Source organism: Meles meles, chromosome 12 (genome assembly GCF_922984935.1).
Source record: "Meles meles chromosome 12, mMelMel3.1 paternal haplotype, whole genome shotgun sequence".
Lineage (NCBI taxonomy): Eukaryota > Metazoa > Chordata > Mammalia > Carnivora > Mustelidae > Meles > Meles meles.
Genome location: NC_060077.1, coordinates 55,205,453 through 55,269,406, shown reverse-complemented (window position 1 = coordinate 55,269,406; position 63,954 = coordinate 55,205,453). Strand labels below are relative to the sequence as shown.

Here is a 63,954-nt window from a genome sequence, read left to right as displayed (position 1 = left end):
TGAGAAATAAGGTTAAAAAAACATGCCAAGGAAAAGACAAATTTCATTTCCTTCAATTTTATGTTGGGTCAACTAGTTTTTGCAAATGAAACTCTTTTTCGTGTGGCTAGCAACTTGGCACCATATATCATAGAAACTGAACATAAAGTGTGGTCTCTTCTGTGTGTGTTGTAATTGCTATTCTATTGGTGTTACCTAACATATGGATACTACAGAAGGTTGGGTTAAGAGCATCATTCCTTTCATGCTAATTTTCAAGTAACTTTTTTTTCCCCCAAAGCCACCTGGCTGCTCTATTCTACTTGGTGGAAGTGATGTAATTATAAGTCTTAGAGGTCTTAGAGGGCTCACTGGGTCTAACTCTTGATCTCAGCTCAGGTCTTGATCTCAGGGTCCTGAGTTTGAGCCCTGCCTTGGGTTTCACGCTGGGTTGGTGACTACTGAAACAACAACAACAACAACAAAAAACTCTTAGCAGAAAAACCCTCTCCACTCTGCCCTTTCCAAGGAAGCCCAACTGAAAACTTATAATCATCTGGTGATTTTCATCATTTTGGCTATCTAAGATAACAATTTGGTATGAATAAATTTGTCTCTCTTTGCTTGTGTGTTCAAAGGAGTTTCCAGTGTGGAGTGGCCTATGTGAATGAGGCAAAAGATTAGTGAAAAAGAAATATTGTAGTGGCAGTTTGGAGTTGCAGGAAGAGAATTAACCTAGTCAATTCCTAACTCTGCCCTTAATAAACAAGTTGCTTTTCAGCATGTTTGAACATCTGTAAAACAAGGTTTTGGATCAGATAATATAGATGTTTTGAGTTTGTATGGTTTTAATACTTTGCATGTCAGTACTCTTAACTCTAAGTTGAGTTCATTTTGAAGATTTAAATTATGATGATAAAAACAATAAAAAATAACAATCTTTAAGAGCACTTACTCTGTCCTAAGTGCAGGCTTGTAACCTCTTTACAAAAACCTCCTGATGTAGGTAAGGACCATTATTTCCATAATAATAGTCCAGGGAGGTGCAGAGTGATTAAGTAACATGCCCAAGGACACACAGCTAGTAAGTGGTGAAGCTAGGGTTTAAACTCAAATAGTTGTCTCCAAAGCTTGAACTCTTAACTGTTAACTTAAAACACACAATTAAAAAACAAACCCCATTAAAAAAATTCAAATTTATCTTTTGTTAATCATTAAAACATAATACAGTTGTTTTGATTGACTAATAGATAGAATGACATTTTATAATTTTCTCATGGGCCCTGGAGTTGTAGCTTTGATTTTGTGCAAAGTTTAGCAGGCTTTCTTTGCCCAACAAATCCATGTTTCCTATCAAAATATTCAACAACATCTCCTGACTTGTTCTTTCAATGGAGACATCCTTTCCCAGTCAGAGCTGGCAGAAGTAGCAAGAACATGTGTTGGCTTGTTCTGGAGGCTTTGGTGTGAAATAGGTTTGCACAGAATAGAAGAGCTTCTATCATCTTGGCAGCAAATGTCTTTGTTGCTGGTTTACCTCTTTGAAAGAATTTCCAAAGATCAGTACAACAGACCCTTCTGTTGCAGAGTCTGAGAAAGTGTAAGGAGGAAGAATGGCGAGTTAGAAGATGAACTTATATTTCAACTGTAGCAACCGTAACCCGTGAGGAAAAATTTATAACAGCTGAGAGGAAGAGGGAAGATGCAGGAAGGAATATTTTACAGAACTTATTAGACTGTTTATTACATATTAAATTTTTTGTCATATAAGAATTGTATATAGTGAATGTGTATAACTTGATGAGTTTGGTGGTAACTATACACCTATGAAACCATCACCACGGTCTATGCCATGAAACTATTCATCCCCTCCAAAAGTTTCCTCCCTCTCTCTTATTTATTATTATTCTTATTGTTAATGACAAGAAGACTGAACACAAGATTTACCCTTTTAGCAAAATTTAGGTATACAATACATTATTGCTAACTATAGGTTCTATGATGTACAGTAGATCTCTAGGAGTTATTCATCTTATCTAAATGAAACTTTGTGCTCTTTAACTAATACTTCCACTTCCTATGACACAGTTGCCTACTAATCTAAAGTTGAGGATGTCAGCCCTACATGAGAATAATTAAGAGTTTGCTCAAACAAGGTCTTTTCATTATGCTTTACCTGAAGAAAAATTAGGTGGAAAATCTAGGTGATTCTTTTCTTTATAATAATAAATCTGGAGAGCAGACTCTGCATGCAGAAACTTTCTATCTGCAACACAAACCAAGGGTCACTGTCCTCTCCATGGGTCTGATGATGGAAAGACACTGCTTCAGCTACACCAAGCTACTTGCTTACCAGAGGGTGTGTGTGTGTGTGTGTGTGTGTGTGTGTGTGTGTGTGTTACCCCCAGGTTAGGACCACATATTTCTTACTATCAACATGGTCAGCTGGACGTGGGAAGACATGACTGAAGTTAATCTCACTTTTTGTGTTTAAATACTCATTTTTGGCTTAGTTACAATGCCTTTTTGCAGGAGTGGAAACCATGTCATTATCCCATTTAAATAAATACAAGATTACCTGATTCTATGCTGCTTTATAATTAAGAGAGTTCTTTGCAATCCTCTTTTCGTTATGAAAGAATATAAATACTTCCTTTGCCTTCTGAGGAAAGGAAGACATACATGTTCTTTTAATCTGAGTGTTTTGCTTATATTAGAATTTCATACTCTGTGTTTTCACACAACTTTTACTGATTGCTAACTTAATAATGACAAATTCAGTGCACAGAAAACATCAGAGATGTTCCAAGGCATAAACTTAAAAATATGATGGTACTTCATGAAATAAATGTGGAAGGGGAGATAGAATTGAGGCGTAAAATAGTACTTGCAGTTGTTCAGTTGTGTTGTTTTCTACAAATCATGGAAACACTGAGGTGGAAGGATCCATTTAAAGTTATCATATAAAAAAATGAAATGGACTAAAACAAAAATCAGGGTCTTAGATACAGAGAACAGACTGGTGATTGCCAAAGGTGGGGCATGGGAGGCGGGAAAAATGGGTGAAAGGGTTCAAAAAGTACGAACTTGGTTATAAATAAGTCACGGGGATATAATACACAGCACGGTCACTATCATTAATAATACTGAATTGCATATTTGAAAGTTGTGAAGAGGGTAGATCTTACAGTCCTTATCACAAGAAAAAAAAATTTTTATAACTATGTATGGCGATGGATGTTACCTAGACTTACTGTGTTGATCATTTCTCAATATGTATTAATATTGAATCAAAATCTCTCCATATAGGGGCGCCTGGGTGGCTCAGTGGGTTAAAGCCTCTGCCTTCAGCTCAGGTCATGATCCCAGAGTCCTGGGATCGAGCCCCACATCGGGCTCTCTGCTCTGCAGGGAGCCTGCTTCCTCCTCTCTCTCTGCCTGCCTCTCTGCCTAGTTGTGATTTCTCTCTGTCAAATAAATAAAAAGTATTTAAAAAAAAAAAAAAGACACCTCATTAACATAACAAAGGCACCTTTATCACTAAAAAAAAAAAAAAAAATCTCTCCATATAAAGTTACTTTTACATCTAGCTACATGTCACACATGACCTCTTCTAAATAGTGTGCTAACAAAGTAATCCTTAAGGAGTTGACCAGAAAAGAGATTCCATGACTTTTGGGTAGTTTGTTTTCCTTATTAAATGTGGAAGAGATGTTCATTGTGCCCTGAAAAATAAACTCACATATACTTCAAAATAGCAGCAAATCATGTACTTGCTTTATTTCTATCTATTCCTTTGTCTCTGCCTTTTTCTCTCTCAATCTTAGATACATATAGAAATATATAGATTGCCCTGTCCTCTATGTCCAAATAAATATATTTGTCTAATATACTGCTTCTTTAATCTTTAGAATTATATCTAGATTTCTGGTCTTTTAAAAATTATTTTCATTGTTTTCTTTGTATTTCCAATTTTTCATGGTCTACTCAAGTCTTAGGGCTGAAAGCAAGCAGATTATTTTGACAGAGTAATGTTATATATTATTATTGCTTTCTATTGTGAATAACTATAGATAAACCTTTACATTTATGTCACTTTATTGAATGACTTTGAGGTACTAATTTGCTTCTCTGGATCTCTGTTTTCCTCATTATAATTAGAGTTACTGTAAGAATTAAATTAGAATATGTAACTAACGGTCTTGGCCAGCTGGTGGGGCTTACTAGTGTCTAGTTTCTTCCTGCTCTGGTAACTGTATACATTTGCACTTGTTCTTTTAGACCATCATTCTCTTGAGTTTTAACTGTATCTGCATTGTGTTTAGATCATTCTGTTTTGCATTTGTTGAAAAGAAAGTCTATGTATAAAAGAAAAAGAAAGTAAAGACACCAACCTTGAAGGGCCCGTGTCTTGTCATGGAGGGATCAGGCAGAGCAGAAGGAATCTCAGTCTTCATTGTGGAAAACGTGTTGCTTCTGGCACCTGTAAATCAAACAATTATCTTCTTTTGTTTATCAGTTATCCCCCCCACTTAAAAATGATCTCAGACTGTGCTGTTGAACAAGTATTAAGCCATATAATCTCTGATTCAGAACAAGTATTAAGCCATATAATCTCTGATTCAGAGTTATTTGTAGACCCAGTGCAAGAGTCTGAATATACTCAGTATTCAGAGTCTGAATATTTTCAGTATTTTCTGCAGGAGTGCAGAAAAAACTGAATTACCAATAACAAGAAGGAGAGATCCTTAACATTTACTTTTCTTAATTGTTAGTTGCGTTGAAGCTTGTCAGTTGAGTGTGTTTTTTCATGCTCTTCCTTGGTTTTTGATAGTTAAGATGCATTGATCTTGCTGTTTTTATTCTTCAAACTTTCTATAAATTGGAGGATCAGGGGATATATTTGGAATTTACCTACAGGGGCTTCATTTTTTCCTGGGGTTGATTTGGAATGTCAGAATCAAACCATCCACTTTCCTTCACTCAACGCCCACTCTAACCCAGTTTCTGTTCCTCATACACCAGATCCCAGTTGAATTGTACGGATTAAAGAATAAGGAAGGTCAGCCAAGGCAAGATTTGAAGTTCCAAAGGGACTTTTTGTGGCATCCCTTTAAAGGAAGACATAAAAATAACAGACATTTATTGGGAGACAAATCCAGGCTGCTGGGGCTGACAGCTGTCCTCAGATCCACAGTACATTTTTCATCATGTTAGTCTGGAAACCTTACCTTCTCTTTACTCCAGCTTTTGTCTCTGAGGCATCATTGCATGTCAGAACTTGCCTGAAAGGTCATTCCAAACTACCAAACAAGTAATAAATGACTTAAAGCATCTTGTTAATACAAGACTGCTCTGACCTCGTCCAGCACTATTTCCACCTGAAGAAGAGATCCTGAGTCCCCAGGTACTTCCTTCCTGCCTGGGAGGATGGACAAAAGTTATCAGCTAGAAAAAAATACAGAATACTGGTAAAAATACATATGTAAGTCAGTTTCTTCTTATATTTCTTAGTAACTATTAATTCTAGAGAGTAGTTCACCTTTCACTAAATGGTCAAGGAAGTACTCATGTTTGTTGCCAACGGTTTTATTATCCCAGTGTTATACTGTTAAAGTTTTAGCATATACTGTTTAAAATTTATAATACATCAAGTAAAAAGACAGTTTTAAACATTTTTCTTTTTTTTGCTTAAAACAATTTTTATTTTTGGTGAAAAAATACAGATACGTTTTTGCTTTGAATTTACTTTTACATGGCAATTCAATTTGAGGTCCTTCTAGACAAGATGAGTCTATTTTTATTTCAAAACACCTTTAATTTCAATTTTTCCCTTATAGAGCCATTACTACAGTGACATAGTTTCCTCTGTAGTTTGGCAGCGCAGCAAAATTCCTATTTCATCATAAGTTGGGTTTTAAGAGGCAACACCAAAATTCTTTGAGGATCCTGAAGACACTTTTGAACTTGAAATAAGGATTATGATTATTAATTTAATTCTCATGCATCACAGAGGCACGAATCAACCATGTGTGATCTAGACTCCAGGACAAGCTTCCATTGAGAAGAGGCCCCAGTGATAATAGCAAGGCAGCTTCTTCAGGACGGCTGCTCCACAGGGTTTAAGTCCCCTCACCTCAAGATGGGCACACTGCAGGTGTTGTTGAAACAAAAGGATTATCTTGAAAGAACAGATTGCCTGCTCTTCTTGGCCATCCTAGCACATACCTTCCTGGTAGTCATGGCACCAGGTAGAGGGAAGGATGTTAGATGTAGGGACATTTAGGAGGTCTCTTCCCCCCCAGGGAGGCTTAGGACTGTATCCTTCTGTGTTAAAAGACACTTTATTACTTTGCATTCCATCTGGAAAAACAAATAGATTTTGAATATGGCAACAAAACAGGGAGAAGTCTTTTATATACAATTAGAGATAGTGGAGCTGGACAATGACCTTGTAAAGACTCAGCTAAGACAAGAATGTTGATAAGAAGGTAGGGTGTTCTGTAGGGACTAAAGGCTGAAGGTGAATGACCTGAAATGATTTGAAGAGGGGCACTGCTATCATGGCTACACGTATGAAGTAATAAATTCAAAATCTTCATTGTTATGCTAGAGAATTAAGTTGTTGTAGCTGTTTCAAAGGAGTGAAGCTTAATAAAATAGAGGTTACTGAGAATCCCTTTCCATCTCCCTTTTTTGACTTGAAACGGGGCTTATAATACATATTCAAAAATTTCACCATATGTTAATCTAGTCAGAGGCCTCTTTTTCTTATGAGAAAAACCATGTTTTGTATTCTCACAAAGTCTGTAGACATTGTTAACATAATAAACATCACTATATATCATATGCAAATTACATCTACTCACTGACATTTAAAAAATAGAGAGTAATTTTCAAGAACTATTAACACAGGATTTGTAATGAGAAATGTATACGAAGGAGCTCAAAGTAAGATATTTTCTTTGGATAGATCCTTTCAAAGTAATCTAGAAAAACACAAAATATTATTTACACCATACTAAACTTTCCTAAATGCTCTATGGTATTTTCTTATCAAACTGTATTTTGAGAATGGAGGGATATAGATATAGCAAGTTTAATGCATAAGCCAGTAGCCCTTAGCTTGAGCAAAAGATGCACTTAGGGTCTCCCAACACCGAGAAGATGACAACTCAGCTGCAACTATTTCCCTTTTCCAAGCAGCTCAAAATGCTTTAGCAAAGACCTTATGACTCTTACATCATTATTAGTGACATAAGAAAAGGTGACAGAGACAAGAACTGGGGCTCTTGACTCCAAGTGCTTAATCCAATTAAACACGCTGCATTTTATTTAAAGTGACAAATACATTTCTTTGGTACTGCAAAAATAGAAGTTTAAAAGTTGTTAATTATCAATTGGAATTTTCCCACGGAATATGATCTTAAGATTTTTTGAGAAACATCCAGATTTACTACCACTTGAATGGTATTTGAGAAGTGAGAGTGACAACATGACCCAGTTTGGGGATATTAACTAGAAAATTTAAACTGATCAAGCTTGGTTTAGGAGAGTCCAAAATAAGTGCCCAATTAGACTAATACTGTGAGCTTTGCTATGCTCCTTTGAACAATTTGGTCCAAGTAATATATTCAGCCAATATGTTATTCCAGTTCATTCTGGTCATATCAGACGGGAACAAGGGTCTTCTATACAGATCATATTACGTGACCCCCTTATCTCCATCGGAGTCTGTAGGTTGCCAGGAACATTGGAAATGGGACCAATCACCCTTTCTGTCACTATTACATTTTGTGTGAAAAGTGGCTCAGAGACTGTAGTGGAAGGTTGCATAAGAGAACCAGAGGCAGAGTAAGTCTCTGTTACCAAATAGCTACCATGCTGCAAAGGGTCAGGGATGGAAACAGCTGGCTGCAGAACAGAGCCGGAAGCAGACAAAGCAGAAGTTTCTTGACTGCCTGACAAAGTCTGGCCCCTAGCAGATTCTGGCTGTTGGACTCCTAGGGAATAGCCACAGGATTCCATCCCCAAATGGCTGTCTTTGGAAGGTGGCTGAAATTGTTGGGCTTCTTCATCGATCCCGAGGCTTATCTCTGCAAGCTTTTTAAATTTGGGGCCGAGCGAGTCCAGGAAGCTGTCATCCAGCTCATCGGCAATAAAACTGCAACAACCCAAGGAGCCCACGGGAGAACCGGGGGCACCCATTCCTTCATTATCATAGATCAGCAAGCAGTCATTTGCTTCCTGGGCATCGTCTTCCTCTGCACAGGCAAATGCTTTCTAAAGAGGGAGAAAAGTGGAAAAAATGAATTTTCAAAGAGTCTCAGCTGAAGAATGCAATACTGTTCATAGAACTCAAGGATTGATCATGAATGCATAATTTAGGTAATCCATAGAAGCAAAGCCATACTCTGGGTATCAGCAATCTTGTAAGAGAAATTATCTGGTGTTTGGAGAACAGTGTAGCTGTTATTCCTTCGGAATTGAGTCTGGCCTAGGCTCACGTTTTAAGTCTGGGTTTTGAAGGCACTGGCATGGATTTGGACCTACAAAACCAACATGTTCAAAGCCTGGAGGTTATTTACTGGGCCCAGTGTGGGGGTCCCTGTATGTGCTTCTGTAAAGGCATGTCTTTGTGTTTCGGGGTGGGGAGAGGCATCCCACTTGCACCATCTAAGCCAGCTCTCAGCCAGACTGGGGCCTTGGCCTAGATTTCCCGACCCATGCGGGAGCCTGACCCATAATGAGGGCCCACACCACATCTCAGAATATCCCAAGAGACCCATCCCAAACAAGCTCTCCCTGCCAGTCAGTGTGAGACTCCACCTTCTCAGCAACAGTTCTGATCCCAGAATTTACCAGGTCTGATACCAAAACTCCGTATGAAATCTCTTCTACTGATGCACCAACCAAGAGGCAAGACCTGCCTGTTAAAGTCCTCTCTGTTCTTGAACCTGTTTTCCTTTCAGTTCTATGCTTCCTGAAACTTCATCTCACCTTTGATCACATCTATTTTTTCCCACTTTTATTTCTGGGTCATTAATTCAATGGTTCTTCAGCATTTTGGGGCATGGACTCTTTTGAAAATGTGGAGTACTATAACCCTGTCTCAGAAAAATATGCACATTTGACATACTTTATGGTACAGGAAACACAAAAGAGGCTGCTTTGTATTTCTGCAGAGGATGCTGCTGATCCTGACACACAAAAGGTTTTGCTTTCCACTGTTATTCCAGTCAGAGGGAGGAGGCTCCCCTTGTTACATTCTCTCCCTTTGTGTCTATCTACCATTTTTCCTTTTGACTAATGGCCCAATTTTGGCCATCACTTTAGGTTATCTGCATTATTTTGGCAGAGAATCCTATTTTTTTTCTTACATTTTAACAAGCTGTAAGTACAACAACAACGAATTGCAAAGAAAAAAAGATCTCTAATGTACATAAGATAACAAAACCACAGAGTTTTCTACCACATTACCTGAGAAAAGTAGGAGTCCAGGAAATTCATGTTTACTGCTCCTTCACCATAGTCTTTATTGGTTCCTCCAGTAGAATGCCTTGTTCTCATTGTTCCAGACTGTCCTGCAGAACCAATGCCAAGTCCAGTGGCTCCTCCAAATCCTCCAGCGGCTCCAGATCCTGTAGCTGCTCCAAGTTTGGTTGTCAGCTCCATTCCCGAGGTTCCTTCCACCACTGTCCCTCCAGCGTATGTATTCGTACAAACTTCTAAAAACAAGGAAGAAAATTCTGAAGCATCTTATGCTGTAATTTTTTTTTTTTTTTACTGTTTTTTGATATCAGTAGGCAAACACCCAGTAAGGCAAATAAGTAGGAGAGATTACAATTATATGACTAGAGGTGATAAGAACATTCTAGGGTCTGTTATGAGAGTAACAGAGGAGGTGAGTCTGTACAGAGGATCTTAGCAGATAGAATAGCTCTGGAAACATACTAATTAAAAAATATACACAGGAAATATATTTTCAGTGACAACAGCCAGAAATAGAAAAGTAAAAACAGAATATTCAGCACACAGCCATGGAAAACTTGTAACCCAATGCTTATTTGTTTTCAGGAAAAAGAAGAAATTAAAATTAAGCTATCATTGCTTTCAATATGGAAACCAAAGAGGAAACATCCATAATGTAATCATGCAAATTAGCAGATGCTAATTTAGTGTCTTGGTGTCTGAAGACAATTTAAAGAGTTATGACTATTCTCCTTATTACCTTTACATTACACTTTCATGGAAAGTTAATTTTTTTTAGAGAATTCTGAGTATAGTTTTTGCTCTGTAATTATAATCGGAGAAGCAGGTGAGGATTGGGGTAGCTGATAAAGGCAGACATTTTGCGGTGATCTCATGCAGATTTTGTAGGCTAGACATTTAAAAACAATCTATTGCTAAGTATGGGGTTAAGATAAACTTTAATATTAGGCATTAGGCCATATTGTTCCTGTAGTTTATGCCTTAATTGTGGCACTGAGACAAGATGGATAAAATAGTTATTTGGTAAACCAAAGAAATAAATAAGTTCACCTATATGAGAATATAAATGATCTTGTCCCATTATGACTGAATATAAAATTGATACTCAAACTCAAATCAGGGTATGGTTAGTTTTGGGATGGGAAGAAGGGCAATAAGATCGAGAATGTGCACATATGAGGTTTAACTGCAAATATTACCAATGGTAAAAATAGTCAAAGTTGAGCACACAGTATTTGGTTTATTTTCCTTTACATTTTTTTTTCTACATGTGTGAAATCTTTTCTAATTAAAAAATTAGTAAGTGACTAATTTATAGTGAGAGCTATACTTCAGTTTATTAAAGTTTGGAAAATGTATAACAAATCTTTGGATGTTAAAAATGGTGGCATCAGTGGACAATGAATTTCAATGAACTTACTGAAACCCAAGCTTGGCCCTGGAATTGACGAATACACTAATAGTAAATCATTTCATTGAAACCCTATTTTAGTGGTAACCTCTCCCAGCGCGTGTATATATGTATGCAAATTATTAAAAAAATGATTCGGGACACTTTTTATTTTTCATTATTTCTTGTTTAACCCAGTATTGCCTTCAAAAATCCATTTGATGTTTACTTACCAGAATTTTCTATGAAATCAGCTCCGTTGGCAGTGATCGGTGGCACACAAATATTTGTGATTTCCTGCAAACCATGTTAAAGAAATAAATAAATTTACAAATGAACCAGTTTCATGGTACTATGGGTGAAATGTGGCTCTTTGCAAAAGGTGACTTTAGAAGAAGGCCACATTCTTACAGGAGTAACCATTTTTATGATTGGACATCTGAAGAGCTGTGATTCTAAAAGGCTCCATTTATTTCAGCCCTCACAAAGGTCTTTAAAGGTCAAGAAGTGTCTTATTTTTATACCCTATCACCCCCTTTCCTATCTGAATATAAATCTAAGATTGTTCTATGTGATTGAAAGAAATGTTTTAGAAACTAAGTCCTCACCTTGTCTTCAGGATGGGCTCCTTCAATTCCCCACGGATGAATTGTTCCTTCCGAACCATCGGGAACTGGGATAAATCCTCCTGTCACTCCCCGCATAGGACCCATCCCACAGTCACAGGTCAGCAGCAGAAGGGGAGCCACTAGTTTTAAAGGAAAACAAAATATCGGAACATTTGAATCATTTGGAAACCATGCGACATGACAATTATCTGAAACGTTATGAAGAAAATACAGTATTTCAGGACTCATGGAAAATCTAATAGAAAGCAAAACTAGTTTCTACAAAATAAAATGTAAATTAAGCATCCTAAAATTTCATATGATTGTGAAACTGGAGGATACAGATCTGATCATTCTTGCGATATGTATATTTTCTTAAAATAGTCACTGTTTGGGGCGCTTAGGTGGCTCTTGGTTAAGCAGCTGCCTTCCGCTCAGGTCAGGATCCCGGAGTCCCAGGATCAAGTCCCACATGGGGAGTTTAATGTATGATAAAGATGGTCATTCAGTTCTTCAATCCTTTTCTGTTTATATATATATATATATATATAATATAAATATATAAAAAATATATATTATATATATATGTAAATGTATATTTATTTGAACATTTTGAGCAATGTATATTATGTCAGGGGAATACACACCTGGATGGTCAGGATTTTAGGTGGGGAGGATAATGTTCCTGTAATCTGGACTCTAGTCATCTCTTAGTAAACAGCAATTAACCCTAAACTCCCTCGGCAATAGAGTGATGAGCTAATACCATTGCACTCTTAATCGTGACTTGAGAATCCCTAGCTTGGAGGGGCTTTCTTGTCTGAGTAATTTTCATTCTTCTGTGCATATCTGCAAGATCTGTCACATCTCAGCAATAAAGTTTAACATCTTTCTTATGCTAATGCATCAAGAAGAAAATACTAAACTCTCCCTTGAAAGGAAGTTCTGGAAAGCTAGGTGGTTTAGTGACCTCACCCCAACCTCTGGCTAATCAGGGTCTATTGAATCCTCATGTTTGAATTCTGTCCACCCAGAGATAGTTTAGTTAGAGGTTGTAGGGTTTGAATTTTGGCTCCACCTCTCATCTGCTGGGTAAGTTATATCATCCTTTCTTGCCTCTAGTAATTCATCCAGATAATGGGAGAATAAATATTATCTACATCACCAGCTGTTGTGAGGATTCAGTGAGTTAGTAGTAAAAGTAAAGGACAGTAGTGAGTGGTATGAGGATTTGCTAGTATTGTCTGGAAGGGCTATATCAGTTATGCAAATTAGGTTGTTCCTATATTATAAATAAAATAGGTTGGATATAATTGATGTATTTTCTTAAAATTTATATAGTGTTCATATAAATGATACTTCTGCATGCTTTTTTAATTTATTGCCATTCTCAATTCTATGACTTTGTTAAGTGTGTGGGAAGAATTGAATGTTACTCCTTGACAAATTAGTTTTTAAGGTGATGGATGTACACCTGTATGGTGAGTATTTTTAGATGGGCATAAATCATCTTTTAGAGATCTTGCTATCATTGTTATCTACCATATATATTTGGTTTTTATATATGTATCCAGGGAAACTTTTTCAAAGTCTTGAGTGTATTTCTGCAGACTAAAAAAATGTATGTTTTGTCATGCACAAAAATCAAAACCTGGCATTTTTTCAAATGGTAGGAGCACAGGAAGCAAATATGATTGTGGGATTAACATGGTGTACTTTCTCTGATTACTGTCCTGAGCCACAATTCCAAATGTACAATGGCTTGCCTCAGGTTATATCAACACCCTAAAAGTCAGTATTTCAAAATGAAACTCATCACTACTACCGTATGTATCTGTGCTGCCTCTAGTATTTGCAATTTCATTTAATGGTTTAAGTGACAACTGAATTCAATGGTTCATCTGGATTTCTTAACCACTCTTCATATTTGTTAGTCTCCAAATCTTTGCCATGTAATGCCTTACACACTTATCCTTTCCTTTCCAGTCTCATGTCTAAATCTGGCTTCTATCATTTCTTTGAAACTAGTAGAAGAACCTCCTAACTGTTATTTCCTTTCTAATTTATGGTACACAGCTCAACCAATGTTATCTTTCTAAAACATAAATACGAACATGCTAGGCTTTTTTCTCATAGCAACTCTTTTATTTCATAGCTTAAAGCACAAACACTGTAACATATGTACGTAAGCCCTTTCAAATTGGTACCAGTGCATCTCCAGTTTCATCTCCTTGACTGTCCACAATCTCCCCATGCATTAGCCTCCCAAGGTGTGATTCCTAAAACATGCAAAGCGTTTCTGGCTTTGGCCCATGCTGTTACCCTTTGGGAACAAATTTCCCTCTTTTTGTGCTTTCTATATCCTCCTCACTTTCCAATGCTCAGATTGATGATTCACCTACTCCACAAAGCCTGCATAATACCCCTTTGTATTCATTTCTGTTATAGTTACATCATAGTATCGTTTTTTTCCCATAGAGTTAGACATGCATAAACCTGTGAACTACATGAAAACCAGAATCAAGTTCCCTTTCCAGCTGGCTGCTTGTGTTAAGACTCACATCAACGTACTTGAAAAATCTTTGGTTTTGATATTGATTAATATGATATTGAAAAACTGAAAGGTGAGTCAATTTCAGCTCTGAAATGAAACAATGCAAGTTAATTGCAGAATAGTAAACACTTTTGGGGAAGGCAGAAGAAGAATATATGGCATGTGTGGGGGCTACTAGATGTATGAATAGCAACTTCTTTCTTTTTCTTTCTTTTTTGTAAAAAGAGATCTGAACAGATATGGCGAATATGAAGATCTGTTAAATTTGAATGATGGTTGGTTATGAGTGCTTGTCATGTAATTTTCTGCACCTTGTGGTTTAAAAATACTGCCCAAATTAAAAAAAAATTTAAGTGAAGGGGCTGGCATAGAATTGTTTATCATGAAGAAAAGCCTACAGTTCTATAATAAATTTGGGAAATGAATATGAATTTGTCAAGAACTTTTCTTATTTATATAAGAATTTGCCATGAATGTCCTTTAGAGACCTATTACATTAAAAATTCTATTTGATCACAAGATTTTGATTTAATTGAAGCATTTTAGAAACCTTTCCATTGAATAAACAAATTTTACTTTTATTGAAAAATAAAACGTTTGATTTGTAAAATAAAAAAATAAAGGGTGCCTGGGTGGCTTAGTGGATTAGAGCCTCTGCCTTTGGCTCAGGTTATGATCCCAGGGTCCTGGGATCGAGCCCTGCATCGGGCTCTCTGCTCATCAGGGAGCCTGCTTCCACCTCTCTCTCTCTGCCTGCCTCTCCCTACTTGTGATCTCTCTCTGTCAAATAAATAAACAAAATCTTTAAGAAAAAAAGATAAAAAAAACCCACATTCCCTAAATGTGTTTAATAAGCTTAATCTTATTAAGTGAAAGCCTTTAAGAGGGTGTATTTGTAATGGTAAACTATTTTCAGGAAGTGCTGGATTAAGCATAACTTTCAGAGCCTATGATGTATTAATAATGTTCACTATAAAGCTCAAAGCCCATATCCTTTACATTTTTCTCTAGATTTACTTGGCAATGGTTCTTTTTCTATTTTATGTCTACAGAGAAGACATCTTAGAAGATGCTGCATTGTGGGTAAAAGCATTATTTTGATGATGAACATTACCGGCGGTGTATAGAAAGTGTTCATGCTTAAATTTTTTTCTTGTTGATTCTTTTGGGCTGTTTTCTACCTGTCTAACACATATATGACTTGCCTTGTTGTATTATGAAGATAGATTATTGGCAAGTGACATATTAACTTTCAACATTTCCGGTTCTTCCTGACAATGTTACCCCCATCTTTGCCTGTGACACCATTAGGGCATGGTTGTACATTGCAAAGATGGTATTCACCATGCAGCGCGAAGACCTGATTCCCTATCAAAGACAGAAGTTAGCTTTGGCATACTCACATAGCAACAGCAAAAGACCAAGGAGTAGCAAGCCGATGGCAGCAGGCCCCAGCCTCCCTGATGTTCTGTTTCCACCTATTTTTGCAGGGTTCTTCTCCGAAGATCTACAGGTGTCCCTGTTGTCACACTGGCAGACTTCCAGAGTCAGGCTCTCTGGTGTCTCGCACTGTCTGTCCTGACTGTCGGTCACTGTGAGGGAGATGCTGTGCGATCCAGGAGATAGTGGCTGCTGGGCATTTAGGAGTGCGGAAGTAGCTGAAGACAAACAATCACACAAATCAGCAGCAGGACAGGCATCTTTTGCCCTTAAAACTACTTATTTTTATTAACAGACCCAGGGTTGCCTTAAACATCGTTGTCACAGATAGGGAGGCTGATAAGGTGAGGCTGGAGGAGTTCTGAGAGTGAGAAGTTGGGGTTCGGTTGGGTAAATAGGGCTGCACTTCCTTCATGTCCTTCTTTCTGCCCTACAGGGGCCTGTTATAGTTTCCCATGAGGACTCAGTTCTACCCCAGTTTTCCTCCCGAAAGGTGATGGGAGGCAGGTAATATTTCAATATCAAGCTCCCTCCCCTGGGACTTAACCAATCTCCTGTATGTCTGCACCAACCCCCTGAACGCTTGTGTGGCCGTCTGGACTTAAAGCTTTCCCTCTACGTCCATGTTTTTGTGCCTGACTTATTAGGACTGAGCTTCTACTTTGGCTTCCACTACCTCCACTGATTCTGATAGTTTTCATCCGTGTGCCCAAATGCCAGTTGTATAGGATGTTCTGAGGTGAGGGCCTGTGGCCTACCTGACTCATGAACATTGATTATTCTCCGTTCTCCGTTGCTATGCTGTCCCTTTTTAAGTGGGCTCCGTTAGCAGCTCTTGTAAGCTGCAGAGCTGTGTCAACTAAACCACTCTTAACCCCTTAACCCCTTTGATGTTATGTCTGATCCACTCAGTCTAACCACTGTTGCCTTGTCCAGTCTCACTCAAGCAGCTGTGTCCGGTGCTAGGTACTGTCTCTCTCTGATGTTTCTTTTGCAGGTTCTTCATTGGTTATGTGCTGGTAAACCCATTTGGAGCCAAAAGCTACATGAATACTTTGGAAATAGGGACTTCCACCTAGATCAGTAAGCCTTAGGAAAGAAGGCCATGGAGAACAAGAATGCTTTGGTGACTCTAGCAATGGTTGATACCTATGACTAGGGAACAATAGAGCACATTCATGGAGGGAATCAAGACTGGTTCAGCAAAGATCTAGAGAAAAGTGAGAAGATTCTTAAGTCCAATGGCTATTTCTAGGAGACACCTAGAAAACATAAAAAATGTAAAATTAGGACGATAAAAGTGAGAAGAAAAGGAAGGGTGGATGATGAGCTCTTTCTCACTGGTCAATAGGAATTTCAGTCTGCCATGCTCTCAAGATTCCTAACTAGTGACAGACTGAGTAACACTTCCTATGAGCCTTGACCGGGCGACTCCTCCTGTGCTTCACGTCTGTTCACAGTCTGCCCGGTTAGGAAAAGTTTGTATAGTTAGAAATTTAAACAGCTCTGCAAGAAAACTGATGGCTGACTCTATTCTTTTTATGGTGTGCTGTGGAGGCAGAAATAAGACATTAAAAATACAAAACAATTAGTTTGCACATAAAAAATATTAACTAGCATGAACATATCATATCATTCCTCTTCTCTTTTGAACAGAGAAGAAATTCATGAGGCTAGGACCACATCTTCATTGCAAAGAATTTTTTCAATTATTCTTGGAAAAGACTTGCTCCCAAATGAACTCTTTTATCCCTCTGAAAATATAAAGAAGCAGCAACTTTTTCATTTACAAAAGCAAGTTTACTATTACTCACCGTTGAGTGTTGTGATACTCCAGACAACTGGCAATTTTAGTGGTTGCTCCTCCAGAGAAAACGTGTAGGGGCCCGAATACTTATTGTCTAGTGCTCTAGCTGAGACAACTACAGAAGGTTGTGAACTACAAAGTGTTTTCTTTTCAAGGACGATTGTTGGACAATTTTCATTAAAACCAGGTACCTCAACATATATGGTGCCTGTAGATGTTTTACCTGTGTTTTCTGTAAGAATAACATTTTAGAGTTAAGGAAATATACAGAATACATTGTACCCCCAAAACCTTTTTTTTTTTTTAAAGATTTTATTTATTTATTTGACAGAGAGAGAGATCACAAGTAGGCAGAGAGGCAGGCAGAGAGAGAGGAGGAAGCAGGCTCCCTGCAGAGCAGAGAGCCCGATGCGGGGCTCGATCCCAGGACCCTGAGATCATGACCTGAGCCAAAGGCAGCGGCTTAATCCACTGAGCCACCCAGGCGCCCCCCCCCAAAACCTTTTAAATGCCACTTGCATGCAGACAACTTAGTATGTCTTCTCATGAGAAATTATATTTGTTATTTTTACAAGTGAAAAGATGTCATTTAGTTCCTACATCTTGTAAAAAGCAAGCTTAAATTTATTAACTTGGCTGGTGTCTCTATTAGCGTAGGCTATTAATTTAATACGCTTGGAACCAAGACCTGTAAGGTGACAAATTCACTGATTACAAATGAAATCAACATAAAAACAAGTTTTCTTAAATGTATCCTACTGCATGAACCCAGCACTGTGTGGAAGATTTTTGTTCCTGAGGCTTGAGCCGAAGTATTTGGAATAAACAATGATTTATTTTTACTATCCAAGATACAAAAGTTTATTGAAGAAAATTTTTTCAGTGTTGACAATTAAAAACAGTAAAGCAATAAAGATTTCTCTGTTGTAGAATTATGAATAATTTCTGTTATTTCCCTTAGTACTTTTCACTCTTTCCTCAGGTGATATGATTTTTGGTGTTTATTCTTTTGTTTTATTTTCTTATGTTTGCTTATTGCCTGAGCATTGGCAGGCACCCCATTTTGAAATATTTCTCTTACCGTCTATGGCCAGAACCTCAGCTGTGATTGTCCTGTTAACTATGAATGTATAATCCCGATCGATGTTTTTGACAAATTTGATCTGAGCAGTTTTTGAATCAATGAATAGTAAACCACCATCATTATGTCCCATGATATACCTGTTTATGACAGAAAAAAAATAGAGTTTTTTTTTCAAATATGGAATGTTTACCTACTTAATGAAAATAGCTGATTTTATGTTTAATGTATTTATACTTAATTTTAGACATGGAAATATACAGTGGCAGAAAATCAGCATATTAGCATGGACGAGCAGTATTTCATAATCCCTAAGTATTAGCCTGATTTTTCAGTTTTCTACTCTGTGCAATAAAATAATTTCTTTCTTGCTCTTACAGCATCTACTTTGCCTGGTGTTCTTATATTTGGGGCATATTCGTTTTGTATGTGCTGTTTTATCTGATTGCACCATGGTCTTCTGGTGAACTACTCTTTTTATTTTTATTTATGTATTTACTAAAAGATTTTTATTTATTTATTTGACAGACAGAGATCACAAGTAGGCAGAGAGGCAGGCAGAGAGAGATGGAGAAGTAGGCTCCCCGCTGAGCAGAGAGCCTGATGCAGGACTCGATCCCAGGACCCTGGGATCATGACCTGAGCTGAAGGCAGAGGCTTTAACCCAATGAGCCACCCAGGTGCCCAGAACTACTCTTTTAAACTCAACTGAAAGTTTCTGTAAGATCTTTTCCTGATTCTTCTCCATAGGCTAAGGCATTCTTCTCTTAGTTCCCACTTTAACTTATGCTTATGTTTTCTTTGCTCATAGCCCAGGATGTTCCAATGATTTGGCTATAAGTCTCTTCTTGAGTTAGCCATTTCCTTGAGTTGGCCCCTTTGTGTCTCTTCGTATTCTTGGCATATAAAAGTGTATATTATTTTGTAGTCGCTTATAAATTAAAGGCACATCAAAATAATGTGAAAACAGTCTTACTTGACATATGAGGCAGCTTTCTTAGTATCCTCATCAATGGCTTGATACTTTCCCAGAACATAATTGACCAGTTTTTTACTACTTATGCCTTTCTGCACAGTAAATTTCTTGGAATCAGGATGGAATATAATTCCTTCTTTCACGTTGACTATTTGGATCGTGACTGGGGTTGACTGGACTCGATACTGAGAAATTATTGATTGGTGAAATTCAGCTTTGTTTTTGACAGCAATACCAAGTTGTACACTTTGTAGTTGTTCATAATCTAGAGCCTAGAGTAAAAAATAAATCAATAAATAAAATTAGAAGGAAAGAAGTGTCACAGAGATACAATCCAGCAAACCTAGAATAGGACAAGAGAACTCTATGTCCCATGCTATGAGTGACACTTTTATTTCTATATAGCAAAACAGCTTCAGAAGTTGTTATAATGTTGAGATGGAGAAACCACTGAAATTCTTAACTCATAAGACCTCAGCTTGGTAACTGATATTTACAAAATGGCAGACCTCTTTTTAGACTACTAAAACATCATTATAGTTTCTTTAGGCTGTGTGGTACAATGGAAAGAATCCTGAATTTGCTATGATAGCAAAGCTTGAATACTAGTTTTGCTGCCTAATAGTGGTGTGACTCATGGAACAATACTTAATTTCTCTGGTTCTCAAATTTTCACTTGGAAAAAAACTACAAAACTTTACCTCGTCAGATCGTTGTGAGGACTACACAAATTTAGTCCCATAATACATTCCTATAAATGGCAGTTATAGCCATTCCCAGAATAGCTATTGTATTCATGTGTCATAGTGTCTTTCCTGACTGGAAATTCCTACGTGGCAAAGGCAAACTACCATAATAAATTTAGTTGGCAAATATGCCTCTGCAAAGCAGTGGGGGGGGGGGGGGCGGGGGTGTGTGGCCCACCAACTCCTTGTAGAACCATTTTTAGATGGTCTTGTATGATAACTGTTTGGCCCTTTATTGGGGTGGCCCAAGTCAAGTCCTGAGGAATCCCAGGAGGGCTTTTTCCTTTCACTAATATATTTTTCTGAGTGTGATGAGATAAGAAAATGTTCATTTGTGTTACATTTGTACATTACTGAAAATAATTAAGGTAAGGGATCTGGATTTGAGTTTTAAGTTTGCAATGACTAGTTTTGTGAGCTCTTCCAGTGGCATGGAACAGAAAGATTAAGTGGAAGAGAAAATATCAGTAGGTAATTATAATATAATGGGTAAGTGACAGAAGAAATTATAGAGTCTATGTGCAAAAATGAGTCAACACTTCTGCTGGGGACAGTTAGGAAACCTTCTGAGACGTTTCAAGGGAGTTGAGTGTTAAAGGTTGAAGGTTGAGGAGCAGTTTTTCAGGCAGAGGTGAAACATTGCAAATGCCCAGAGTTACAGAAGGTGACAGGGTGAGAGGCCTTGTCCACAGTTCTGAGGAGGCTGAAGGTCATCTTCAAGGCCAGCAGCTGGTCCTCAGTCCTGGCTGCAATTAGAGTTCTCTGTGGAGCAATTAAGTCCTTTTCAGGGCTTCCTCACAGACCAACTGAACCAATTGTTCCTATATTCCCGTTGGTGGTACAGATGAGCAATGAATGGAGGGCCACTTTCACAGCCAATGGAGAACAAGGAAAGGTTTTAAAGAACAGAGTAATTCACATTGGTTTTAAGAAAAACATGGCAGTAGACTAGTGGCACTAGGAGGATGAAGGGAAGTAGAAACAGGAGGTAAGGAGATCTGTCAGGAGTGATTACAGTCATGTAAAGCAAGAAGGCAAGGCCCGATAGATCACAGGCCATAGAAAGGAAGACCAGAGCCAGACTTTAAGGACAATTTCTAGGGCAGAATTGGATGACTGGCTGTTGTGAGGAAATGTTATGATGGAATAATAAGGCCTAATTTCTCTGATTCTCATCTAGTTTAGAAGACTAGATGACACCAAGACAGGAGAGAGGGAAGACCTCATTTTCAGGGGTTGCTGGGAGTTTATAATACACTCTTGCAAGTGATGGTTATAGCCTTCTCTCTGAAAAGCAGAGTAATAGGAACTGCTCGCAAGGCTTCCTGCATTCGGGGATTCCAGCAGTTTCCTTGTTAAGGGGCTATTATGGGTCTGTCACTCTACTGGACTCAAGGAAATAAAGAAAGTCCTATCTAGTTCAGTATGTGCCAAGGAATGTCTTCAAATAGTGGTTATTTTTTCTAGTCTATATTGTGTCCAGGCAGAAAGATCCTTATGTTATTCCAGTTGGATTCTGTATTTGTGTGTGTGTTGGGGGAGAGGGGGAGTGACTGTTGCAGCCAAGCACGTTAAATGGAAGGTTTACTCAATTATTCTTTTTTGTATTGCAGATTTAATTATGTATTCCCATTTTCCAAAAACTTGTATTTCCCCCCTCTTATGACAGTAACTAATCCACTTAAAGCAAGGTGACAAATTCACAAGCCACAATATCATGTATTCTTGTCCTTTCCCATCTTCAGTTGTAGGGGGTAAATGAGATTAAGTCAAGAAATGGGTTTTACATTCTTGTGCGTTAAGCAAGCGCACCTATAAATATACATGTATTAGTGTATTTGTGTTTACTGTGGTAGCTTGGAAGGAAATAAATTTTTTTTAAAAGCTACCCTTAGGTAATGGAGCTATGCATGTGTCTTTAAAAAATCCTACCTATTTTTATGTGTTTTCTAAGTTTTCTATCAAGAAGCAGTGTTATTATTAATAAGTAAATAAAGTTTATCTGCAGAAATGATAGTTGGGCTAATATGGAATATTTTTACCATGGAAGGGAAATGGGCCTTACCTTAACCACCTTTAGGATGCCTTCGTTGGTTCTTGGATCAGTTTGTATTTCAAACCAATTCCCTTCATTTCCAGAGGTGAAGAAATACACTGCAAGCCAATTATCTGTGAATTCTTCATCCCAATCTATAACTCGAAATCGAAGCAACTCAGAACTTAAAGTATTTTCCTCAATACGTGCTGAATACTAAAAAGGAGAGAAACAGAATTTAAGAGTTATTGTCAGGTTTTGTCTAAAGAGATTATGAATAGAATTAATTATTAATTCTCAAATTCTGTGTTGCCTCTTGCTGGTTACTAAATTCTTTTATTTTACAAAAGCTTATTTTAAAGAAAAGTGCAGAGAACTTAAATAGAAGCCAGCAGGCAAGTGAATACTGAATTAGAATGACAAAATGAAAAATAAAAAATATATATCATTATTCTTCAAGGAGGACAAGGTGTACCTGAGATTCTTGGAACATTGGGAAATTATCATTAACGTCTTTCACTTTGATACTACATTCACATTGAGTTGATAGCCCTTCTCCATCTTTGTCGGCACCACTCACAACCAGCTGATAGCTGCTAACTTGCTAAATTTGGAGAAAAACAAAGAAAAATAATTTATCTCCAGTGCCAAGAATACAAAGAAAACTACCTGCTTCCTATGGGTAAAGAGGTGAAAATATTCAAGCTCCTGGTTTATTGTCTAGAAGGATCACGTGAGTTGTTTTGTTGTCCAGCATAGAGGAGGCATGTGGGACCCTGGAGACCAGGTTTCTCTTTTGTAGGCTTCTTAGGGTAAGAAAGTTACACTTGGAGCAAAAATGGGCAGTGAGGATGGTGGGATGCTTATCTGAGGGAAGTTTACTAATAGAGCTTTCCTATTGGTCTATTTGAGAATCATTTGCCTAAGTAATATAAGGTCTGACAGGATATTGTATGTGATCAAGATGGCGGTGGTGGTGGTGATGGTAGTTATAGTGGTAGGATAATGGGGAAGAGAGAACAAGGATTCTTTAGTGTTCTGGAAGCAGGGGTAACATTAAAACTAGTCAATAGATAAAAAATATAACATCAGAGAAGGATTTATTCTAGAAAGAAATTTCTTCTATCATCTAAGAAATTTATTTCTCCTCCACCTAATAAGGAATTAGTCACAGTTCTGTCTTTGTCCGTGTATGCTTCCATGCCTTCTTTTACTCTCCACTTGACCTCCCACTGATATGCTGATATTCGTTTAGGGTACAACTGATTATACAGTTCTTAGGTACACATCTTACCCCACTAGAATCATATTGAAATGCAAACAATTTCCCTAGATTGGCCCAGTTGAGTACGGAGAACGTCTTTTCCTTTCTCCTTTCATCCTCAGGTAAAGTGGGGTCACCTCTCTCAGCTTTCTTACAATCAAATCTTTTATTATCGAATGTTCCCAAATGCCTTGCTTTACCTCTCGATCAAGAGAATTGGTTAAAGTACGGACTTCCCCAGTGTGTCTGCTTAGGAGGAACATGGGTATGCCTGCAGGTTCCTGAGAGACAATTTTGAAGGCTATTTTAGAGTTCAAGTGGTTTGGTTCATCTGCATCCGTGGCATTTAGTATCATCACCAGTGAGTCTAGAAACACAGAAGAAACTCATGAAAGAATATGTAAGAATTGACATTCTTTTCACATTAAATATTAAACACTAATATTGGCCTTTGTTTTTTAAAATACAGTCTAGAAACCCGAAGAAACTCATGAAAGAATATGTAAGAATTGACATTCTTTTCACATTAAATATTAAACACTAATAATGGCCTTTGTTTTTTAAAATCTTAAATCTATCTGTATGCTCAAAAATGAATTAAATGTCATTTGCAGTGTCTCTTACTGTCTTAATCAGGTGGAACTGTGCTGCCTTCTATAAAAATCTTCCTGTTAGGGCACCTGGGTGGTTCAGTGGGTTAAAGACTCTGCCTTCGGCCCAGGTCATGGTCTCAGGGTCCTGGGATTAAGCCCCACATGGGGCTCTCTGCTTAGCAGGGAGCCTGCTTCCCTTCCTCTCTCTCTGCCTGCCTCTCTGCCTACTTGTGATCGCTGTCTGTCAAATAAATAAATAAAATCTTAAAAAAAAAAAAAGAACTTCCTGTTGTCCTTAAGCCTTGGCTGTGTTGGAGTTGAGACTATTTTCTGTCTTAATTTCTTCCCTTGATGGATGGCATTGTCTTTTTCCCCTTTCCCCATATTATCCAAGTAATTTAGTGTGTCTCTGTCCTTTATAATCTAAAAAGTCTAGCTGATGCATCCAGGCTACCTAAGGCCACGCCTTTAGCTTTATGACTACCAGGTACTCATGTGACTTATGTATAGAGAGTAAGATACTATTAAGTTCATAACAGGATCATGACCTAGAGATACAGTGGCAGTGGATAATTAGCTCAAATACAAATATTAGAAAGTAAGACCCAGGTTATTTGGATGAATTTTTCTGCAAGACTACTGATAAAACTAGGAGAATAAATTAGCTTATAAAGTGATGACTATAGTGATGCCTGTATTTTAAAATAAAAAAATTAGAAGTGGTAGATACTGTAAGGGACTTACTTGAAGCACTATTTTCTTCAATTTCTCCCACGAATATACTTTGTGAAAATACTGGAGGATTGTCATTGACATCTAAAATTTTAACCGTTAGTATAAGTGGTTTCTCTACATCTTGTCCTAGGGCATTTAGAGCATGACACGTGATCTAGAAAAAGGAGGGAAATGTTACTTATTTCTCTACAAACTCAGTTTGCATACTACTAAAACTTGTAGAAATAAAGCCCCTACTACCATGTACAGACTTTTTTTGCACAGAAGAAAAATGTTCCCCCCAAAACTAGACAAAGGAGGTAAAGGTGCCCACAGTGGGCAGGCCAGTTAGGCAAGCTGCCCCTTCTTCCGGGCTGGTACTGTCATGTGATACAAAGAGTGTGAAACTCTTTGCAGGATGCATGTTGGATTTCAGTGCTTACTCATGCACCCTCCTAGTAAATTCCTTCAGGGGCACATCCAGAAGTGAAGGCTCTTTATAAGAGGGACGAACATGGTTATTTGTTGGTGGAATTTTTCATGCACTGATCTCTCTTCTAAATTAACCAGTAGAAGAGTAGCACATTCTAAAGCCACCAGGCACAAACGTAAGCGTGCCCAATATTGAGGACACAAACTTACCAGGAAGCTTGGAGTTTCCTCACGATCAACTATGGCTGTTATGTTAATTTCTCCAGTGTTTTTGTCAACAACAAAGATTCCAAAAGGGGGTTGATCAATTCCCATTCCAGAAATTCGGTAGGTAATTTTCTGGGTTGCTTGGAAATCTGAAGTAATCTGAAGCCCCAAACACCCAAAATGTGAATGTGATCATCAGTCAGACCTTTTCCTTCCCATTTCTCCACCTTCATAGTCTTAAGTCTTCTGTTTATTTTATTCACTCTTTCTGACACTGTGATGGTTACTTTTGCCTTGATGAATACTGGGAATGTGAAATATTTCAAACTGTTGCATCTATTGACCAGCACGGACCAACACACATTAATCATTTTGTCTCTAGAATGTTTGCTCAGATTGTGGCCACCACGGCGATGTTAAAATGTTGAGAGAAAGTCATGGATACTTAATATTGAAAAGACTACTTCTGAATGCTCCTTTCCTTAGCAGAGAACATTTTTTGAAAAAAAGACATTTATTTAAGGGCGCCTGGGTGGCTCAGTCATTAAGTGTCTGCCTTCGGCTCAGGCCATGATCCCAGCGTTCTGGGATCAGCAGGAAGCCTGCTTCTCCCTCTCCCAATCCTCCTGCTTGTGTTCCCTCTCTTGCTGTCTCTTTCTGTCAATTAAATAAATAAAAATCTTTTTAAAAAAGACATTTATTTTAGTTTAAATAGAGGGAGCTGGAGAGAAAAAGGGGAAAGGAACGATACAGTAAGTGTTAAACATATTTATTAAAATAAATTATTTATTATTATTTTATTTTTATTATTATAATTTTCAAGCTTTTTAATATGGAAAATTTCAAATATATATAAAGTTAGATTAGTATAATGAACCTGATATATCTCATCACCCAGTCTTAATCATTACGAATACATGGACCCCCAACCATTTATCTTATTGTCTCACCCATACATGTATTTTTTGTTAGCATATAAAGTATTATTTGCCCCAGGGGTACAGGTCTGTGAATCATCAGTCTTACACAATTGACAGCACTCACCATAGCACATACCCTCCCCAGTGTCAATCACCCAACCATCCCATCCCTCCCTGTCACCCCCCGATCCCCTGGCAGCCCTCAATTTGTTTCCTGAGATTAAGAATCTCTTATGGTTTGTCTCCCTCACTGGTCCCATCTTGTTTCATTTTTCCCTCCCTTCCCCCCATGAACCCCTGCCCTGCCTTTCAAATTCCTCATCATATATTTTTTTCTATTTGTATTTCTATTAGAATCCAGATCTAAACAAGGCATATTCATTGAAGTTGGTCTCCCTGTCTCTTAATTATTTTTTATTACTCTAGAAGTTCCTTCATCTCATCTATATTTTTATTACTATTTTGTTTGTTTGTTTGTTTGTTTTTGTGGTTGAAGATACCAGGTTATTTGTTCTATGGACTCCCCAGTCTGCATTTTGATAAATGGAGTTGCCATATCATTTTAATTTATATCTATTACATTAATTCTGAAACTTCACATTGCCCCTGCTGATGTGACTTACTTTGGCGATTGGATTTCTTTTCGAGTTGTCTTCTCTTTCTCTGCAGGGTTTCGCAAATTTCACCCATTCACGTTTGTATCTCCTTTTGCCTTGTACAGCAGTATCATCTTCTCCATGTTGACCCTTTGTCTTATGTGAAAAGGGATCCCATTTTATTATGCACATTATTAAAAATTTTTGATTTGAGTATTGCTTATCAACACCTGGTTGAGGAGCCCCCTCTGTTTCATAGTATCTAGGACTGTCAAAAGTCTACTTTGCTTGACCTCACACTTTGTCAAGCAAAGAGAGAATGTTTAACATCTAAAACAATTACAGAACCATATGATTTTTAATACTGGCATTGAATCATATTTTGTATTTCCTTTATATATTCCACAATATCTCACTGCTCTGGGTACCTAGGATGTGTTTAATAAAAACCTGTTGATTTGTTTAAAATAAGAAAGAATGCATAAGATAAAGTACAATAATGACATTTATACATTCTTGGTATTTAAAATTGGGTTGGTTTTAATTTTATTTTCACAGTTATTTAATAGTTTTAAACATTAAAGAAATATTTACTTTCCCAATACAATTTTAATTTTTTGAACTAAACTATTATTTTATTTACAAAAAACTTTTTCATACTTTACCTCTATTCGCAGTTCTCCGTGAACCAACATGAGCACCTGTAGACATTTAAATAAAATCAAGTTAAATGTAAATTCTTCTAATATATAATTACAAAGATAATCCTGTTCATACTGTAGTTTGTTTCTATTTCAAAAGAAGTGGATTTGTTGAAGCAGTATTCAAAGGGTAAAATCCTCTCAGGAAAAAGAAAATATTCTCAGTATAAACAAGTTCTTACAGTTTTTTAATCTGACTTTAGAGTTTTAATGGTGTACAAAAGAATCTACTGAATTATGCAAAACTGTGCCAAACAGTTGCAACAGCCAAACCTATTTTACCTGGCTGTTCTATAAAGACTTTCTAAGAACCCTGGAAGATACTGCTTTGGGAAACAGTGGTGAGCATCATTGTGATAAGCTATTAGTTGCGCTTTTTTGTTGTATGACTGTGAGGAGGACGTAATAGAACTAGTCAGGTTTAGAGAGTGGAACATAAAAGTTGGGGATATGCTGTTCCAATCACAAGTACGGTGTATGTGGGACATGGACCTGCTAATCCCTGCCCTGTTATTTCAGCTTAAATGTCGAGCTTAATTTTCACACTAATCTGAAAAAATTAAATGAGGATAAAATGAAGTCAGGCAGTCTAGGGTCTTTACTTTCTCAAGAATATATGGGATCTTCATTTGTGTCACGTTCCATCTTGTTTTTTACCTAGAATGCATTTTTTTAACTTGAATATAGTTTACACACAATGTTATGTTAGTTTAGGTGTACAATTTATGCTATGCTCACCACAAGTGTGGATTCTATGTGTCTCGTTACACCAGTGTTACAATATTACTATTCCTTTTGCTGTGCTTTCTATTCCTGTAAGATTCATTCCATACCTAGAAGCCTTTATCTTCCACCCCTCTTCACTCATTTTGTTCAACACCCCGACCATTCTCCCCTCTGGCAACCATCAGTTTGATAGGTCTGATTCTACTTTTTGTTTTTCTTTGCTTTCATTTGTTTTGCTTTCCTTTCCTTCCCTTCCTTTCCTTTCCCTTCCTTTCCCTTCCCTTCCCTTCCCTTCCCTTTCCTTTCCCTTCCTTTCTCTTCACCCTTTCCTTCCCTTCCCTTCCCTTTCCTTTCCCTTTTTCTTTCCCTTTCCTTTCCTTCTTTTTTCTTTTGGATTCCACTTATAAGTGGAATCATATGGGGTTCTCTCAGTCTGACTAAGTGAAATCACTTAGCAGAATACCCTCTGGGTCCATCCATATCGTCTCAGATGTCCTGATATCAGCTTTTTTATGGCTGCATAATTTTCCATTACAGCGTCCTTGTCCAATCATCTGTTGATGGACACTTAGGTTGCCTCCATATCTTGGCTATTATAAACAATGCTGAAATAAGTATAGGGATGTATATATCTTTGTGGTATGGTGATATGGTGCTTTGTTTTCTTTGGGTAAATATCCAATAGTGGAATTATTGGATCATATTAGATCATACCCATATGGTAATTCTATTTTTAATTTTTTGAGGAATCTCCATACTGTTTTCCACAGAGGCTGTATCAATTTCAGTCCCCACCATCAGTGTACGAGGGCTCCCCACCCCCACATCTTTGCCAACACTTATTTCTTGTCACTTTGATTTTAGCCATTCTAACTGGTAATGATCAGTTCAAGTTCCAACAATTACCATGAAACTGTTGGAGTTAACGTTTATTATGGTTTTTGTGTTAGTTGCAATTTATAGATCTTTATATTTGTTATCTCATGTAATACTTATAGTAGCCATCTGATGGAGATACTATTATTATAGTCTATTTTATGGATGAAGAAATGGAGCCAGGAGACAATGAGAACTTTGTCTCCCCCAACAGCTCTAATTGAGCCAGGATTTGAGCCTCTGCACCCTGACTCCAAAGTGTACATCATCATTAAGCTAGATTTTAGCCAAAGTTGGCATAAATAGTAGTAAAAACTAGTGGTAGAAAGAAAGTTATATGATAATTTAGATTTCTTCCTGGAAACAGTGGAAGTTACTGCTGAAACATGTAGATTTAATACATTGTTTACTTTGTAAGGCTATAATAAAGAGGCAGGTGGAACTGTGAACCAAAGAAGTAATTACAACAGACATAGGATGCCAGGACCCTTGCATTCTAAAACTTTCATTGAAATCCTTATTTCAAAGCGTCTGCAAATTGTCGTGAAAAGGGACCATTGCATATGGTTATAACCTGTCTCAAAGTGATTTTACAGCTTTGCTTCTCTTTATTAAATGTTGTCATGAGTTACATTTGGCTCCATAGCTCAGGGGTTAGAGCACTGGTCTTGTAAACGTTGTCATGAGTTACCTGGGAGAGAAGACTCGAGCACTGTCATCGTCTCACTAATTTCTCAATTCATAAGGACGACTCAGCTACATGTGAAGGGAGGGTTGGGCCGGGCACCCTTCCCTTTACAGTAAAACTGGGAAGAGTCATCCAGAAAATATGAATCATGTTTGCACCAGTCCCACAGAGAAGGGTTCTTCGAATAGACATTAAGGGATAATTTCTGTTTTCCTGGGAAGCAAAGAAAGGGCAAACTCTAAAGTGTGGAGAATGAACATTGCAGACGGTTGTTCCTTATTTGTTCATTCATTCTTTTCACTGAATCAGAGCCCTTACAAGTTATTCAGTCAGACCTTCATTCTTTCTCATCCTCTCTTTTAAAGTCAGACTACCAAGAATATTCTCTAATTTTAGGGACTATCATGCAATGTGGTGGTTATTTGTGCTTCTAGGAATGTGGGAAAGTTAATAAGAAACACTTCTGAAATATTACAATATTTTTTAAATATTTAGAAATCTAATCATAGCCTTATGTTATTTAGAATGGTGTTTCTTAAAAAAAACTTTATTATTTAAGATAATTAATATGTATATTAGTCACTTTGTTGCTTTAGTTATTTTAATATACTTCTTTTGAGTATTTAATAAATATTTCAATAGTTTCCTGACCATATAAATCAACTAAGTTGTCTTTTCTGATAGTCTTGATTGGAAATACAAATGTGGAGAAAACACTCCTTATCTTGAAAATTCCTATACTTTTTTTTCCTTCCTCTGGTCTCCTGGTTATTCTGAAAATTTTAGTTATATGATTTTTAAAGCATTGATATAACCTGAGTACTCTGGTATAGATAAGAATCAGAAATATTTCATTAAAAGCAAATCAGACTAGTAAATTAATAATAACATGGAATAAAGTAATTTAATATTTGTATACTCTATTTGCTAATTAAATGTATATAATTATGTCATTATGGTTTCTATTGAATATAATATATATACAATACATATATTTTGAGGACTCGGGTGACCAGTTTTTGAAAAGTCATTTATAATAACAACTACTATTTCCTGAGTTTGGCCAAGATTTTGTGTAGAGTTACCTCAGACTTTTGTGTGGGGACGGATGGACTGTTAAACTATGCATTTATCCAGTGAGGTTGTCCTGGCTGGCTTAGGGTAGCTCTTCCTCATCTCTAGAATGGGATAGGAGTAGATCACATCCACTCTCCTCTGGGAAATTTGTAAAATGAATTAGGTGAGTCAAAGAAATCATTGTATGTTTTAAATGTGATTTTTTGTTTATTAATTTTTTGGGGAAAACATACATAAGCTGGTGATATTATTTTTATAATTAGTTAGATACAGTGATTATTAATGAGTTCAATCATAGAGGTCATTCAATACATGTTTGATGAATACATTTCATATGTACAATTCAGACGATATGAGCAGTTTGTCTTTTGTATCTCACAGCATATATGTATGTGTATGTAGTCTCTATCTCTCTATATATACATATGTATTTATAGACCTTTTAAACTTAAAATGTAAAACCCCAGAACATTCTACTTGACAGAGAGAGATCACAAGTAGGCAGAGAGCCCCCAGAACATTCTAATAAGCTTTGTGTTTATCAGGACAAATCCCTTCATTTAACAAAAATGATATATGTTTAATTACTTAGAAATTAAAATTTAATTTTGGACAATTTAATTTTCAATAACTGATTTAAGAGTAAACTCAGTTTAGAAAGTTAAACCTCATATCATGGTAGAGATGCTAAGAAAAACAAATACTAGATATTCTTAACAAACTGGATATTCTCAAATGCTTATTTTAAATGCTATGTAGGAAACAGTCCAGTGTAGTAATAAGAAACTGGACACCAGATCTTGAATCTTGAATTTAAATCCCAGTCTCAACATTTACTGGTTGTGTAAGTTGGGAACATCACTTACTCTTTCGATTTCCTCATCTGTAAAATAGGGATAATAATTCTACTTACTTTATGTATTTGTTGTGAGGATTAAATGAATTAGTAAGTCTAAAGCACATAGATGAGCACTAGTCCACAGTAAGTGCTTACCAAGTATTAATCACTTATGTCATCCAACTTTAATGTATGTGCTGCCAAAGCGAGCACTGTCAACAAATTTTTTTAAAAAGGTGTAAGAGATGGGGCACCTGGGTGGCTCAGTGGGTTAAAGCCTCTGCTTTCAGCTCAGGTCATGGTCTCAGGGTCCTGGGATGGAGCCCCACATCAGGCTCTCTGCTCAGCGGGGAGTCTGCTTCCTCCTTTCTACCTGCCTCTCTGATTATTTGTGATCTCTGTCTATCAAATAAATAGATAAAATCTTAAAAAAAAAAGGTGTAAGAGAATCACTTTACTATGAAGTGACCTTTTATTACTATTATTCACGTCAAGATACATCAGAGCTTTCTCTTTTTTAATAAATGAATGAGCAAAGGGAAAAGAGAAGGCGGGAGAGAGAGAGAGAGAGAAAGAAACCAAGGAACAGACTCTTCACTATAGAGAACAAACTGATGGCTACCAGAGGGGAGTGGGTGGGGTGGAGGGTGAAATGGGTGGTGGGGATTAAAGTGTACACTTACCATGACATGATGAGCGCTGAGTAATGTGTAGAATTGTTGAATCATATATTGTACAACTGAAACTAATAGGACACTGTATGTTAACTATACTGAAATTTCTCTTTTTGAGCATCAGGAAGAATCAAGAACCAGTGTTCCACTGTACAACTGTGTGGGTTCCTCCTTGCACAATTTCAGGGGGTACTGTTCACATTGTAGTTTATGTGAATGTGTCTCCTGGAGTTGTGCAGTGGTTAGCCTAGCCAACTGTGCAGTGGCCATGCAAGAAAAATGTGCATATTAGATGGATTCAATTATTCATAGTATAATTATGGATAGGAACCAGTTGTCCATATAATTTTCTTGTAATGAACTTCCCAAAACAAGCCCTTACCTTAGGCTATCAGATTGACTCTTAACTGGAAAGGAAGAGCCAAAGGCTAAGAGGTTTATGAGAAACCACATGGGACACTAAGTGTTCTGGCTCCAAATGAAAACCAGTTTCAGGTATTAAGCAAGTGAGAGTGATAATTGGTAGATGTAATTACATCTTTCCTGACATTTGCTCAAGTCAGGCAGGACTGGCCAGAATTGCTTGGCAAGTTTATTCTGAATTTAGAATCTTAACTTTTGGAGAGGTTCAGGAGCAAATTTATTTCCATACGTTTATTAGCACTGGAAACTGGATCATTTCATTGATCAAGAGAAGGAAAGATACCTCAAAGATTTTCCTTCTGTTACAAATTTGGGCCATTACCTTTTTCACAGAACTAGAGCAAAGAATCCTGGAATTTCTAGGGAACTACAAAAGACTCCAAATAGCCAAAGCAATCTTGAGAAAGAAGAATGAAGCTGGAGGTATCATACTCCTAGATTTCAAACTGTACTACCAAACTACAGTAAACAGTATGGTAGGAGCATGAAAACAGACACATATATCAATCAGACAGACTGGAGCCCAGAAATAAACCCACACATATATGGTCAATTAATTCATAATGGAGGCAAGAATATACAATGTGGAAAAGACAGTCTCTTTCATAAATGGTGTGGGGGAAAATTGGACAGCTATATGCAGAAGAATGAAACTGGGCCACCAGTTTAAATCATATACAAAAATAAATTCAAATGGATTAAAGACTTGAATGTGAGAACTGAAAACATAGAACTCCTAGAAGAAAACACAGGGAGTGAGCTCTTTGACATCGGTCTTAGTAATATTTTATTTGGAGCAGTCTCCTCAGGCCAGAGCAGCAAAAACCAAAATAAGTGGGACTACATCAAACTAAAAAGCTTTTGCACAGCAAAGGAAACCACCAATGAAACAAAAAGTTAGCCTACTGGATGCAGGAAGACATTTGCAAGTCATGTATCTGATAAGGAGTTAATATAAAAAATATATAAAGAACTTAGGCAACTTAGTATAAGAAAAAAAAAACAATTAAAAAACACACAGAAGATTTGAATAGACATTTTCTAAAAAGACACCCAGATAGCCAACAGGCATGAAAAGATGCTAAACTAAGATCACTAATCATTAGGGAAATGCATGAGATACCATCTCACACCTCACATACAACAGACTGGCTATAGTCAAAAAGACAAAAAATGACAAGAGTTGACAAAGGTATAGGGGAAAAGGAAACTCTCATGCTGGTGGGCATATAAATTGGTACAAGTACTATGGAAAATAGTGTGGACATTTCTCAAAAAATTAAAAATAGAACTATTACTATATGATAAGTAATTCCATTTCTGTATATTTATCCAAGGAAGATGAAAACATCAGTTCAAAGAAATAAATGCACCTCTATAATCATTGCAGCATTATTTACAATAACCAAGATATGGAATCAACCTAAGCATTCCTCAATAGATAAATAGATAAAGGAGATGTGATATATACATATATATGTGTATATATGTAGATATATATAAAGGGTATCATACTCCCTGATTTCAGCCATAAAAAAGAATGAAATCTTGCTATTTGTGACAACATGGATGGACCTAAAAGGTATTATGCTAAGTGAAATAAGTCAGACAGAGAAAGAAGACTACCATATGATTTCACTTACATGTGGAATCTAAAAAGCAAAACAAATAAGCAGAAAAAATAAAACTGAAAAGAAACTTATAGATACAGAAAACAACCTGTTGATTACCAGAGAGAGGAGGGGTTGGGGGACAGGTGAAATAGGTGAAGGATATTAAGAGGTATAGACTTCCAGCTATAAAATGAATAAGTCATGGGAATGTAATATACAGCATAAGGAATAGAGTCAATGATGTTGTAACAACTTCGTATGGTACTAAGACTCATCATGGAGATCATATTGTGATGCATTAAAAATATTGAATTACTATGAGGTATACCCAAAGCTAATAGTATATTGTATGTCAATTACATTTCAGTAGAAAAAATTTGGACCATTTACTTACAATTATTTTTCTAAAATTTTACTTTTAGTATGTTCTGTAGAAGAAAGTGGTTGAAAATAGTTCTGCTATGTTTAGAACACATTCTAATGCCAAACTTGATATTTAAACTACTCTCTTTTTTCCAGCACTACTAATTTCTTTAAAACTTTGTGCTCTAAAAGTCTTTGGATTGGGGCACCTGGGTGGCTCAGTGGGTTAAAGCCTCTGCCTTCCATTCAGGTCATGATCCCAGGGTCCTGGGATCAAGCCCCGCATCCGGCTCTCTGCTTGGCAGGGAGCCTGTTTCCCTTCCTCTCTCTCTGCCTGCCTCTCTGCCTCCTTGAGATCTCTGTCTGTAAAAGAAATAAATAAAATCTTAAAAAAAAATAAAAATCTTTGGATTTCCAGCATCACTATTAGCTTTGTTTTGAGTAAATTTTTACATAATATAGTGGCATGAAATTAAATAGCTTTTTGTCCGGATGCTAATAGATGTGTTATATGACAAACTGTGTTGCAGATTTTGTGGACTATAAAACACTGAACAGTGGTCTCCTTTGAAGATAGACATTATTTTTAAAAGGTTAAATCTCTGAAGATAAGTATTTTCAAATCATAATTTTTCCCCCAAATGTTTATTTTCTGTTTGAGAAATGGATCAAACATCACAGGAAACTGATAACTATTACGTTTTTCTTTGACTATAGGCAGGTGTTCCCCATGCCTTCACCTCTCAAATAATTAGAAGACTGGACAGCTGAAATTTTGAGTAAGGCTCCAAGTTTGAAAATGTTATTTTCTCATACCCACTATTACACAAGTGTAAGATATAGTTTGATATGCTCTTTCACTCAAGAAAAATGGAGGTCCTTTCTTGACTTACTAAAACTGGTGTTGGTGGTTATTGAAAATAGTAAGGCAGACTTTTAAGAAGTTATCAAGAATCACTTGTGTTACTAATGTAAACATCGCAAATGACAGGAGTCTTTCAAAGCACTTTACATCTTCCAGAGCACTTGTTTGCACATGTTGTTGCTTTTTTTAGTAAGTGACTTATTTATTTGAGAGAGGGAGAGAGAAAGAATTGGCACATGGGGAGGGGCAGAGGGAGAGGGAGAGAAGCAGACTCCCTGCTGAGTGGGGAGCCAGCTGCAGAGCTTGATCTCATGAACCTGAGATCATGACCTGAGCGAAACCAAGAGTCAGATGCTTAACCAACAGAGCCACCCCGGTGCCCCAACATCCATGTTGCCACTTTATTCTTACTGTGGCAGAGGACAGTGATTATTGTCATATGACAGTAGAGGGAACAAAGCCTGGAGTGAGTCAGTCACTGACTCACATAGGCATAGACTGAAGCCCGTGACTTTGCTATCATATCTCACTTCTCTAGGCAATCTTCTATGGTCATAGGATGGTGGAATTAATTCAGCCCTCCAAATATGTCTTCCCACTTCCAGACCTCACCCTTCAACAACAAAAGATGTGCATTCCCACTCCACAATTTTTTGAAAAACTTGTTTTTTTCCCCCTCTCACCACACTATTTCAAAACTTGGGGTGGCTCCCCACTTCTAAACGGATTCCATTAGGCTTCACTGAATGTACTTTCAATCTGACCCTCATTTACCTTTCCAACTCATGTCCAATGCATACTGTCATTCTAGCCAAACCAGTATGTCCATTGCCCCTAGGTAAATGTTGTAATTCCTTTGTTCCTGCTGGTCTGACAACTAAGGGTATAAGAGAGCCCCCTTTGGCCCATCTATACTAATAAAAAAGCAGCTCAAATCTCACCTAGTCCATGGAACCTTGTTTGCTGACCTCACTCTTGACTGATACAGCATTCCACTAACAGCATTAATAAAAGACAAGCACTGTCTGATAGAAATATAGTAAGAACCACAAATGTGAGCTAAATATATAATTTTAAATGTTCTAATATTTATTTATGTATTTGTTGTTAAAGATCTTATTTGTCAGAGAGAGAGTGAGCATAAGCAGGGGGAGTGGCAGAGAGGGAGAAGCAGGCTTTCCACTGAACAGGGAGCCTAATGCAGGACTCGATTCCAGGACCCTGGGATCATGACCTGAGAGCCAAAGGCAGATGCTTAACCAACTGAGCCACCCAGGTGTCCCTTAATATTCATATATTTAAAATGCTTAAAAGGGTGAAATTAATTTTAACAATATATCTTTTATCTAATATATCCAAAATACTATAATTTTAATTGTAGTCAGTATAAAAGTTGACATTTTGCATTCTTTTTTTCATACAAAATCTTCAAATATGTTGGGTATTTTATACTTAACAGCACATCTCAGTTCAGACAACTACATTTTAAGTGGTTATTAGCTACATGAGGCCACTGGCTGCCATATTAGAGCGGGTCTAGACTATTCAATTTAATAATTACATATGAAGTTACAGTGTTGTTTAAATAGCTTGTGTGTGTGTGTGTGTGTGTGTGTGTGTGTGTAAAATTTTTCTAAGGGAAAAAAATGTCTTACTTTTCATAGTTTCCTTCATGAGCAGCGTTATAGAGGCACTCTGGGAGGCTACAGTTTAGAAGCCTCATTTAAATGTTCGTCTATCTGTTTTTCAAACAATGTGTGTCCACTGTAAGAAAGATATTATAGGAGCCATTAGGAATACAAAGATGAATGGAGTACCCCTTAATACTGTTATTTTAGAACCAGAGGGATTTTTGAGAATAGTTTTGTCAAAGCAGGGAAGAGAGCTCCCCCACACTTGTGGTGGTCCAATTCTGTGTTCTTGTGACACCTTCTGGCACCCCCCCGCCACTTTTCCCATAGCCTCCTGAGTTGGTCATTGGTTTGAACATGGAGATTATCAGGCTACCTGAGGTTTAGTTTAGAAATGACCATTTGGAAAGGTAGGAACATCATACAGCTGTCTCATTTCTCTTTACAACATTCTTGGGTCAGACTCCTTAGAGAACCAAAACAATTTGTTCCATTGTTATAGCAAAAATAGACTCTAACATTGAGGTGCCTGGGTGGCTCGGTCAGTTAAGCATCTGCCTTCGGCTCAGGTCATGATCCTGGGGCTGTGGGATTGAGCCCTGTATCGGGCTCCCTCAGAGAGCCTGCTTCTCCCTCTCCCTCCGCTTCCCCCTGCTTGCTCTCTCTCTCTCTGTCAAGTAAATAAATGAAATCTTAAAAAAAAAAAGTACTTAAAAAAATAGACTCTAAAAGAAGAGAAGATAACAATTTTCTGCTTGGACATTGTCCTGAAAGGGAAAGCTGGGAAACTCCCGCTCATAAGGCAGCCTATTCTAATTTTGGACACCTTTAATTTTAAGAAAATTCTTTCTAAAGATCTATTTCTCTGCAACTTCTTGAAGTCCAATTATCATCTCAACTTTTTAAGATGAGGAGGTGAGGGAAACTGGTGCCTAGGTCAACTCGGTTTATTATGAAATGAGAATTAGTATTAGGAATTTTCTTTAATATTAATTTATGGTATATGTCACTACTTTGATATCCTAATGTAACTGATAAAATTGTGGCCTTTTTTTTCTTCACTGAAACAGCATCGTTAAGGAACAAACTAGTCTGTGACATCCAGACTAGTGCTTTGCTCTTCAGATCTCACTTCTCTTTTAGGTAACATTGTATGAATCTTTCTCAACCCAGGAGTATTATCCTCCTGAGAAAAGAAAAAAGGCTTCTAAAATGTTATATGTCTTTTCCCCCCAAAGTCAGGATATTTTTTGCACATAATGGCGAAACATAGTTTTCTTAATACCCCTTTCAACTTCTCTAGAGTCAAACATTGCTTTGATTTTAATTCAACGGTCTATTTTTAAAAACACGTCACGTATCAAGACCAGGCATGTACAGTTCTTAGCTATATGCTTAAGAGATATGTAACCTTGGAAAATAGACCTGGCTCTCTTCCCTGTGTTTTAGTTTGTGTATTGGAAAGAGGGATAAAACCATTACTTTGAAGAAAGTGAAGGTGCTGTGGATAATAGATCTAAAATCAAGACTAAATTCATTAACTAAAGAAACGCTAAATGTCAACTTTCAAATTCTGTTTCTCTCTGATTTATTTTTCTATGTAAAATACAACATTAAAAACCACCAAAAAGTGGAAATTGGTAACCTTTATGATTTTATTCTAAAATGTTTATTTCCATTTCACTCCTTTTAGAACCTATAAGAGGGATTCAGCAATCAAATATAGTATTAACAAACAGGGAAGGGAACAGGGAAAATTTGAATTATTTGAAAAAAAAAAAAAAAAGTGAACTTACCATTAAAATGGCCAGAGCCCCTGGTGTTCTGAAAAGGAGCCAAGTCATTTTCTCTGACTTCCCTGGTGGACAAATCCAAGGAAGCTGCTGCTTCAGTCCTTCCAACTGTCTGCATATGATGTCTAAGAAAAGCCCTTCGGTCGCGTCTCTGCTTTCTGGAGTCTACAGATGGTCTGTTATGCAGCTCCTCCCCACCCTAAACCAAGGATTGGTCTTACCAGAAATGCTTGCATCACTTTTGCTCCCAGGTAAAAACTTAGACACACCTCAATTCCAAAAGCAATGAAATCCTTTGTTGGAGGCTGAAAGAAAAGTTCACAGGCTGAAGACAGGTTTAATAGGAAGGTCCCAGATGAATAATAAATTCATCATGGTGTGGAAGTGCAAAAGCTTGTCCTGACTACACTGAAAAAGAATCTAGTTGGCTTTTCTTCAGGGTTACAATTAAAACTGAAAAGCAAAACAAAACATACAAAAATCCCCTAAAACCTAACTTGTAGAAGAGCATTTGTTTTTAGTCTGAGTATATGCGGGCGGATTGAAAGTTAAGCGAAATGTCAGTGTGAAGTAATGATATATTTTATTGAAAGAAATTCAGATTTGAAGAAGAAAATCATCACATTAAGCAATTATTAATACAGGTTTGGGGGAAAAAAGTAGAAATAATTGAAAATAATTGGGAATAAAATTGGAGTAAACAGTTACCTGGTGCCTTGGATATTTGAAATATATAAATAATAATGCATTGCAAAACCAGATCCCCGATAATAATCAGATGACATCTTTCCTCTTGTATTCCTTTTCATTTATAAGTTTGTTCAACGATAGGTTGCCTAGTGGAGAAGGTTATCTTTGTGCACTTTTAATTAGTCAAAACATTTCCTCTGGAGCAGTCAACGATGTTGCTGTCATATATTTATGCACTTCTAAATATGTGGGTGCCAACTCAAGTTAGAGGATGGGGGAAAATCTACTAACACCACTTTAGTTTGCTTTTAACACTCGAGTTAAAAACACTTTTAAACATTCCAGAGTATTTAAAGAAATGTTTCTTTAGTAGAAGAACAATTTTGTCTTTATAAGTACTTATGCAAGAGTTTTTGGAAGATTTTTAGTTTCAGGAAAACCATTTAATCACAGAGTATTTTATTTTATTTTTGAATTTTTAAAATTTGAATTCATTTAGTCAACACATAGTACATCATTAGTTTTTTGATGAATCACAGAGTATTTTAGACAGAAAGGATTTTGTAATCTAAAAGTTAGGGGAGTGGACAAAAATCTTGTGGTTTTAAAAAAAATTGTGGTGAAATATGCATAACAAAATCGACTATTTTAACCATTTTTAAGTGTAAGGCTGAATGACATTAGTGGTATGCTCATATTGCTGTGCAAACATTACCGCCATCCACTTCCAGAAAAATGTTTTTGTAATAAAGTTTTTGTAGATAAGTTTTATTGGAACATAGACATGCCCATTTATGTATTATAAATGACTGCTTTTGTGGTACAATGAAGAGTGGAGCAGAGCCTTTTATGAATAACACTGTAAACTACGGGGCAGGAAAGAAGAGAAAGATTTAATGAATTCTTTCCTTTTCCATAATTTAATATCTTGTAATCCTTCAAAATATTGTACTCAAGACAAAAGAGGGGTGCCTAGGTGGCTCAGTCAGTTAGCCTTTGGCTCAGGTCATGATCTTAGAGTCCTGGGATCAGGCTCCTTGCTCAGCGGGGAGTCTGCTTCTCTCTCTCCCTCTGCCTCCTCCCTCTGCTCAGGCTCTGTCTCTCTCAAATAAATAAATAAAATCTTAATAAAGATAAAAGAGATTAAAAAGATGATAGCAGTGAGTTATGATATTCCTAGGCATACCCATAAGTTGCATTGAATCTAGATTCTAGATACAACTTACTTTGTTCTGATTTACCTTTTCTAAAATTCCAGTTCTTTGACAACTTTAATTAATCAGGGGCTTCCACTCCTTCTTCACAGATAAGGAAGTATTTTACTTTAGTACTTTAAAATACCAGTTACACCTGAGGGTTTTGAAGGGTCAGGGGTGGGAGGTTGGGGCAACCTGAGGGTTTTGAAGGGTCAGGGGTGGGAGGTTGGGGGAACAGGTGGTGGGTAATGGGGAGGGCACGTTTTGCATGGAGCACTGGGTGTTGTGCAAAAAGAATGAATACTGTTACGCTGAAAAAATAAGTAAAATGGAAAAATAAAATAAAATAAAATACCAGTTACAGGCTAAAATACCAGTTACACATGGTATATAAAAACTGTGGACATCCTTGTAGGAAGTAATATACCAGACTTGGCCTGCAGCCAATGTAGGCTCCATCTATGTCCCAGTCAAGGAGGACTGGAGAAATCCACGACAAGTCCCATTGTGCATTCTACAGGCAAGTGGTGCTCTCTGATATTACATGTGCTCTTGACAATGATTTAAGCCAATACTTTTTTTTGGTTTGGAGATTTGGGACCTCAGGAAAGTAATACAACATGTTGTTGGGGCCCGATTTGCATGGTGTTGGGAAGGGAGTGGTGGTTGCTTCTGCTGGGGAGTGCATTTGCATAATGCCTTCTGACCAAGCAGGGTTTTCTCTTGCCATTTCATTTGTTTGTAAAAAGGAAGGATGGGAACGTTTTCCAGGGGTTTCTGTCGCATGATTCTATTATTACTCTCTGAATAATGGCTTTGGAAACCTAAGGCCAACTTGACACTGGCTGTTACTCCAGAGGCTGAAATAAAAATGAAGATAATAACAATAATAATCATAATCATTAGAAGGGAGCTTCATCGTATGTGTACGTTATGGTTCAACTGAGGCACCATATTGAAAATATAACAGTTGGATAGTAGGATACATCACAGGTTTTAAAAAGTTAAAGAAACCATTCCTCAGTTTGCTAAAAATCGAACCATGGCCTAAGAGGTGAAGCAATTAGAATGAATATTTATTCAACTGGGCAGTAGCTTCTGAGGTTTCCATGATGTTTCTAAACGCCCATTATCTAGAGCAGTTCTATTATTCACCAAGTAGAGAATGTTAATGAGACTTTGCCTTCACTGGCAAGCCTTCACTGGTTTGTTTGTTTTGACCGGAAACGTGTATGTAATGTATTTTATATGTCAGACATTACTACGTTCTGATATTTAATTGTTCTTAAATATCTACAAATTCATGAAATTAAGATACTAGTTCAATAAATCATGCATTAACAGAATTATACACACGTCTTGAAATGACCTGCAAAAGTTGTGACCCATCACCTTTCGTTGTTCAAGGTCATGGAAATCAGACCTCTTCCATTACAATCATACCTGCAGGCATGCAGAAATGTCAGGGAATTTAATAACTGTGCACCAGCAGAGAAGAGTCTGCATTTTAATAATTAGTGAAAATAGAGCTGTTAATCCAATTTGCTCTTAGATGGTGTGTAACATGGTCCACCATGTTTCTGCAATTCCTGGAATTACTTCTTTAAAAGGATGTGTGTGATTCTTACGGTATATTGTTTGAAGCCCAAACTTCAGAAGAGTGATTATGGGTGACTGCATATCTAAAAAATTTTTGCATTAGCTGCGGACCAGGGTCAACATCTTTTTGCTTGGATTTAATCTGATTAGGCAATTGCTTCTTTGTGGGAGTATTTTTTATCAGGTAATAAGCATGAAGGAGGGATTTTTCAAATGAACATCATGCTCACTCCACTATTCTTTTGGAATAGTTTTGATTTGGTTCTTGTGATTTGCTGGAGATCAAATTGAATTGCTGGGATCTATTTGCAAAGTGTATTCGGAATCCATGTAGTTCCTACCTCCTTGGGCTTCTGCTCTAGCCAGACCCCTAACATCTCTTATGTAGACCAGGCAATGGGACAGTGACTGAGCTCTTTTTCCTTTTTCTTCTCACCCAGTCCACCCCTCACTCAGCACCCTGACTGCTACCTGTAAAAGGATCATGGCTTCCAGCGTGCTTGGACCAGAAGCAAATCTGCCTGGCAAGGCCTACAAGGAGCTGCCTGATTGACTCTGCTTTCCTTTCCAACCACATCCCACACTCCATCCCTCTCATATGTGTCTTCTTTTGTTCTCCAGAAACCCTCAGCTCTTTTCCTGCCTTAGGTTCACTCAGTTTCTTTCTCTCCTGCTGGCTTCTTCTCACTCATCAGGTGGTAGCTTCTACTACCTTCTCCCCACAGTTGGGCACTCTTTTCCTCATACCTTTTTATCAGTCATCCCATTTGCTTTGCCTATCAGGATTAGTACCATGTGTCAGCCACTTTTTCTTAGTTGGATTGCTTAGACTGTGAGTTCTATCAGGGAGGAATCTTGTCTGTTTCATTTTACAGCATATTCCCAGGACTTCGCAGGGTGAACAAATGAATATATCTTAAGAATTTTGTGCAGATATTATCTGCTGGAACAAAAGACACAGTTCAAAGTCTTAATAGATTTTCATCCAAAAGGCTATACCAATTTGCATTCCCATGGATAGTGTAAGAAGATGCCAGCCAGCCATAATGTTTGTCACAGATAAATCTTTTCTGCTTCTTTTATGAGAAAATAGTACTTTTATGAAAAAAAAACCAAAACTCTGTTAAGAGATTTAAATGTTGTGGGGACACCTGGGTGGCTCAGTCAGTGAAGTGCCTGCTTCGGCTCAGGTCTTGTGATTGAGTCCCGCATTGGGCTCCTTGCATGTCAGGGAGCCTGCTTCTCCCTCTGTCTGCTGTTCCCCCTGCTTGTGCTCTCTCTCTAAAATAAATAAATAAATAAAATCTTTTTGAAAAGAGAGATTTAAATGTGTATTTAAATGCTAATAATTTACTGGATTCTAATAAATTAAAATAAAGTTAAGGTTCCGAGTATAGTAATCTAAGGTATTTGACTCAGAGCTAAGCAAGTTCTGGACCTTGGTTAGATCCCAAGGACCTGGCATCCTTCCTGGATCTAGCATCATCCTGGTCTCTTCATCATTTCAGGTGATATGATGCTGGGAAAAGATACGAGAAAACAAACATGCAGTCACATAGTAATTTGCTATACTCTGTTGCTATGGCTAAGATCCCTTTATTTATACATTTTAATCTTCCTTTTGACGATAAATAGCACATTTCACATATGTTCTCAAGTATTTTTAAGTATCACGGGAGCCACATCTTCTGTTTTTCTAGTAATCAAATTGTACTGGTATTGTTGGTAATTCCTAAGGAGGAAAAAATGTTGGTTGTTTTCATTTAAATTTCAACCCACGACGCCACCCATGGGAAGAAATATGTGGAATGACCCACCAGCTTCTCAAACCACGTGCCACACCCGGGGTGTGACTGCCGGTAGATATGGATACACTGCCTTTGTGCTCCCAGCTTTGCTGCCAACACCAAACTGTAGAAAGATGGAATCTGAAAACGGCATGGAACACTTAAAAAAAATGATCTCCAGGGGTTTCAAGAAAGACTGCCGATGAGAACTACTAGCTCTCGGATGGTAAGGAAAGGGGATGCTTCTAAAAACGAGCAGCTGGTTGTTCTTTACTGTTTGGGGGCTGTGCATTTCTCTACCAGACTCATGTGTTACCAGCTTTTTACCAAGTGAGCCATCACGCAGGGATACTTTTATGATTAGTAAGTTCCAGGTAAGTTTGGCAAACCTTTAAAACTCATACAAATTTATTGTACCGTCCTTTTACAATTTGTGTCCTGATGAGGAGCCACAAAACCTTCTGGAACGATTAATTAAAGAGAACAGAAATTTCAAGTTTATTTTCTTGCTGCTGCTTATTGGGGGCAGAATAACTTTCATATCATGGGGGTCAGTTTTGTATTCACATAGTACTTAGGGGAGCACTGAGCTTTCCATTCAAACACATAAACATGTTGTTTTTTCTTCAGTTTTGGGCATGTCTAATTGGCCTTCCTTTGAGTAAACACCATTATTCTATTCACTGACATTAAGAAGAGGATCCAAATCCATTACCTACCTGAACTGGTCATAAATCACATGTCATACAGAACAATGTGTAGCTTATAGATTTTTTCTTTTTTTTTTTATATTGTATCACATTAACTTTTTTGAACATCATTTCAATTTACTTTCCTTTAGTGAAACCTCTGAAAATGCCTATGGGTGCCTTTACACTGAACGTTTCTCAAAGCACAGTCTTTGCAGTGTGAGTTTATATTCTTTGATCCAGTACTGGCACAGCTGCAACATATTCGGCCCATTTCTGGGAGGCGACACCTAACAAGAGATTAAAGGTAGAGAAAACTCTATTCTCCCTGTTAGTGCAGCACATCCATGAGTCACTTTGGGCTTCATTTTTGATGTGTTAAACACAATGGCAATTTTACAGATGTTTGTGCATGCCGATTAACTTGTGCAACTTGGGGATTTAATGTTAATCACCAATCTTCCATGTAAAGTCAGGACTGACAGAGTCTCGAAACACCTTTTTATACCTTTAGACTTTGAAGTGATGCAATTCCTAATAATTTGGGCTGGTTAGCCTACACTTGAAGGAAGTGAATTGAGCTTATGAAATTTATCTCCAGTTACTCCAAATTTTACTAGTCTGAAGCTCCCCAATATTCAGTTTGTCTGTTGAGGTTTTCCATTTTTTTGCAGAGCTACTTTTTGTTAATTTACATTTGGAGAGGAGATTCTATCTTCCAGTTTTCAGGTTTATTAACACACATTTTCACATAGCACTTCTTTTTTTAAAGAAATTTTAAAGTGGATTTTTATAGAATAAATCAGTAACAATTCTTTACCTTAATGGTAAGGTTCTACAGAGTGAAACGAGATAAGAATCCTTTCACAGTCTCATTTAAGAACTATAAAATATATGGAAGTAACTTTCTTAAGAATGCACAGAAGAATATTAATGAATGGCATAAAATAATGGGACATCTGGGTGGCTCAGTTGGTTAAGTGTCTGCCTTCAGCTCAGTTCATGATCTCACCATCCTGGGATTGAGCCCTACATCAGGTTCCCTGCTCCCCTCTCCCTCCCCCTCTGCCTGCCACTCTGCCTACTTGTGCTCTTTCTCTGTCAAATAAATAAATAAAATCTTTTTTAAAAATGAAGGACATAAAATAAGATCTAAGAAAATAAAAAGATATTATTATGTTACCTGGATGAAAAGAAATACTATTATAAAATGTCAGTTTCTCAAAGAAAAAAAAATCTTAATGCAGTCCTAAGATTTGACCCTTAGTTTATGGGAGGGATAGAGACACAGGAGGTTACAAAAAATCTTAGTCTATATGGAACAAACCATCTATATGGAGAACAAACTGTCTGATTAATGAACTTGTGAAAAGGAATTATTCACAGTGGGTTCAACCTACAGTTCCTACCACTCAATTTCCAGCAGGATTTTCTCTTTTGGAGCCAGCCTGTTGAGAAGACAAGTTTTCCGTTTCTTCTAGCTATGGGCTCACAGGGGCAGGCTCTGTCCTTTGGTCCGGGTAGTGGGGGTTGTCTGTGACTGGGTGGGTAAGTTTAACTCTGGAATGGATATTAGGATGCTCATCATAACTGCCCATCTCAACCACATCATCCACATCTATTTTACTACAAATAATTAAAACTGATGCTTATTTTGGTGTGTGTATCTCCTATACCTTATTTCTCAATTGCTTTGGATATAAAAGTTGGTTCTCTAACACCCTAACAAATACAGGATTGATCTAGGAATAGATCAATAGAACACAGAAAATAGAATATTCTGCAGAAAATAGAAAGAATTAATTGTTAATTAAATATATACCAATTGACTTAGAGATAGTTGTATGAGGTACTATTGAGTGGAAAAAGCAAGATATAGATTATTATGTATAATATGCGTGTATGTGTGTGTGTCTATGTGTATATGTGTATGTGTGTGTTACTTAAATGATTAGCTGAACATAGAGAAAAGCCCAAAGCACAATATGACACTGTTAGCATCGGTTTTCAAGCAAGAGAATGCCACTACTATGTGTTTAGGGGTGGGAGGGGTAATTAAGCGGAGGAGGAAGTGTAAAAAAAATGCACTGAAAATGTATCATAACATTACATTTGTTAATTTATGTCAAACTGAATATATATGTAACATTCCATTTAAAAGTATTTTGATTAATTATATGTTTAATATCTTTCCTTTCAAAGCATTAGCTATTGAGAAGACAGGGATTTTACAATTTGATATTTAAACCATTTAGAAAAAGATAGACCTGGCCAGAAACAAGAGGAGTTATATATAATTATTATTTTAGGGCTTTGTCTAGTAACAAAATTAGCATAAAATACTGAGCTATTGAATTCCTTTGAGTCATGTGTTTTGCCCTAAATAAGAACAGTGTGGTTTAAAAACACATTAATCAACTGTGTCCATGCTGCTGAAAGTGTGGCATAGTGACCAAGGGTGTGCATTGTTTTCTGGTATGACTGGGAGAGATGTGCACTTGAATTGAGAAAGATAGGGCCGAAATAATGGAAAACATTATTTTTTTGTAGCACTTTGCATGAAAACACAAATAGCATATTTTATTATTTTATTTATTTATTTATTTATTTATTTATTAAAATATTTATTTATTTATTTATTTGACAGACCGAGATCACAAGTAGGCAGAGAGGCTGGCAGAGAGAGAGGGGGAAGCAGGCTCCCTGCTTGGCAGGCTCATATGTATGAATGAATGGCTCATATGTAGTAGGGCTCTCCTAAGGAGGCTGGAGCTCCAAACTCATTGAACACCGAGACACACTTCTCATTTGTGGGGCTTGATCCCAGGATGCTGAGATCATGACCTGAGCCAAAGGCAGAGACTTTAACCCACTGAGCCACCCAGGCGCCCCATATTTTATTATTTTAGATAGAGCATTTTTCACGCTGAAGATGGAGGCCGACAATTACTGTTCCAGCAATGAGTATTAATAAAACAGTAATGTCACTAGTTACACTGGGGTTTACTGGCAATTTCTAGAAGCATGAAAGGCTGTAAAACTTGATCCCTGCTGTCCTGGTCATAGGGCTGGCCTGTAGTAGGTAGATGGCTTCTAGCAGGTGAGAGTGGGAGCAACTGCCCTCATCACCAGATCCAAGGGGACGCTGTTGGAGAGTCTACTCAGCTGTGAGCCAGTAGCTCTATCCAGTGGTTCACAAGGGCAGATGGTGGAGCCCCGAGGCAGTGGCTTCAGGTGGATGAATCCATCGTAAATCGAGGCAGTCTTGAATTAATACAAGCAATGCAGGAAGCAACACATGGCTCAAGAGAGTTGTCACCTGTTTCACAAGGTCTAGACCACAAGCTTTGAGAGGGCAGGAGCCCCTTCTCACCTGGTCCACGCTTGGCTCTCAATAGCCACTTGTTGAGTAATAAGTAGATGGATAAATGATTGGATGAGGAGGCAGTGATGAAGGTAATTGGACTGTCATGTTTAGCTGGGCTCCAGATTGAGCAGGAAAGCCAAGTAGATAAGAGGTAGGAGCAACAGGTGCAGCAGAGGACCTGGAAGGGGAATGAATGGCTCATATGTAGTAGGGCTCTCCTAAGGAGGCTGGAGCTCCAAACTCATTGAACACCGAGACACACTTCTCATTTCAGGGAGCAAGGGAACTGATATTTATTGAGTAGCCCCTATGTACTTAATTGTGGCATGAAGTATATTCTTTACATCGTTTATTTACTTATTTTCACCAAACACTCTGCAAGGAAGATGTTATTGACCCTGTTTTGCAGACGAGACAACCAAGGCTCAGTAATTTTTTCAAGATGATGATACTGGTAAGTGCTATAGCTGGGATTTGAACCAGATCGGCCTGTCTTCAAAGTTTATGCTCTTCCCACAACCCCAGTGACTCTAAAAACACGGACCTAAAGAGATGTGGGTTCATCAAAGCTGAAAAGTACTGTATTTGCCTACTTTGTCTTCATTTTCTTCTTTTGATTATTATGTGAGTAGTAAACATACATTGTTTACTTTTGATTATTTTGATATTTTGATTTTTAACATACATTGTAGAAAGTTAGAAAATACAAGCAAGTAAAAGAAAAGAAAGGCACCAAATTTCGATCACCCACAGATTAGTTCTATTCACACTTTTCAAATACATGTCTCATCCGGAAAATGAGGCTAATTTCATTTTCTTTGCAGGGTGTTTGGGAGAATAAATACATGATAAAAAGAAAATTCCTAGCATAACATGTAAATACCTAGAAGGCAAATACAAGTTTCTTTTCTTGCTTGAAATTCTTCGACTCACTTTTCTAATTACATATATGTGATTTTTTGTTTTAGCCAAAAAGAGATTCCGCTGTATGTGCTTTTTTTTTTTTTTTAAGATTTTATTTGACAGACAGAGATCACCTCGAGTAGGCAGAGAGGCAGGCAGAGAGAGAGGAGGGGAAGCAGGCTCCCCGCCGAGCAGAAAGCCCGATGTGAGGCTGGATCCCAGGACCCTTGGATCATGACCTGAGCCAAAGGCAAAGGCTTAACCCACTGAGCCACACAGGCGCCCCTGTATGTGCTCTTTTATCACTTGTTTTTTTCCCCTATGTATTCTCTGCCTTTCTATGTCAATAAACATTTATCTTTTCTAATATTCAGTCCATATTCAAATTTCCTCAAGTAAGAAAAAAAAAAAGGCTTTTACAGGTGATTTTTCCAAATGAAGATCTAACTCAGGACTGCAACTCCACCTTAAATTTATTTCACTCTAGCAGTACCCCCCCATCCCCCTTTTTAAAATGACACCAAATTGTTGAAAGGACAGAGACAGTTATCCTACAAAATGTCCCACTTTTGGATCAGTCTTGTGTTAAACTCGTCCCCCTCTCCTTGTATTTATAACCCCTTATATGCTGTATCTAAAGATGTGCCAGATTCAAATCACACATTTTCCATCCATGCACTTCAGGTACCACGTCTGACCTCCCAGACTAGCTGGGGCTTTGTGTCTCCATGTCCATACATAGCACTTGGGTAGAGATTTCTTAAGGATTATACTGAAGTATTTGCTTAAGAATTGATCCCTCTTACTATTCAGTAGCGTCCCCAAGGGCCGAACTGTGTCTTATTCCTCTCTGTAGCCCCAGTGCCTACTCTGTTCATGGCCGATACTCAATAAATATTTGTTGAAATAAAGTGAGATCAGTGGATTGGAAGTCAGCAAAATGTGGGCTGGAAATCATGCATCTGAATGTTGCATTGCAAGAACAGATCGGAGAGTCCTGGGGGAGTCTAAGAGCGGGTTCAGAGATTCCAGGTCACACTGTAGGTTGAAGACAAGTTTCCGCGCCTGCAAAAGTTCTTGTTATGTTAGCAGTCAGAAATCCAAGTCAGGAAGGAGAGAGAAGCAGTCTGAATAAAAGTTGAGTTGGCATTTAGGATTAGCATGAGAGCAACGGCAGCAATAGAATACAAATTAGGAATAAGAAGCAGAACAGGCAACTAGTAGGTCAGCTCCAAACCAGGAAATGACTGTCTATCCTAGAACAAGAACTATCTGCTCTGCCTGGGGCGGGCTTCCTGGTGAGGTCAGAGAGCAGGCTGGGCAGGTGTGGCTGGTTCCAAAGTGCAGCGGGCATCTTAGGACTTGTGAGCCCCGTATAGGCTCCGAACCCCCTTTCTGGATATGTCCCCCCTCCAGGCCTCCAGACTGTTTCTCTGGGTGCAGCCCACTCTCTCCATTTTTGTTCCTCTCCTTCCCTCTCATCCTTCTCCTTCCTGCTTCTTCAGGTACCCTCCCTCTCCCCACCTATCCATTCTTTCCTTTTTTTCTATTATTTTCCCCTTCTTTCTTTTCCCTCTACTACACCACCTTTGGGTAGAATGTAGATCTGAAATTTGTATTAATCTGTTTATCAGACTAATCCCCCCGGTTGTTTTCTTCCTCTTAAAAGAAGATCCAACTAAAGAAGCAAACAAAAAGATCCAACAAATAAAATTGCTTACAGCTCATTTAAATTTAATTAAAAGCCACTCTGTTAGAGCATGGATGTCTGGTGAGGGTGGGGTGGAAGCAGTGGAGACACTGAGGATAGCCCCCAGAAGCCCCCTACCCATCAAGAAGCACAGGGAAAGGGAAACAAAATCTCAAGGATTTCTGGAGGTTTTTTAGGAAGACTTAATCCTCAGGGAACAGTAGTTCACTGCTCTCCAAGAGGCTTCATCCCCAATTTTCTCGCTTGACCATAAAACATCTAGGGATTACATACTGGAGTTTTACTCACAGAGGATCCTCCACAACTGGTTTGTTTTTGAACAAAATGCCTGGAGTGCCTAGGTCACTCTCATTTCAGGAAAGATTTAATGTGTAGTAGGGATTATCTTGTTAAGCAGGAGCAGTTCGTACAGTTCCATACCCAGGGACATATGTTTTTCCAGAAACTTACATTTGGAAGGTAGTGACTGGGAAGTCTGGAGAGGTAAGGGACTTGCCTACCATTGCATGGCTCATCAGTATCACAGCATAGATGAGAATCCCATCCCGTGGCCAGGTTAGGATGAGAAATTGCCACTGAGCAGGAATCATGAGCTTGTGCCTCAGCATCTACAAAGTGTCGTCTGTTTCATACTCTAAAAGTTGAAGATCAAAGCAAAGATTGTCAAAAGTGGAGATTGCTAGGTTCAGTTTAAATGGAGATACGATGTACTTAACAACCCACTGGCTTTCTCCGTGAGGATGAACAATCTTTCCTTAGTTACAATTATAATAAGTCTGTGGTAGGTGAGGGTCACTGAGTGCTCATTTCGCAAATTCTTCCTTAGTATTCCAGGGACTGATAACTTACTTGTTTTCCCAGTGCTTTCCAGGAAAAGGTATTCTATATGAAAGATCTACCTAGTGCTTATTTTCATGTAATATGAATAATCGCAAGGGCACTACAATATCTCTCACCCGCATTCCTTTTGCTCTGCTCCAAGAGGCACTGCCCTCTTCTGTTGCTCTAGCTTCCCCATTCCCAGCTCTAAAACCCTTCTTATTTCTCTTTCAACTTATTCAAAAAAATTCAAGCATTTTTTAAAATTAAATTTATTTTTATTTCTTTATAAACATATAGTGTATTTTTATCCCCAGGGGTACAGGTCTGTGAATTGCCAGGTTTACACACTTCACAGCACTCACCATAGCACATACCCTCCCCAATGTCCATAACCCCCAAAATTCAAGCATTTTGAAAACCTCAGGAAACTTAAGATGACCTAGTCTAGTGGTTTTCAAACTTTTTTTAACCACAGTCAAAAATATAGTTTGTCACCAACAAGTGCACACATACATAAACACATACTCTTATTATGTGTGATGTACTCTATTTCCTTTCCTTTTATATTCTGTTTAATTCCATTAAAAATATTCATCGAGCTAGGTATACTAAGTTGACTTAAAGACCCATTATTTAGGAGTGTGACTGACCCCAGTGTGAAAAACACTGGTAATCCAGTTCTCTAGTTTAACAAGTAAAGTAAGGTGAACAGCTTTAAATGACTCATCCAAGAATTGGCCCCAAATATGAATAGAATTCTCAGTCCAGCTATGCAGAGCAATAAGCCTTGAGAGGTGAAAGGTGAATATCTAATCATTTTTGCCTTACTTACTAATCATTTTGCCTTACTTACTTGGTAAGTAATTAATATCTCTTTATGACTTCTCTTTTAGAAAGATAGATTCTCCCATAATCTACAGCTAGTAGAAGAGATAATATTTTTAATGATATTAAGAATTAATCGAAGAAGGGTAATTCAGTCACCAAGTACTCATCCCACTGTCATCCACTAAGTGTCTAGTATATACGAAGTACAGTTTGGGCCTAGAGATACAAAGATGAATGAGATAGTGTTAGAATCTTGGATCAGGGTGTGCCCATTTGCATAGGAAGAAAGTGACTAATTCAATTCATGCTGTGAAGGATTTTACGTGACTAACTCAGCATGTGAAATTGACAAATATTTAATGAATGCCTCCAATGGTGACCGCATTTTCTAAAACTCAACTTGTCTAATGAGAAGGAGTATGTAATGGATAACAGGTAGGTGATTTTAACTTCCAGGTCTGAAAGTCATGGTGATCACTGTGAACCTGTCCTGGAAATCCAGGAAGTAAGTTTACTATTAATTATGCACCCGACCCCAAGATTCACCAACTGCTCCAAATTTCAAAACTCATTATAAAGCGTTTTTTTATTTTGGCCAGATTTTCCAGTTGACAGAGTGATGGATGTTTTCTATGTATTCACTGCTAATCAGTCTGACTATGATGAGCTTAGTGGTTCCAACTTTAGATTTCACTTCTCAGCCTTTTTCCTGTTGAACTACATGCTTTTCTGTCTTAGCTGAGAGGATTTAACAAGTACTCTGCCAAAACATGCAATGAACTGAACACACCCTCATTTCAGAGAAAGGACACCCTTTTCGATGCTATAGATACCATAATTCTTGACCCAGTGGGATTTTCTGTAGTCTTTTCTCCTCTCCCTTTCTTTTGCTCTGTTAGGGGAGTGAGGAATCTGGGAGGAGTGTGCTGTCTTCTTGACCTGCTGAGTTTTCCTTTCTGAGGCAGCCTGTGGTGTAGGACAGAAAAGCATAGTTGACTTGGGAGAGGCTTGAATTTCAGGAGGGTAGGCTTGTTCTACTAAAGAACAGCTCCCTCTCTCAGATTCTCCAGCTTGTTTCCTCCTAACAGAAAGCAAGACTGCCCGAGGGTCTTCCAATCAGAAAATCTGAAGATTGAGGGAGGAAGGCACTAAGTACCTAAAGTAGTTGGTCACCAAATATGGTAATGGATTTTCCTTTCCATTTCTTTCAATAATCGATTATTTTTCACTGGTGCATTTTATGAAATTGGGGTGGGTGAAAAAGTGTTAAGGTTCCAGTTGATTTTTTGTGGTGCTTGCTTTGAGATATGGTCCTAAGGTACTGCTGGATTTCAGCAATTGGTGAAAACTCTTGGCTCTAGCCACACTGAGGAGAGTATGCTGCTGTCGAATAGAGGACACCCATGCACAGGAGTTAATGAATCTTACTAGCTTATGGTCGTTGTTTGGGGGAAGTTGGCTTGTACTTGTTTTGACAGTGGTTACTGAATAAGCCAGATGTCCCCTCAAGTGTCCAGGTCTTCTATCCTCGCTGTTTAAGGGTAAAACAAAATATTTTATGGTAGTTTTTTAAACATCCTTGTCATGGTAACTTCTCTCCTGGAAAAATCTCAGTGCAGATGGCACAGAGAAGGTTAATTCCCAAGTTAAGGGAGGCAGATGAGAAATGTTGCTTTGAAACTGTGGAAATGGAAAACTTCAGGAACAGGCTAGTACTTGAAAGCCACAAATTGTGGAAGATTAGTCATAGTTTAATTGTACTCCGGACAGTGTAAAAATCTCTTTTTTAAAAATTAAGAACAAAGGTAAGTAGTAAGTGTCATCTCAGAATGGGATCTACAATTGTCATGAGAGATCATGTCCTATCTTTGCTGAGCATCGTTCTTTTATTCTAAAGCCCATACCTAAATCTAAGGATCTTTCTTGGTGGATGGTGAAACTTGTTCTATCAACCAGCCTATAGGCAGTACTCGGGAGATGCCAGTATGGCATTGTGGTTTAGGTTTCCTCATACCTTTTGGGGAGGAAAGTTTTTGTGGTTTTTTTTGGTTTTGTTTTGTTTTATTTTTTTGTTTTTTTCCCTCAGGGCTCAAATTGTTAGATGATATTTGGCATTTTCTTAGAAAATTATTACCTATAACTCTGGTTCTAGGATTATACTGTGTATTTATCAGGGCTGAACACTTAGATATATTGTCTTCAAAAATGAGTAGGTTTTAGGGCCATCAAAAATAACCTGGGATCTTTTTTTTTTTTCCTTTAAGTAGGCTCCTCGCCCAATGTGGAGAACAATGCAGGGTGTGAACTCATGACCCTGAAATAAATACCTGAGCTGAAATCAAGAGTCAGAGGCTTAATTGACTAAACCACCCAGGCACCCTTCACCTAGGATAATTTAAGCCTTGATAGCAGGGCACATCTATCCAAATATTCCTTCATATTGTTGGCATCCTTACAAACAACTATAAGCTTCATAACTTTATAATACATGTATTAGATTCCATGGTCTCCATTAGAGTACTGGCAGGGAAATTGGCACTCCAGAAGTAAAAAAATATATACTATTGCTGTGATTATTGTACTTTGGCATATAAGGTAGTTTCAGGAATATCCAGGATATCTTATTAATAATGTGTCACAATACACAAATTCTTTAATATATGCATAGTCTTGGCCCAGAAATTTCAATTCCAATGGAAATAATATAAAGTCCACATCATTATTTACAATATAAAAAGAATGAAAGAAACCTCAATATTCATTCACAGCATGAATATCCCTTAAAACACTTTCATAAAGAATTTTAAATAGGGGCGCCTTAGTGGTACAGTGGGTTAAGTGCCTGACTCAGTTTTGGCTCAGGTCATGATCTCAGGGTTGTGAGGCTGAGCCCTGCATCAGCCTCCGTGCTCAGCAAGGAGTCTGCTTGAGATTCTCTCTCTCCCTCCCTCTCTGCCCCTTCCTCTCTGCTCTTTCTCTCTCTCTAAAAGAAATAAATAAAATCTTAAAAAAATATATTTGGGACACCTGGGTGGCTTAGTCATTTAAGTGCCTGCCTTCAGCTCAGGTCATGATCCCAGAGTCCTGTGATGGAGCCCCACATCAGGCTCCTTGCTCAGTGGGGAGCCTGCTACTCTCTTTGCCTACTGCTCCCCCTGCTTGGATGCTCTCTCTCTTCCTCTCTGACAAATAATTTTTTTTTAAATCTTAAAAAAAAAAAGGACTCTCTCTGCCTCTCCCTCTGCTCCTCCCCCTCTAAAAATAAATAAATAACATAATTTTAAATATAAAAAATGGACACAAACTTATATATAATAATTGCAACTTTAAAGTGAGATGCAACAAATAAGGGTGTAGAGATCACCCTTATTTCTAAACTTTGTAGAAACAAAGTTTAACAGTTGCAAATTTGGATTTCTTGGGTATTAATCTGCCAACTGAAGGGTAGAGCTGGGAAAGGGTTAACTGAAAGGAAAACTGTCATGGTGTTAGCAGTAGTTGTCTCTGGGTGATGGTATATGATTGCCATTACCTTTTTGTATTTTCTAAATTTTCTGCAATAACTACACATACCTTATACTAGGAAAATAAAGAAAGCTGCTCAAATAGCAAAAACAAAAAACAAAAAACAAAACAAACAAAAACAACCCAAAAACCAAAAAACAAAAACCCTTAAAATCTTAACACTGACCTGTTCCAAAATTTTTCATTTCTCTCCTTTATAAATGTAGAAAGCATATTATTCTTGAGGTGAAAGTTTGGGTCTTATTGTCCATGTTCTCTTCCTTTAGCAGATGGTCCTCCAGGGAGAGTCTTATTATTTCAAGGGCATTTATTGGGCTTGGTGGTTTTAGGTTACAGTGCCATCTTTGGGACATGGCTGGTATAACTGTGGTCACCATTTAGTGATTGTGAAATACACAATTTTTTTTTTTTTTTAGATTTATTTATTTTAGAGAGAGGGAGCATGGGGTGCGACAGCAGGAGAGACAGAGAGAGAAAGAGACTCTCCAGCAAACTACCCGCTGAGCGTGGAGCCTGATGTGTAGCTTGATCTCACTACCCTGAGATCGTGACCTGAGCTGAAAACAAGAGTTGGACACTTAACCAACTGAGCCACCCAGGCACCTCATGAAATACACTTATACTATGATTTTGTGATATGGGCAGTTAATTGTTACATTATCTCAAAGATTAAGACCGGTAGATGAAACTCAAATCATTCCCTCACTGCCTTGGTTCATTGAATCAGCTTCCTCATTGATCTCCTTATCAATAGCCTTGCACCCCTTCTATCTGTACCAGACCAAATTTCACAAGTGATTTCAAATTCACCCCTCTTTAAATATTTCAATGTTTCTCTTTAATGTTCAGATTAAAATAAGAATTCCTTAGCATGTCATACATACTTAGGCTTCTGACTTCTTGTCTCTACAGTTGTCTTCCTTCATTCCCTAGCCTTACCAGACTCCTTCCAGTTTTCTGAGGAGCTAATCTCTTTTTCCATGTTCTCAGTTTCTGTGCTTCTCTCCCATTCTTTCTAGTTTTGAGTGCCCTTCCCATTTCTTTATCTGGCTTTTTCCCATTGGGTCCTTCCAGTCTCAGTGAAAGATCATTTCTTCTGGGAAGCCTTTCCCACTTGGCTGGATGCCCCCAGTCTCTGCCCATAGCACTCTTATTTATTCTCTTGGGTAACACTTGCCAAACTACATTTTAACTCTTTACTTCTTCCTGCATTGGATTGTGAGGCCCTTGATGGCAAGGACCTCAGTTGACCTCTCTACCCCTAGCAGCTAGTAAATAGTGAATAGCAAGTAATAGCAAGTAAATAGTGAAATGATCAAAAAACATTTAATGAATGAATGAATGAGCTTTGGAACTAGCTCACAGTAGTTCCCATAAGTTTTCTTTTTCTCAATTTTCTCCATTTAGAAAGAGAGATCATAAGGGGATTAAGTGAGAATATGTTTGAAAAAGCAATTAGTGTAATCCTTTACATATGATAATAAATAAACATTCGGTTCTTATTCTTCTCTCTTTACAGTACGTATGTAGTTTCATGTTCCCTGCACCTGATTGCTCATGTCTCATTGATACCAAGGTCCCCACCCAGTCAGTACCTCCTCTGTATTTGAATACATAATGAAGACTTCCCAGTCAACCAGTGTTTATGCTGATCACATGTGTGCGTTGTGACTTTTGTACCAACACCTCACTATCACTCACCATGCATAGTCACTGCCTCCCTATTAAACACATAGTCAGTATCTCTCCTGCCTTTAACTTAGTCATCTAGCTAATCACAGAGAAACTCAGCTTTATGGACTTCTAAAGGTTTTTTTTTTTTTAAGATTTTACTTATTTGTTTGACAGAGAGAGACACAGAGAGAGAGGGGGAACACAAGCAGGGGGAGCGGGAGAGGGAGAAGCAGGCTCCCCAACGAGCAGGGAGCCTGACGTGGGGCCCGATCCCAGGATCATGACCTGAGCGGAAGGCAGACGCTTAACGACTGAGCCACCCAGGTGCCCCAGCTTTATGGATTTCTAATCCAACCCTTTTTAAGAAAAATTTTTTGATGCTGAGAGTTAATCTTTTATGCCAACAACAATAAATACAAGTAGTCTTCAATTTTCATTTGTTCTACTTTTTTTAAAGATTTTATTTATTTATTTGACAGAAAGAGATCACAAGTAAGCAGAGAGGCAGGCAGAGAGAGGAGAGAAAGCATGCTCTCCACTGAGCCTAGAGCCCGAGGTGGGGCTCGATCCCTGGACGCTGGGATCATGACCTGAGCCGAAGGCAGAGGCTTTAACCCACTGAGCCACCCAGGCACCCCTCATTTGTTCTACTTTTATTCAACTCTTTTTTTTTTTTATCCACCCTTCCTTACATTGCCTGTCTAAGCACAGTCCCACATGCATATGAGCTAATGCATAAGCTCTTTGTGTTAGCGCATGATGTCTGAGTACCGGACAATGGCTATCTTTATCTGTAAAAGAGAATTTATTTGTGTAATTATGAGAAGGGTTTTATTGCCTTTTCCTTTATTATTTTTTAGAATGATAAGATACCTCGCAATCTTTTGTTTATTCATTTTCTTAGCAAGCCACAAAAAGTGGATTCCTTCCTGGTGTGAACTCTGTTTCTTTAGTCTTACTGTTATTTCAAATGAGCTGAAATAGAATTAATTAATTAACTAATTAATTATCTATTTTATTTTTTTTTAAGAGGGGGGTGAGGGAGGGGCAGAGGGAGAAGCAGTGAGAATCCCAAGCCGACTCTGCACTGAGTACTGAGACCAACACAGGGCTCCATCTTCCGACCCTGAGATCACGACCTGGGGTGAAACTGAGAGTGGAGGCTCAACTGACTGAGCCACCCAGGGACCCCTTAAATAAGCTGAAATAGATTTAAAGAAGTTGTCTTAGCAAATTAATTTTCATTGGCTGTATTTAATAATTAGTCCATGTTTAAAATATTGTAACATTCAAGAAATTTATATGATATATAGTGACGGTAAATGTGACCTTCTGGGAATTTTTTTCCATGTTACATGTAAGTGTAATTTTTAGAATTCTTTCATTGGTTTCATGGTTGTTTTGATAAAAAGTAAAAAATGTTTCTCTTAAGACTGGGAACTCTATTTTTCCTGCTGTAGTGCTCTATCACACACACACACACACACACACACACACACACACACACACACACACACACATTTTATTACCGACCTTATATAGAAGAAATGGTTTTGAAAGAGAAAAGACCCACAATCAATGGCTCTAATGAAAGGTAATCTTATTATCAGCAGTCTCTCAACTTCTCAGAAATGTTAACTTTCCTGTGATGTATTTATCTTGTAAATCCTGAAAGTAAAATCACTTTGTCTGTAATATTTTAAAATTTCTTTTATTCAGCTATAACATAATTTCTTTCAAAAAGCATATGAGGTTTTCAATAACTTTATTACTTTTTCTGCAAAAGGTAAATTTCTCCTGAAATTAGTTGTCTTTCTGAATTATATACTTACATTTTCTTGCCAAGGATGACATTTACACAAGATCATTCAAAGGGCTGCTATCTAGAGACAATGCTGGTAAACTGTAGACACTTCCTTTTAGGTGCCTGAGAGGAATGGACTATATTCTTCACTTCTAAAATTAATGAGTGCATGCTATGTGCTAAGTATTTTATTAACACTGGAGAAAAGCAGTGCCTTTTTCCCTAAGGTACTCACAGGCTGGCAAGCATACGCCTGTGTTAGTGGGAGTAGAGGAAAGCTAGCTAAGCCAGCAGCTTGGGGGCAGGGAAAGAGATATCAGGAAATGCTCTCTGGGAAGTAGCAATGGTTGAAGTGAGTGTTGAAGGGTAAGCAGGAAAAGCTAAGTAGATGGGGAGCGTGAAGAGGGTTCCAGGTTAAGGAACTAAGAGGGGCAGAGTTACAGAGGTATGAGAAAGCATGACCTCTTCTGGGACCTGCAGATGGTCTATACACCTAACTTGAAGTGGGGGGCTGGCGGGGGAAAGGTCAAGGGCAGCCAATGTAGAAAAACTTTGATTGATTGGAGTTATTTTAGACCACCCAAAATACAACTGCTCATCACAGTGGTGGTCCAAGAGGATCTATGAGTGTTTGGAGCCAGCAAGCTCACCTTCAAATGTTGACTTTTTGGAGGATCTTGGCTCTCTGTGATCAATAGCATACCAGCTGTCATGAGGTGTCTCTGTGATCAATAGTGTACCAGCTGTCCTGAGGACTCCTGATGGTGGCCCCACTGTCAGCTCCTAAAATAAGACCTGCCCATTTATGAACACACAACATTTCACTTGTTCCCCATTTTATACCAAGTTAAAACCAAATCCCTAATGAGATTCAAGTTTCCTTACCATTTGCTTTTCTCACATAACCTAAGTCAAAAAAATTTGAAGATTAATAGTAGGCCATCCTAGGTTTGAATTTTAACTCTGCTACTCACTGAAGCTCTAACATAAAAACAACAATGCTTTAGTGTCTTCATGGATGACATGGGTAGCAGTCATACCATAGTGTTGTTTAATGAATTCAATAAGATAATATATTCTGAGTAATTATTACGGTAAGCATCATATCAAATGGCTGACCATTTACAATTTTATAATGCCTATTTTGCTTTAGACATTTTTTATTTTATTTAATTTTGCACTTAGTATTCTTTGATTATATCCTATGTTTTTAGTTTTTATACCTTTGGAATCCCTGTCAGATGAAATTCTGCTTGGCCTTGCTTAGATCTCACCATTTTCAAGAAGTCTTCCTCAATTTCCCTTATGAAAATTCATTATTCTTTTCTTATTCAACAGAAATTAGTGCCTCTGATAGAGGAACAATAATGATAATTTTATTGAATTTAAGTCTACAGGGAAAAAGAGGATATTTAATTCTCTAATCTAGAACAATTTCTGGAATTTATGCAGTTGACATGTTAGTTTATAGTGACCATTTACTAAGAAAATGATGATTTTATTGAGAAATTTTACCATTGATGAGTAAATAATTTTGAATTTCAATTTACAAGTGAATTCATGCTCCTGAATTATACCCATCACTATAGACGTGATAATCACCTAGCAACACAATGGGGAAAGGTTTTCTGAATGTGTGTTTGTGTGTAGAACACTACAAGCACCAAAGAGAAAATGAAACATTTCTTGCTTTATCACATATTTTTATTGAAGAACTATATAAAACATTATTTTTTTTCTAATATTTTATTTATTTATTTGACAGAGAGAGATCACAAGTAGATAGAGAGGCAGGCAGAGAGAGAGAGAGAGGGAAGCAGGCTCCCTGCCAAGCAGAGAGCCCGATGCGGGACTCGATCCCAGGACCCTGAGATCATGACCTGAGCCGAAGGCAGCAGCTTAACCCACTGAGCCACCCAGGTGCCCCCTATATAAAACATTATTACATTTGGTAATATATTGCCATCAGAAATATCTAATTCAAAAGATGAAATTTTTTCAAATAACCTTTTTCTGAAACAAGTTTATAAATACTCTTTTTTAAAAGATTTTATTTATTTATTTGAGATAGAGAGCACTAGCAGGGGGAGAGGCAGAGAGAGAGGGAGACGCAGACTTCCCACTGAGCAGGGAACCCAACGCCCGGGCTGAGCTCATATCCCAGTCACATGGGATCTTGACCTGAACCAAAGGCAGATCTTAACTGACTAACCACCCAGGCTCCCCTATATATACTGTCTTCTTAATGTCTTCCTTCCCCTTCACCTAATAAGAGTTTTCTAAGATAAACCATTTATGCATTTGATAACAACTTCCCTTCAGGTAATTGCATGGAGCAAGAGATATGACTCAAACTATATGTTATTATATTTATCAATTAAATCTCATTTCTTGAACTTCTGGGTCCATTTTAAAACCTTAACATCAATGGCATCAATGCTATATCATCTTTATATCCTAGATAAATCAATACCCTAACTCTTTAGCAGTGAAGGGGATATCTTGTTTTATGCTTTCTATTTTGATTGGTATGATATTTTAATAATATTCCAACTTCAGAGGCTTATAAACATGTGAGTGATATGGACCATCTTAGAATAGTGGAGGAGTTCCTCCTCACGGATAATGTTGAGAGAGAAAATAAAATGGTTCTGGTCTTGTTTCCATGAACAGCATAAGGCAAAACATCCACCAGAGGTAGATTTCCTCTTTTGGAAGCACCCTTAAATCTTTGTGTATTGGTAGGAAAGTTCATAGAGAAATTTCCTTAGCCTTCTCACAAGTGGTTTCAGTTAAATGTTTAGTAGTATTTTCTTGGTCCTTTCTCATATCTCACAGTATTTTCAACGTTAAACCCATAAAGACCATGCAACAAGCCAAACTTGATCCTCTCCATGTCTGATGAGGTTATAGTATGGATATAGGTATAGATATAGATATATATAGATATAGATATCTATATCTATATCTATATCTATATCTATATCTATATATATAGTATGGGTAATAGGCCAGAATATTGAGCAATGGCTTCAAAGTTCTGTACCACAACTAGTAGGTTGTGGACATTTTACCTCTCCAGTTCTAGATTCCTCTTCTATAAAATGAGAGAATTGGGCAAAAGATTATGTGAGATGCTCCAAATTCTACCACAGTTTTATTTATAAAGAAACAAGTAAGAAGCATTACAGTTATTTCCTTCCAAAAGGAATAAGTCCTGAAAATAAGTTTATTTCATTTACATTGTTTTATGAGTCACATTATAGTTACTACTATATAGTTTACATATTTTACAGAATTAAATAAAATGGTTTTGCTAGAACCTCTTAAAGGTTTATACCTTTATACCTACTTTATACCTACTAGAAGTAAGCTATCTGTTCATGTGTTTCCATTTCATTCATTCAACAGAAGTAGCAGTGTTAAAAAGAGAAACACAACTTAGTAACGGACTTAAATACTTTGTTAATTATTCTTGGTAGGAACTCAAAGCTGTATCCCGAGTTTTAAGTCTAGAAATGAGTTGGAAATTCTAGGAAGACAGAATTCATGTTTGTCTTCCTCATCTATTTATTCATAGAGACAAGACCGGCACTCATTACATAGTAGTTTCTAAGTAAATATTGTTGAATACATGCGCAACTACAGAGGTGCTTTGGAGAATATCTGATTGCCAAATCAAAGCTCTATGACTCAGGTCAACAAAACAGAGTAAACCATTTTTCATATGGGTTTCTGACATAATTAGCAAGAATAGAAAAAACATTCTCTGTGTGAAGGAAATACTCTATTGCTTTCCCTAAGAACTGTTTGTACTCTACTGTTGTCATAATTCTTTTTACTATCCTAAATTAATTTACAGTTACTGATATAAATCAATAAAGTGCGATAAAAATTCATCCATATTGATTTATGTATATATGCATATCTATACATATCTAATTCTTTTCAGTGAACCATTTTCAGTGATGCATTCAGCTGGCAAACTCTTTCCCTGTATTGTATTAATCGTGCCCTAAATATTGCATATCTTGAGAAACTGTTTGAAGAGACAAATGACTTCAGATTGTCAATGATAGATGCTCTATTTTCCTTTTCTATCTCCTTTCAGAAATGTACACTTCATTCACTTTTTCAATTAAAAATTTTTAACAGAAATATTTCTCAAAAAATAAATATGACTGGTAAATGCAGGCAAGACTTCTTTTGCAACCTCCAAGAACAAAGGCATCTTGCCTTACATTACCAGTCCTATAG

At 37.5% G+C, this 63,954-nt stretch overlaps 1 protein-coding gene across 1 annotated transcript; it reads right to left on the bottom strand.

Moving 5' to 3' along the window:
* Positions 1–7,644: 7,644 nt before the first annotated feature.
* DSG3 (desmoglein 3) lies at positions 7,645–45,326 on the bottom strand. The gene is made up of 17 exons (XM_046024356.1): positions 45,250–45,326; positions 44,405–44,498; positions 27,500–27,535; positions 26,862–26,990; positions 25,322–25,477; positions 24,710–24,854; positions 23,573–23,739; positions 22,584–22,712; positions 22,139–22,324; positions 19,328–19,599; positions 18,352–18,491; positions 17,278–17,502; positions 15,427–15,681; positions 11,470–11,609; positions 11,095–11,158; positions 9,460–9,707; positions 7,645–8,262 (listed from the first exon to the last, which is right to left on the bottom strand). Exons 1-17 carry the CDS (start codon positions 45,324–45,326, stop codon positions 7,645–7,647), a joined length of 3,081 nt encoding a protein of 1,026 aa, XP_045880312.1.
* Between the last annotated feature and the right edge of the window lie 18,628 nt (positions 45,327–63,954).

Coding starts and splice junctions, on each gene's coding strand:
- DSG3 (XM_046024356.1), bottom strand. CDS start 45,326: ATGTTGCAGCTGTGCCAGTACTGGATCAAAGAATATAAACTCACACTG. Junction 24,855..25,321: donor AGGAAACTCCAAGCTTCCTG/GTAAGTTTGTGT, acceptor TCCTTTTTCTAG/ATCACGTGTCATGCTCTAAA. Junction 23,740..24,709: donor TGAAGAAAATAGTGCTTCAA/GTAAGTCCCTTA, acceptor CTGTGTTTCTAG/ACTCACTGGTGATGATACTA.